Raw genomic sequence first — 72,089 nt, 5'->3', positions numbered from 1 at the left:
CCATTGATTATCATTCTGAGGTGCAATATCTTATCAGTATAAGTATCATATCTCCATTCATTATCCTTCATGTTCACATATTTCTGGAGAGTGTGAGAATTTCACATTAGATCTAATCTGAGAGATGACTAGGATTACATATGAGGCTCCAAGGTGGCTGGAGTTAGCAATTCAATGGCTGGTTATTTTGAAGTCACCATTGGGAAGATCAGACTCAAAGAGTTAAAATTGTTTCCACTAATGGATCTTATGAAATCAGAAATCATTACCAGGTTGGCATATGAGTTCATGAAATAAAGTCTCATTGTATGAAAAAATATAATCTTAAAAAATAATTGGCCAGAGAAATCTCATGGAATATTGACAACATGTGAAAGAAATGAATTAGAAAGCAGTAGCTGTCATTTTCCATCTATGTACACCCTTTTTATGTTGGAATACACTGAAGTCCTATCTTTATTTAAAAACATATAAATTAACCTGACAAGTGTCAATACAAGTACAGCTGATCCCAATTTTTACATTCTTGCACTTAATGCTTACGCACGTTTAAGGGGTTTTCATCATGGGCGTAAAACAAAGCTTCATAAAATGTACTTTATTATCTGATTTATTGTTTCTTAATTTTGTAATTTACTGTATACCCCGGCCCATAAGACGCACCAATGCATATAAAGCATTGATTTTTATGGTTAGAAGTTGCTATTTATATCAATATCAGTGGACCAAATTACCTTCAAGCTGCTTGATGAATCATTATTCACCAACGCAAGTTTAAATGAAATGCACTGTGGCAAACGTCTCACTTAAGGTCCCATGAGGTTAATATCTGAAAAATTTTTATGAGATACTTCTTTTCCGTTATTATATTGGTATAATCAAACTTTGTATTAAAAGCAACAAATTTATATACCTTTACAAAACTCTCGTACTACTTCAGGAGAATGCCTGTTCACACCAAGTTTGTCTGGAGAGATCTAATTTATGTATTAGCAGAGGGGCGACATCCCAATTAGCCCAACACATTTAGTTTTACAGTAGCGGCACGTATGAGATGAAACATGTTATGAAGATAACATTGTATACATTTACGATATATTTGGGAATTTTTTTAGAAAGTACTTTCAATGATGTAATTCACATAAAACCATTCCTTATTACTGACTCAAAATGGTGATATGATTGAAATTTGTGATAAAGGCAGGCATTTTCTGTCTGTTGTTTGGAAAAATACTATTAATCTCTTCAATCATATGCTTAAATGTGAATACAGATTCAATTTTAGTTATGTTAACTCTCTTACTGACTGTTCTGAATTGCTTTTGCTTATGCATTTCTGAGTACCAACATGGCTTACCTGTATGGATTCATTGCTCCATATGCCACACCTGTTCATTGCTAATTAAACTATTCCCTTGTCCTGGACTCTTCACTGGATTCACTTCCTGAGAACTTTCTGTGTTTGCTTTCTTCTAACAAATTTACAACCCAGCTCTCTCTTTAAATTGTTAGTGTTCTGTTCTTATATTTTGTTAACTTTTTCATTGATTTTTGTGTGTTTGTGTCATCTATTGTACATCATATGTTCTATAAATTTGCATTATTGCTGTATGTGGACCAATTTTCTGAAATTAAAAATTTAAGGTACAGAACATTTGGTCCCATAAAAAATTTATCACATGAGGAATCCACAGTTCAGTTTTTAATTCTGAATGATGTGTACGTAAAAGCTTATGGCTTTTGAAGATTCCTTCAACCAGTTAAATATTAGTTTGTAGTGCTTAAAAATAAATCTTTTCTTTTATTGCTTTCTTAGGATTCAATCATTCCATTCTTGGAGACTCATCTTGAACTGATAAAAGGAGAATTAAATTTACCACTTTAATTAAGCACTGAAAGAGCTTTCCTGTTTTCCTGAGTCTCCTATTACATCACTTGTATTCTTTGTATCTTTTCAGAGTGCTTCAGAATGTTTTTGGGTAATTTTCCAAGTAAATTCATACAATTTTACATGTAAATGTGTATAGCCTACTACACAAAGGTCTTCTATTTTCTCAGTGAGACATACTTCATAGTAGAAAAACTTTTTCATCAAAGACTTAACATTACTTTTACTCTCAATACTTTTAAATTAATAATCCTCTGATTTCATAGAGATTTTCTAATTTATTTGCAATCTCATCTAGGGTCTCAGTCTAGTCTCAGAGTAAGGGTTCAATAAAATATTTTGTGGTTATAAATTAGTCAATTTGCTGATGTATTCTATTGACATGTAAGCTCCTAATGTTACAGTATTATAAAACATGATTAAAATGCAGGCAACTCAGAAATTAATTTTATGTAAAAGCTTATGAAGTATTAGGAGAAAAACTCTAGGGTGGACTCCATTCCTTCAGTTTAACATTAGTCAGCATGCCTATCCTGTTTGATTGCTCTAGAGCTCATCAATAATACTCATATATTCTCTGAAGAATTTGTGATAAATAAGTCTGGTATGCTACCTGAAGAGTGGATATACCCACAGCTTTGCTTCAAGTGTTACTTTGTAAAAGTTTAATGCAGCAATGGAAAATTCCAAAACTCAGTGTTTGCTTATTAAACATTTAAAAAAATCCTTGAAAAGGTGTGCTTGCTAAGTTCTTATAATACAAGGGTTCTTTGTGGATCAATGCCGTTTGTCAAATGCATGAGGGCATTTTAGAACTTGTGGGATTGAGTCTAAATATTTGGCTATTCTGGTACTGAGCTAACTACTTCTAATATTTGAAAATTGCAATTTTGTATATAACATTGGAGGCTTGTGGTGTAAGGACTCTTTGTTTTTTTGCCAAAAATGGAGGGATATTCAATTGCCAGTCTTTTTATTATGATATGTGCAGCTCATTGGTGATTTTTTTATTAGTCTCTTTTGGCTTCTATGTTTATGAGAGCTGATGTCATTGATTGCGTCACTTCTCTTAATATGCATTTTATTTTCAATCAATTAAATATTGTCTATGTTAGTCATTGATAATTAAAAACACCTGGAAGATATATTTAACTTCTACCATGTGTTATATTTATTCTAAAGTTGACATTGCTTAAACCGAATGTGTGTTCACCTGGTGTGAGCATGTCTTTTGAGAATAACCCATAGAGGTGTTCAGTTTTTGTGTGGTGTTGTATGCATTTGATTGTGTAACATATTTTCCTCTCTTTTGTTAGAAATGTGGTCTCACCATGGTCATCGGGCACCGGAGGTGCTGGAATTGTTGGTGCACTGTCTTATGCTGGATTGAGAAGCCTTCATCTGTCTTCCAGTGAATCACTGCTGATTATGCTTTTTGTGCCTGCCCTAGAAGCAGTGGTGTAAGGTTTTATTAATATATATGCTGACAAAGCCAGCCCATTGATTAAATCATTTGGCAGCTAATGTTACATATGGCATATTACACAATATTTTTTGTTCTTTGTCTATTTTGCAAATGGTCTAAACAGCCACCATCATTGCATCAGGCCTTTCATAAAAAGGTGAAGGCCTTTTTTCCCATAATTCTTTTTACCTCAAGAAAGTCTGGCGAAACTGTGTGAAATTTTAGATGGTAACAGTATATAAGACAAAATGGTAGACTTTTATATATTACATCATCTCTTATTTTTCTACACTAGGTTTTGGGACATTATAATATTTTAATTTTAATTCTGCCTTTAAAAAAAATACTGGGAGAGAAGGGCTGCATCTACTACATTTTATACATTAATGTAATATTTTCTGTTACCATAAATTTTTCTGACTTTTCAATGTTGCATGTCAAAGTCAAAATCGTAAAATGACCTAACTTTAATTTTTTTAGCCCTTGGTAGTGTTAAAATTTTTTTTAGGATTACATATTACATAATACCTGATGGCAAATTTCATGAAGTAAGGGTGAACTTGGTGCATTATTCAGATGATAATTATTAGAGGCATAAGACAAAAAATCTTTTTTGACTAAGTAGCTTTCACAAGAAGGGAATGAATGACAGGGACGTATATAGTTTGTGTGTAAACCAGAGTGAAGACATTTTTATATATTCAGCAGTCCTTTAGATAGAAACTATAGTTAAGTTGGGTTTATTCACTACTCCCTGTGCTGGCCAATGGTTAAAGACGGGAGGAGTGGATACTTAAGCGTGCCATCAGGATGAAGATTTAAGTTATGGCATTGAAGGCACTTGAAAAATAAACTTTAAATCTTTTGCTTATTCCCTCACTAATATTCACAGGTAGAAACTGTAGTTAACATTTTGAATCAAGCTGGCATAATGGACACAAAAAATATATCCTTATTCTACAGGATAATTTATTCATTTTTCTAAAATGTTGTTCCAGGTTTGTCTTTCTTTTGAAACACCCTGGGAAGATAAGTGTGTGTAATGCTCCAACTGACGATGAGTTGAGATCTATGATGAAAAACTTGTCATCTGAACCAGATGCCCCTGTATCAAATGTAAAGTTGACACTCAAAGAAAAGATAAAATTTGCACCTACCTTATTGAAGTATATGGTTCCTTTGGTGCTAGTATATTTTTTTGAATACTTTATCAACCAAGGAATAGTAAGTACTGTGTTTTTTGTTGCTATTGATATCTTAGAGTATTTTACCATTTTGGATAAAAATATTGTTTTAAAATTTTTTATCTTTCAGTTTGAGTTGATCTACTTCCCAAATATTTGGTTAGATTGCCAATCACAATATAGGTGGCTACAAGTTGATTATCAAGTAGGAGTATTCATTTCACGGTCATCTCTAAATTGCTTTCAATTCAGGTGGCTGTGGCTTCTTGCAGTTTTACAGGTATTTATGGTTATGACTGTGCATTGAGATTAAAATTGCATGTATTATGTACTTTTCATTTGTTAATTCTTGTTATAGGTTCAGACTTGATTATTCAGGTTCCTAGAATTAATTTCTTTCATTTCGTTGTGCCTTGCATATTTTTACTGAGGTATGTTGTATTTATTTATTGAAATGTTAGGTAATGCACATCCTGTTGGACACTTTTGTAGTCAATTAACATCAAACTGTAAAAAGTGCCGACCAGAGGTAAACCAAATATCAATCCAACGTGAAAGCTTTAACACTCCACTTTGTGTATTTATTCCATTTAATATTCCTTTGAAGACATGATGACAGCTGTTTGATTTGGCGTGAGGGGCAAGTCATAGGAAGCCCCCAAGGATCATTTTATCTTCTTTGACACTCAAACCAATGAAGTAGTGAAAAGGCCTTCGGTTTGTGTGATGGGATCCCCATCATAGTCCATTATAGGAGATGAAAGGGTAGTGTTAAGTATGCTGCCTAACATCACCAGCTCATTTTACCATCGTTTACAAAAGTATGCAGCTGCTAATTACAAAACATTCTTCTGTTGACAAATTTTTTGCACCCAAAAAGTAAAGGTGAATGAAATGATGAAGATGCACTTACCTCAGGAATGATAACAGAAAGCATTATGACCTATTGTTTGTCACCATCACACTTTGTTGTTTGTTTTTAACAATCCCCAATAGGATTGTTTTTATTATGTTGTTTTCATTCTCTCATTTAACTTATGAACTTTTCCATTACATTTATTAGCTGCAGATAAGGAAGATTTTTTTTAATAAATGAAAAAGAAAAAATTATGTTCCAATCCACCACTTTATTTCAGGTACGACTAGTTTCGACGCTACGGCGTCATCCTCAGGTACAAAGTTTAAAGACACAATCATTGTATATATACCCTCTTCAAGAAAGGATGAGGGAGTTGTGGGAAGAGGGGGCGGGGAGGGGAGTACGGGAGTAGGTACGAAGGAATGTGAGAGAGGGTAGGAAAAACCAGGAAAAGCTCCCCCCGCTCACTAATGCTTTTCCTGGTTTTTCCTACCCTCTCTCACATTCCTTCGTACCTACTCCCGTACTCCCCTCCCCGCCCCCTCTTCCCACAACTCCCTCATCCTTTCTTGAAGAGGGTATATATACAATGATTGTGTCTTTAAACTTTGTACCTGAGGATGACGCCGTAGCGTCGAAACTAGTCGTACCTGAAATAAAGTGGTGGATTGGAACATAATTTTTTCTTTTTCATTTATTAAAATGAACTTCCACAAAGCTGAGGCTGAAAATATTGAGATAAGATTTTTTTTAGTTTCTTAATATCTTTTTATAATTATACAATAAAGAGTTTAAGCTGTATATTCTCTTGCTCAAAGTTTCCAGTGCAATGTTCTGATGTTTTTGAATTACAATTAGTACAAAATCAATCAATGTCCTGCTGTTCAGTCAGCATTTCAAATGTATTCCCCTTAATTTTTGAACATTTTTCATGGAAACTTCTCCTGTAATTGTGACAAATGATGAACATATTTCTGACATGATTCACTTTGAACAAATGGGGCACCCCAGCAAGTCAGCCATAGTGATCTAACAAAAAAATAAATATTAAATAAAAGTGGTCTCATGTGATTTTGTGTGCTTTATCATTTCATGCAAATGGAATGTATTATATTGGTGGTCTGTTTTCTACGGGGTGCGGCATTTTTCTTTGGACAGATTTCAATTTGAATTTCCTGCCATATGGTAGTTCCACTGGAGATTGCGATTGGCGTTCTTGAATGGAATAGGCATCTTGTAAACAGTCATAACCTCAAAATGGCTGAGATGTTACGTACAAGTTTGGAGTACAATCAAAGAGCCGCTATTATTGAAAGTGTTCGCCCTGGGCATTATATTTTGAAATAGTTCGAATTTTCTGGTAGTCCAGATCAACTGTTTATGATATTAAGGCTAAGTATAATGCTTCAGAGAAGTCTGGTGAAGGTGTTGCTAACCCAGCGAGGAAACCTCTCGGGTGCTGATTTCAGAGGAATTTTGCAATTTTTTTACAAATTTTGAAGAATGTGGTGAAACCGTGGATGGTAACTGTGGCCTCGGGAGACGATATGTCTTTCAACAGGATGAGGCACCTGCTCATATGAGTCATTAACTCCAAAACTGGCTCTCAGATAACATTGGCAGGTTCTGGTCAAAGGAGTTCTGGCCCTTGAATAGCCTGGCCTTTACCCCCTCGACTATTATGTTTGCAGCGTAGTCGAAAGAGTTACGAGGCACCTAATGTTGCATCTCTATGCACCGCTATCATAGCAGCATTCTTGAATATGGGCAGATCTGTTTTGAAGAGTGCGTGCGATAGATTCAGGACAAGATTATAGGCGGTCATTGCAGCTGAAGGGGGTCACATTGAGTAATATCACTACTTGTATACAAAAGGATTTTCATTTGTATTTTTTAGATATATTTGCTCTTTTACCAAAGATTCATTTGTCCGGATTTAACTGCCATACCCTGTTTATTGTCTTCTAGAAGAGTGATTTTCATTGATAATCTACATGGATCTTACACCTATCATGAAAGAATATGATTGAATGAAACTGATATTACCTTTCTCACTCATGTAATTCAAATACATTAGAATGACAAGTTATATTATGCTCAACAGTGTTGGGGGTATGATTTTCTGTGATTTTTGAATCAGACAAGGATCTTTGTTTGCTACAAGAAGGTTAAGAATGATTACAGTGATCCCATGGTAAAATTATCTTGTGTTGTTGGCATCTGCTGTAGTTTTTACCTCCTGTTTACTAAATGTCACATATTTGGGTTCTTGTAAATTGTTTGTGCCACTGATATTTAAATTTGGATTGTCTGAGTAGTAAATAAAATAGAATGCCTGATGTTTAAATTGGTATTGATGTTAAAGTAAATAATGTATTTTTCAAAATTATAGGGCCTCAATGTGATCTTTTTTACATTGGAAGCGGTGTATAACTTCTGTCCATCAATTTGGATAGTCCTTGCTTTTGTGCTGTGGGAAGGTCTATTAGGCGGAGCATCTTATGTTAACACATTTCATAGAGTTTCTCAAGAGGTAAGTAATTCATATTCCTTGCATAAAAGTAACATGCACTTAAAACTGAAACTCACTCATTTTCTTCTATTTCAGGCACCTCTGGATAGGAAAGAATTTTCTGTTGGTGTGGTCTGTATGTCTGATTCATTTGGTATTGCATTTGCGGGAATACTTGCTATTCCGGTGCATAATGCTCTTTGTGCACTCCCATTATATAACTAGCTAATGTCAAGTATACATTGTTAAAGGCCCTGCTCATTTTAATGACGTACTTCATATTTTGTATTGTACTTATTTTTACTACTGTTAAGTACTTACTTTCCACTTAAGAGCAAAAAACTGCCATTCAATGATATAAGAATTGACAACGGTTTCATTATTTAAATATAGTGTAAACCCTGACATCTGTGATCCTATTTCTGGTTTTATATACATGTTATGCATATTGTTAAAAAATGAACAACATAATCAGTTGTGTATACAATGGTTGTGGATGGTGGAAGCAGTCATTCAACTTTTATTCTACCAGAGATTTGTTTACAATTGTTTTAACTTCTCGGTAACATTTTACTGAATCTGTGATTACCTGTGACTTATTTGTAATGGTAAGTGGCATGGAGATGCAAGGCATGTCTTCATGTGATATTGCTCTCCATGTATAATGTAAAATTTGCTTGGAGGTTGTCGCTAAATGGTGTAAAATATGCCTGAAAACCATGTACGTACTTATTGTTTTTATAATTAAATCTTTTTATCCTCAAAATGTTGACTTTTTTGTGAAATGTGATAACTTCCTTCACTTGTAAAGATCTGGAAATATTTGAACCAATTTATGATTTTAGGGATGTTTCCGTGGCCTTTCTAGTACTTGCTATGTGCTGGTGTACTGTTCTGTTTGCTTTGATGAGATTTCCCATAGTAGTCTTTGGCTTCACTGATAGTCAAGGTCTCTCTCTTGGTCTTTGATTTACTACCCAAATAGGTTCAGATATAATGATCATGAAAGTTAGTGCGAGTCCTAGATGTTATAAGACACTTGTACATAATCTATGTAATGGCTTCTTCTTTGTCATACTCATAATCTTAAGTATATCATAAACCTTAAGTTGATCGAGATGCTCAGTCTTAGGCTCCCAATACTCATCTGGCCTTGATCAGTAAGTAAAAAGTTTTTGTCCTTGGATGACCTAGGTCAAAACATCCAAAATTGAGACCTGGGCTCTTTTTATATAGTTTAATGTGTTACCTTGCTTGGTGTTCCACTATACTGATTATTCTTCCAATATTAACCCTTTTGCTGCCAGCGGGCCGATATCGGCCCTCATTGGTTTTGCAAAAACTGCCATGGGCTAATATATCAGACTGATGTTTTTGACTATTTTACTTTGTGATGTGGCCCAGTAACGGGCTCCCATCTCTTTCTATGGTTTGTGTCTTTCTCTGCTGCCTATGAAGATGGTTCCCCCTATTCTCCAGATATATGCTAATTGTGTACATAATATATGCCTTCTAAGCCCTGTGTTTTTTCATTTTCCTCTGGCCAGTAGCATATGATCTTTGCTGCTGGTGAGAGGCCGTGTTAGACTTAATATATGTCTCCATATCTGTTTGGCAGTATCAGTTTATTACAAGATTGGCTAATATTGAGAAAGTAATTGATAAATGAGATATCTTACAATTTTACCTCATAATAAAATACAGTTTCCCATGTTTTTACATCTTTCATGATATTTTTACGAATTCTCCTTGTTTGAATACATCTGGGCAATAATGCACCAACAGGAGCAATTTGGCAGCCACGATGTGGACTATACCCCGCTCACTAGTTGTCTTGAGACCCAATGAGCTGTCTGTGCTTGCTGGATCATTGAGCTGTGCGTATGGTGCCAGTTATGCTAGTTTCTGTTGCCGTAGTTTTTACTGGAAAAATGGAAATTGACAAAATTATGGAGCAACGAATCAACATTAAGTTTTTGATGAAGTGCGGTAAAAGTTATCAAGAAATTACTGAAATGTTGACTGCTGTTAACGGTGATTAAAAAAAACATAAACACACTAATCAACCCTAAGATCGGTTTGGTGGGTGATGGTAGAGTTCACCCAGTACTAAGCCCGACACTGTGACATTCACACATCAGGTTAGGGGGGCCAGTTCCTTACCCTGTGCCGGCTATGGTTTCCCAGGAATATTTGGTACCCGAAATATTGCTTAGCTTGGGTGGAGCTGCAGGTGCCCGGAGACTTGGCTGGGAATCGAACCTGGGACCCTCCAGTCAGTAGTCCAACGTTCTACCCCATTGATTACTGCGACTACGGTGATAATGCTCTGAATAAAACATCCGTTTTCAAGTGGATGAAAGTATTCTAAAGATGGCTCAACAGACACCACGGATGATGCAAGGCTGGGACAACCTTCAACCACCTGTGTTTAATTGCACAACATTGATTGTGTTTGGTCCCTTGTCCTTACCGATCGTCCAAAAACTGCATTAAAGGAGATGACCTGAATTTAGGAAAATCAACAGTGCACATTATCTTTACAGAACGTGATGAAAGGATCCTTCACCATGACAACGCACCTGCACATTCAGCATTGGTTTTTTGCCAGTTTCTGGCAAAAATTCAATCACCATCTTTGATCATCCTTATTTGCCAGATCTCGCCCCGGTGACTTTTTCCTATTCCCAAAATGCAAAAATGTGATGAGGGGACATCACTGAGATGATGTGGACACAATAAAGCAAGAAACTATGAGAAAACTAGAAAGCCTAACTACCAAAGACTTCCAAGAGTGCTTTAAACAGCGGAAAAGAAGATTGAATAAGTCTGTATCAAAGAATGGAGAGTACTTTTAAGGGGAAAAAATCGTTGCAAAATTTTACAAAATAAAGTTTTTATGGCCTCAGTTCATGTATTTTTGGACAGAGTAGTGTATTAGTGAACTATTTATTGTATTTTGCTATATTATGTTGTTTGATCTTTTCTGTCATCTAATTTTTGTAAGAATCGATGCAAATCCTGTGGTTTAATTCTTACAGAACTTCCGTCTTATTGGAGAAAAAGTTATTTTACAAATTCCAGTAAATATGTTTTCCTGAACTATGCTTCTTTCTCCATGTCCTATCATGTTGGACAAGCAGGTACGGCCATTTGAGATTTATAATTTTTCATTTTTGATACAATTTATAAACTATTATTTTAGGGTTGTCTCTGTAACAAATGTCTAAGTATTTGAAGAGTTCAGGATATTAAAGATGAATTCATCGCTAATGATAACAACAGTGATTTGCCAACCAAGACCTCCAATGAAGAGATTTCTTCTTCTAGCAGGGTAGAATCTTTCGTTTACACCTCAAGGGCAGGGGCAAAGAGATGTCAGATCTCTTCTTTCTCCTATAGGCCTTCACAGTGAATGCTTCCACAAGCTTGTGTGTATCAACTGATGAGAATGTTAGTGTAGTCACATAAAATATTTATATCTCTTGCAAAAATTAATATATCAACATCAAAATGCAACACTGGAGAATAAAATAAATTTTATCAATTATGAATACTATTTTATTGTATGGAAATAATATTTTTCTAAATAATATTATAATATAAACATAGAGGTTTGATTTTTATATACTATACATGTGTTGTAATTAATTATTTATTTTTTCCTTTTTAATAATTAAGTCAACCCCTGTAATTCTTCCATGATTCTAAGTCCCAAATATTTCTTCAGTATTGGGTAAAAACTAGATGTATTCAATAAAATTAAGCACTAGAAATAATTCTAGATAACAAAATCTAGAATCTTGCAAACTTCCTGCAAATAGATTTGGCAGTCTTGGCACATCCCACCAAAATGGGCTGGCAGTTAAGTTTCTTGTGGTTAATGTGTTTAATTTCACTTTATAATTGTTTAGTTATTTCCTGTAGTTTACATATTAAGTACATGTGTTGGGAGAAATCCCAGGGAAAACCCAGTGGCATTATCAGCAGTTCCAAAGTGATATCAGAGAATTCCTAGTTAAGGGTGTTCTAATTTTAAGTAGTGGTTCAACCTGTATGAGAAACTGATGGTCACTCTGGTAGTGCGAGGTCTGTTCAAAAAGTATCACGACTTTGGTGTTTTTTCAAAAATGATTCATTTATTCATAAATATCTATTTTGTCCCCTTCAAAATAGATATTATACACTCGTTCCAACGTTTTTTCCAATCCTTGAAGCACTTCAAAATCATTTTTTGTGATCAGGTTCAGCTCCTCCTTCAATGCAGTTTTTATCTTGTCAATTGTAGCGTAGCTTCGTCCTTTCATGGGCCTCTTCAGTTTCGAGAACAAGAAAAAAAAACACTGGGGGCCAGATCTGGGGAATACGGTGGCTGCGGCATCATTAGTGTATTATTTTTGGCCAAAAATTCGCGCACAAATAATGATGTGTGAGCAGGGGCGATGCCCTGGTGCAAAAGCCAATTTTTGTTCTTCCACAAATCCGGGCGTTTGTGGGGGATTGCTTTGCGCAAATTGCACGTAACTTGCAGGTAATATTCCTTATTTACTGTTCCACCCTTTGGTAAGAACTCATGATGCACCACACCTCTGCAATTGAAGAAAACTGCAAGCAAATCTTTCACATTCGACCAAACTTGGCGGGCTTTTTTCGGTCTTGGCTCATGCTGTAGCTTCTATTGGGATGATTGAGCTTTAGTTTCCACATCATGACCGTAAACTCATGATTCGTCACTAGTTATGACCTTCTAGAGCAAATTTGGGTCATCGCAGACAGAGCCAACACCTCATTAGCAATGTTAATGGGTTGCTGTTTTTGGTAGAAATTGAGCAAATTTGGTACGAATTTTGCGGCGACCTGTGTCATGCCCAAATCATTGGTAAAAATCAAATGGCACAAGCCAATTGGTATGTTTAGGTCCTCAGCAACTTCTATAATGGTGATTTGATGATTGGCCAATACTATTTTCTTCACTTTATCAATGTTTTCATCCGTTGTTGACGTGCTTGGGCATCTGGCACGCTCTTCCTCGTTCACATCTTCTTGTCCCTCTGAGAACATTTTGTACCACCGATAAACCTTGCTTCGGCCCAAGGTAGCTTCTCCATACGCCACAGTCAACATTTGGAATGCATCTGTGCACTTAATTTCATTTTTTACACAAAATTTGATACAGATTCTTTGATCCATTTTTTGGAACAGGTAAAAGTCGAAGACAAGCCGAAACATGTCCAAGCAAAACATGTGTCAAAAATTAACGGAACATTCAAAATGGCTGAACAATTTGGCATAAGTGAGAGACATAAGTGCCAACAAAACGCCACCAAGAAATCAAAACCCACAAAAATTCAAAATTCGCGATACTTTTTGATCAGACTTCGTAAGAACTAGGATACCAGGATTTGTCTCCAATCCTGACACTTCCTCCCGTGTCTTCCATCTTTTGGTAACCCCATTAGTGAGCTGCATGCAGTTAGTAGTGGTGTTTAAACCAAGGTTGATAGGGATCAAAATGCCCAGCCACCATTTATCCAATTTCACAGATGCCTATTTAGAAACCAGTAGTGGTGTTTAAACCAAGGTTGATAGGGATCAAAATGCCCAGCCACCATTTATCCAATTTCACAGATGCCTATTTAGAAACCAGTAGTGGTGTTTAAACCAAGGTTGATAGGGATCAAAATGCCCAGCCACCATTTATCTAATTTCACAGATGCCTATTTAGAAACCTGGGTTATCTACTACCTACCTCTGCCAAATCAGCTAAACATGAGCAGTTAATATAAGTTATTGGTAGTTTCAAGCCAATGGGTTTTGGTATACACAGGTTTTCTGAAGAACCTGGGTTTCGTAGATGGAACCCTCGTTGTTGACGCAGGAGAATAAACATAGGTCGGAGGTTTTTGAGGAGTGAGCATTCATAAGAATGAAATGGACAGAAAGGAAAGCAAATGAAGTTCTATGCATGATAGGGGAAGACAGATACATTTGCAGAAAATAAAAATGAGAGTGGATTTCAGCGATGCTGAGAGACAATAGGCTTGGAGGAAAATGATAAGAGGGGAAAATCCTGGGAAAGCAAGGTTGAGCAAGGATAAGAATATATTTTAGATTGAATCAAGTTAGTGTACTTAAATATTGAGTTTTTGTAACATGAAGTACAGGATATAGGGATAGTTGGTTTCATGTAATATAGAACTTACAGGAGTACAGTAATGTGTAGTACATCAAAGCCTTCCCTAACCTGATAGAATACTGGTAATAATAATAACACAAGCCCTTGTTGATCAACAACTAGCTAAGAACAAACAGAAAAGAAGACAATCTGATTATGCTCTATTGATAGCCTAAGTTCATCAGAACCTACCACTTTTTCAGTAATTGACACCAAGGGTGGGTAGCCGTGGTGCTGTCAACATCCCAGCAAGAATAAATTTGGATGCATTTAAGAAATTTGTGATTGAGTAGGGGCAAACGTTAAAAGAAATCAGAACCTGGACATATTAGCTGTGAAGTTAGAAATACCATGTAGACTATAACTGTTTCAATTAGCAGCTCAAATAGCTTGTAAAGCAAAAAAAAAGCACAATTATCAGCAAACTACAATATATTAATTTGTATTTGTTTTGCTTGCTTACATTTATAAGTAAGGAAACATTCTTGCTCTCTTCTAACAAGTTCTTTAATTTCACAAACAACTTCACTCTGAGCTTTTCACTGGGGCAATAACCTAGCCACATTGACAAACCAGTTCCTGTTAGATCACTTAAGTTACGCAATGCTGGGAACAGATGGAGGTTGAATGGCTGACCTCCATACATTAACCATAGTGTTACTTTTCCTTGTCTGTATGCCACAGGCAACTTAAACATGGGTTGGCACAATAGACCAAGATGTGTAAATGCACAGGGCTCCTATCAAAGGCCCCACAGATCAACAATCATCGTATGCTATTCACTACATTGCTCTGCCTCCATCATTGTGACCAGGGTAATGTTTCACTTATGTTATGATTGTTAGAATGTTAATGATATACCTTGGGCATGGATATGATGTAATTAACTTCAGACAAATATAATCAAAAGTAGTGCAATTGATGGCATACATGTGTACTTGAAAGTAGCAAGCTTCATATGCTGTAAATAAAACTTACAATATTTCATAATAATTATAGGCAATCTACTGGTTAAAGTAGCTTATGGATGGACACAGCAACCAAATAATTCTTGAGCCTCTCACAACAAAACACAACCCAACATCCTTAGTCCTATTTCCGTCTAACGTCGCTATCCCATTTCTTTGTTTTCCCAGCATTATCTCCTCTATCACAGACTTAAACATCCCATTGCCTATCTTCATGCTTCAATGACCATATTTCCATGCCCTACATAACTATGCTCCATATCAAAGTTTAAAGAGCCTTTTCTTGAAATCCTTACTCCATGCCTCTGTCATCAATTCCATCCTTCTTGTGCAAGCTTCTTTGCCTAATGTATTTCTTCTCCATATGTCCCCACTATTTTGACCATTTTAGTCCAAAACACTTCTGAGATATGAATTGTTCCACCTGATCTAGGTTTTACCTTCCTATATTACAGTTTAATTTAGCCTATATCTTTCTGCAAAACCGCATTACCTTTGTTAAATTTATATTCATTCTCATCTCAAATTTATTGCACTGAATTTCCATTTTGCTCAGCAATACTTGCAATCCCTTGGCTGACAGACAAACTAAAGCTTGGTCATCAGCAAACGTAACTGATTTTATAAATTGTCCACCAACATTCATTCTTTTCTCCAGTTCTTTCTATGCCTCTTTAATTATTTTCCCTACATGTACTGTGAACAGCAGCGGTGAGAATGGACAACTCTGACTTATCCTCTTCCTAAATATGGTCGTCGGGGTACTTACTCCTGTTTTCACACGTGAGCAGTCGGAGACATGAACATTCAGGTTGTAGCTTTATGCCCTTTCCATTTCAGCATTGAGTCAGTCTGAACCTAAGCTATCACCGTCTACATCATATTCTCTTTCCTTGTCTAACCTTGATTGCCTAAGTCCTTTCTTTAACATACAGTTCCCCTATATATCCCTTCCATCTCTCTAGGATATTTTCTGGTTCAAATAGTGTTTTTCATACTCATATCTGATTCTTAACACAGGTTTTACCTTCCACACACAAAACTGACCAATCAAAAAGATAGATACTTTGTAATGAACTACCCACAAATACATTCAAAAGTAGTGCAATTGATGGTATATATGTGTACTTGGAATTAACTAGCTTCATATTTTATTTATAAAACTTATAATATTTCATAATAATTATAGGTAATCTACTGGTTAAGGTAGCTTATTGATAGCCATAGCAACGAAATAATTCTCGAGCCTCTCACAACAAAACACAACCCAACATCCTTACCTACAGTAAGCCCCTCTCCATCTCCATACTTAAAGCTTTCTCCCTATATTCCGTCCAACATCGCTATCCCATTTCTTTGTTTTCCCAGCATTATCTCCTCTATCACAGACTTAAACATCCCATTGCCAATCAATATACTTTGAATCCATTTTTTCTGTCTCCTTCGGATTCCCTCCACATTTGCCCTTTTCTCCCCCACCATGCCTAGCACTATCTCATTTTTTTCCTCTTTGTCGAACTCACCTCCTGTACACGGACATTTCAAAAGCCTCCAATCTATGCCTATCTTCATGCTTCAATGACCATATTTCCACGCCGTACATAAATACCTATGCTCCATTTCGAAGTTTAACAAGCCTTTTCTTGAAATCCTTACTCCATGTCTCTGTAATCAATTCCCTCCTCGTGAAAGGTTCTTTGCCTAATGCAATTCTTCTCCATATGTCCTACTACTTTGACCATGTCGGTCCAAAACACTTCCGACATATGAAATGTTCCACCTGAGCTAGTTTTTACCCTCCTATATTAATGTCTTACTTTGCCTTTATCTTTCTGGAAAACCGCATTACCTGTATGTAGGACTTCATCCTCTCCTCCATCTATAGATAGAGGCAGCGATGGAGATGGAGGAGATTACCCGGATGAAATCCCGAGAAGAATTCACTGCCACATTACCTTTGTTTAACCCATATTTATTCTCATCCTGAACTAATATACTGGAGCTTGTTCATCAGCAAACTTAACTGATTTTATAAATTGTAAATTGACCACAAACTTCCATTCTTTCCTTCAGTTCTTTCTATGCCCCTTTAATAATTTTCTTCACATATACTATGAACAGCAGAGGTGAGGCTGGACAACCCTGTTTTAATCCTCTACCTAACACTACCGATCTGCACACGTCATCCTCTTCTTGCACCTGAGCAATCTAAAAGGAGCAGTAAAGGTTGCAGATTAGTCTCCAATCCTTCCAATTTATTCGTATTTTCCACAATATATTCATTAGTTTTTCCCAATTCACTATATCAAATGCAATTCCAAAATCTACCTAAGAGGCAAAAACGTCCTGATTGTATTCTATGTTCCTCTATATTATCGATTTCATTACTGCAACGGCATCAAGAGTGCCTCTCCCGTTGCTGAACATAAACTGATCATCCCCTGAGTAATCACTTGCCCTACTCTCAACCCTTTTGTTGATTATCATGAGAAGTACTTAAGCTGCAGGCGAAAAAAAATTTATTGTTCAGTAATGCTCAAATTATACAGCCTTTACCTTTTCTGAAATAGGCAATAACATTGATCTGACAAGTCTTCTGACCAGATTCCTCTTTCATAAATGCTACAAGTTAAGTCTATTATCTCTTTCTCCCAAACCTTCAAGTAGTTCTACAGGAATGTTGTTAACCTCCTCAACCTTACTTCATTTCATGTCATAATCCCCTTTCTATCCATGTTTGAGTATGCCTGGACCTAAGCTATCTTCATCTATGTCATATTCTCTTTCAATGTCTAACCGTGCTGGCTTAAGTTCTTTACCACAGATTTCTCCTACATATTCCTTCCATCTCTCTTGGATCTTTTATGTGTCAACTATTACCTTACCCAACTTATCTCTAACTCTGAGCACAAATCTTCCCTTATTACTTCCCGATACCCTTTTAACCTTCTTTGAGAGGGTACCAATTCCATCCTTCTTCTGCAAACTTACCTCCACACTTCTTTTGCTCTATTTGTTACCCATCAGAAATTATAAGTCAACTCTTTGAACCTCCTTCTACCCGACCCTCTATTTACATTCTTCCATTTCCTTCTCTCATTTATCTTTCTAATCATCTCCTCCGTAACCCATGGTTTTCTTGTCCTTCTCCTATTTATAGGTACTGTACTTTCTTTCGATATCCCCTTTTACTTTCAATACAGAATTTAATGATAGTTGAATTGAGTTGACCATAAAATAGGTCGAACTTACAAATGCACTTACAGGTATGAGGGAAATTCTAATGCTAAAAATTTTAAAGGGCGAAAATAATGGTGACATTAAATTTTTATGATCCTGATTCGATTATAGATACTTCAACAAGGCATTCGAATTTAAAAAGTGGTCTCAAGAATTAATTTGATGATAGAAATCAATCCATCTCTTTTACCAAGGAAAAATTAATGTTAAGGACACAAGTCCTTGGCAAAGTCATCCCATACCTGAAAAACAGAATAAAAATGGATCCAGTTTATGGATAAACTACTGCTAATGGAGATAGCATATGCAATACATCCAAACTAAAATAATAAATTTGATTTAACTGTCATTGCATGCCAACAGTTTTTTGAACTGATAAAGATTTCAAGTGCATGCTTTTATTAAAGGACATCAAGCAGTGACCACTTTCCTGGCCACCACTATAAATAATTCATATGATGTAAGATTCAGTCTTCCCATAAGATTGACCTCTTTAAAACTTTATTATTTTCACGTTTTAACAAATGGACTGCACTCATTTCATTAAACAGTTACGAAGGGCACATTGCCCATACATCTAAGCATATTGTGTGTTTGAGGGATTCAGCTGATGTAGCAATTACTTGTCAGTTCTTAACAATACATGCTTTATTAAATAAAACACTATACTATAACCTTTTGCACTTTGATTAATACTAAATAATAAGATTCAAGATTTTCATTCCAGAAACAAATTTTTGCGACTTAGGGAAAAGGAACATTACTTATTTCAAATGTAGTCAAGATTAAAATTTTTCCTGCTCTAAAACGCACTAAATAAGCTTAAATACGCACTATATTTTTTTCCAAGTTTCTCCTTCATTTATTGTAAGCAGTCATAAATTAAAAGGAAACTTGCAGCAAACAAATTAGAGAAACACGTGAAATTTAACGAAAATTTCTTTGTACTAACTAAATTCTGAAAAGGTTTTGAAACACAACACATTAACTTACAAAGTTATGAGCCCTTAAACAGTCAATTATACTAGTTAGCACCATCTCTTCCATTACTCCTGTCCACATCACAATGGTCTTGGCCATCTTTTCCTAGAAGGCCAGAAGAACTAGGCCCATCCCCACTTACACCCACAGAATTCTGAGCACTCGTGGACTCAGGGCCAAAGCCTGCTGGTGGAGTTGGCAATGAAGATGAGCTGGGAAGTTGTTCCGTTGTTGGTTCCTGGTTGGCCATCTGCACTTCATTGTCACCCATTCCACCAGGTGTCCTGCCATTGGTGCTAGACCCTTCTTGCTGAGTATCAATTTGGCTCTGTAGTTGATCTGCCAAATGCTGGCCCCTGTATAAAAATGAAGAATTTTGCTACAAAACAGTGAGCTGCTGAAAATAATTTGGGCTTTCATTAGTCTGAAATTTAGAAAGAACAGTATTCACTGGCCTTGCATTAGCTATCATTTGTAAAAAACCTAGTGTAGTAGAGGCTCTCTCAAGCATAATTTTAATCACGGAGCAATTCAACTTTTCTTGTACATGACATACTCATTACATTAGATTTGCAAACTATATTGGAACATCATACAATGAACAATTTGTTCCCTTATCTTTCTCACCAAGTCAACTCTTGTTTAGTGAAAAAATATTTCTGAAATAAATTAATGTAAAATATGATAGTGAATTCCATGCTGAATAAAATAAATTAAGTACAAGGTTTATGCAAAGAAAATTATGCGAGGTTTGCTATTTATATTTTGAGCCTTGACAACACTAATTGCTTTAGGCACCATCTGACGTTTCCACTTGAAAGTTTGACCCCATTAATGCTAACCTCCTTCAGAACATTTTGCCCTTTGATCATAACTTGTGTTGTTTACAGTGACTCAAAAATATTGTCCCAGCAAAAAATGGAATTAACTCGTGAACACCTACGGGCAATGATTTTTTACAAATTTCGACATGGATTATTAAGACCTGAGTGCATCGATCAACTTGCTCCCACTTTTGTTGTCAAAGCCCCATCCTTTGCCACTGTGAAACGCTGGTATAATGATATCCATCAAGGCCTACTTAGCTCAGCGATGAAAGTGGTGAAGGTCGTCCAAAATCAGTTGCTGCCCCAGAAAACATTGATGCTGTGCAAGAACTAGTAAAGGAAGATTGCCATGTGACTTATCATGAGGTTGAGGCATCCTTGGGGATCAGTATGATGAGCATCAATGAGATATTGCATGAACATTTAGCTGAGGAAAATATTGTTTGCATTGGATCCCTCTGGATTTGACTAAATCTCAAAAAGATGCTTGGGTCAATTGGTGGAAATAAATGCTTAAGAAATACAATCGCGGTGCATCAAAAGCTGAGTATAACATCTCCACAGGTGATAAATCTTGGATCTATGCGTATGAGCCCGAAACAAAACAGCAATCCACTATATGGGTCTTCCAAGGCAAGCCAAATACAACTGAAGTGATTCATGCACAAAATCGAAGCAAATGATCACCTGTTTCTTCTGAATAACTGGACATGTGGCAACCATTCCATTAGAGAAACGTAGAACTGTGAATTCTGAATGATACACAAGAATTTGTTTGCCACAAGTGCTTGGTGAAAGAGGGAAAAAGAATCAGCAACGAAGGATCATTCTTCATCATGACAATGCAAGCTCTGGCAGATCGGCTGAAACAACTACCTATTTGACTGGCCAAAATGTCGAATTGATGGGTCATCCTCCGTACAGCCCTGATTTAGCACCAAATTACTTCTTTTTATTTTTCAAGAAAAACTTTCTATAATGCTTCGGAGAAGTCTGGGGAAGGTTTCGCCAACCCGGCAAATAAACCCCATTCGAGGAAACGCTCAGGTGCTGATCTCAGAGGAATTTAGCAAAGTTAGTGAGCAAGCAATGCGTTGGATGGTAGAGGAGGACCTATAATACAAGTCTTATGCAATAAAGGTGTGGCACATGCTGTCTAAGGCTGCCAGAACAAAGCGGATTGCTCGCTGCAACCTGCTATTGGGTTCTCTAAAAAATGAAGCAGTGGGGCGAATCAGACTCTTTTCTGATGAAATAATTTACACCATTGATGCAAAGATCAATCTGAGAAATGATCGCTGGCTCACAGGATGTCCTGATCGTCGCTTGAAAGAAATTTCCGGCTAGTGTTCAATTCCTAGGTGTTGTGTCCAGTGAGGTGATATTATGCCACCACATTTCTTTGAAAAGGGAAAAACTATCATCATAGAAGTCTATCTGCAAATTTTGAAGTATGTGGTGAAACCGAGGATGGTAACTGTGGCCTCAGGGAGACAATGTCTCTCAACAGGATGGTGCACCAGCTCGTACAAGTCATTCAGTCGAAAACTGGCACTCAGATTACGATGATATGTTCTGGTCAAAGGAGTTCTGGCCCCTGAATAGCCTGGACTTGAACCCACTCAACTATTATATTTGCAGTGCAGTCGAAAGAGTCACCAATAAGACAAGGCACCCTAATGTCGTATCTATACGAACCGCTATTGTAGCAGCATTCGCAAATATGGACAGCGCTGTTTAAAAGAGTGCATGCATTCGGTTCAGGACAAGATTGGAGGCGGTCATTGCAGCTGAAGGGGGTTACATTGAGTAATGCTACCCTTGACAGATATCAATACTAGTATGTATAAGGATTTTCATTTTTATTCGTATTTTTTAAAATAAATTTGCTTTTAAACAGAAGGTTCATTTGTCCAGATATAAGTGCCATACCCCGTACATGGTTCATGCTTGTATCTTCTTCCAGAATCTTTCTTATCAGGAGTAAAAAACTGTTGCGACAGGTAACCCTCAGAATCTACAAGAATATTGAAGTCACAGATTATGTTCTCAGTTAGCTTTGAGTCAGAGCTTGCTGCATCACCATTCCTAACAATGCTGTGGATTCTGTTTCTTCTTTAGAACTTCTTAAACTATACATGTCTCCATATAAATACTTCTGTGATCATTAATGATCCTGGCATTTCCTAACAATGTCAGCAAAAATCACTTTCGCTTTCCCACAAATGATAATCTTGTTTAGACTTGCATTGCAATTGCATTTTGTTTATCAACATGAAAAGCAATTCTTAACATCACTGAGAATAGTTAACTACTCAGATATTCTTTTCACACCTTTAGAGGATTCTATCTAAATTCTACCCTTGATTTTGTCCTTGTCAACGATGACAGTGCAAATCACTGAAGTAGATCAATTGTATGAGCATGCTAGATCCGTTATGCTCACACCTTATTCTTGATTTTCAATTATTTCGCTTTAGAGTACTTTTCTACAGCTACTTTTATTCTCTTATGGCTTCCTTCTCGCAGCTTTTTTTTCAGAAATATTATTAAAACTATGCACAAAATGTAACTAATAAAATTTGCACACAAAAAATGAATAATATCCATTTATTTTCAAATGATAATTTACATGTTTTCAAGGGAAGATATGCTATTTATGCTTTCACTTCATGAAGGTTAACCACTATAAAGATGATCATGACATTTTATCAAGAAATGCTTGATGCTCTATTTTGCTCTGCCATTTATTGATATTTTTGGTCTTTGAAATATTTATAAATCGGATGAAACATTAGTGACATAATGTGTATACAAAAGGCAACAAAATATCAACCGCTAATAAATATTATCGAAACATTTGATGCCCAATTGGTTTACAAGGCTTGTATATTCAAACATTAGTAAATCATGTCAGAACACTGTCTTAAATTTAAGTGTCATTTGGCAAATTTATCTAGTAGCTGAGAAAATAGCAATGAGTCATAATATTGGCAATTAACAATAATAGTGACCGCTAATGCCAAGGGCAGTCATTCACTACTTATTATGATTATCGGAAAGCAAACCAACACATGTTTAGAAAACATGACTGGCATTAGAATGAATTTATCTTTACAATGTCAAAGAATTCGGGGCAAAGGAAAAGATTTGTTTCTCCATTTCTGCAAGTCCTGAATAATATTTAACAGGAGCCACATAGCAATTGAATTTTCAATTTCAATAACTGAAGAATAAGTCTTTGCGAAGTCTCACTCTTAACTTGTTTCTTAGAAGTCCCATTAATATTCAAATTATGTACATCAAAACAACTTTTCAGGAGATTACATTGATTAATAAATAAAAAGATACTTTCTTCATTACTATAATGCCCAGAATAATAAACAACAATCTCAGCAATGACTGGAATTTCTAACAAGGAATGCAACCTCACAGTTCTACATTACATTGAAAATGATAAATAATATCAAACTGAAACAATCAAAAAATTTATAATGACTGGAAGAACCACTTATACTGCCACTGTCTATTATTTTGTATGAGATTAATCCATTTCTCGCAGGGGAGAAGCACATGCAATCTCAAAGCAGAAAGAAAGAGAAAGCAACATTTAGTTGATTAGTGGATTTTAAGGTATTGGAAGTAGTAGATAAATAGGCAAAATTCTTAAATATATTACAAAGAAGATATGAAAAGACAGGGTTTATGTACAACATACCCACAAACTGTCTTTGACTGCATACATTCATGTGGCAGATGGAGGGTGAGATGAATAGTGTTACAGGGGGGTGGTGAGACAGAGACGTCCTCTACCACCAATGCTTTTCAATATATATTCAAGGATGTGGTGACGGAGACATGGAAAGAGCTGGAGGTAGGAATGACAGTCACTGGGAAAGTCATAAAATCATTTATATCTATGGACAACCAAGCTTTAATGAACAAGTCAACCAATGGTTAAGATCATTACTATGTACACTAGAAAATCAGGGAGATGGGCACAAGAAGACAACCAATGAACAGAAAACAATGGTTAAGGAACAGGGAGGCTATATCAAAAAATAAAATTACAGGGCATATACAAGATCAGGGTGAACAGTTTAGCTTTCTTGAAGGTGTTCTGGAAAAATTGGCTCAAGTATCGGGGACATATTGAGAATAACTGTGTTAAGCATAGATGCTTTCATAAAGAGGACGGAGCTGATGAAAGTGCCATTCAATAAAAATGTTAGGAAAAGAATAGTACAAATTTTGAATTCATTGTTTTGCATAGCATGGTAACTTAGTTGTTGCAGCCTAATGATAGGTGCAGGTTGAAAGGATTTTGAGCTATTTGTGGAGCAAGACGGAAAAATTAAAATGGACAGAAAAAAAAATAATAACTACTGGGAATGGTGGGGGAGGATGGTGCTCAGGGAAATTGAAAGGAAGCAAGATACCTCGATGTGATGTGTTCTGAGTGCTGATGGGATGTTGAAGGGGATAGTGTTAGGTATGAAAAGAATGGGGATGATAAAAATAAGCCATGCTGTACATATTGGAGGCATGCAGGCAGAAAATATGTGAAATAGATGTCCGACTCATGATAGCACAGGGTGTTTGGTTTTCTTATTAGATAAGGCTTAGACATGTATTTCTAGTTGGCAGGTGTGATTCCCAAATCTATATTAAATTAAAAACCAGCTATGATTTTCATTTATGCTGCCAGCATTCACAAATTTTAATATCCACATATTTACTTACGCATTGATAAGGTCCTCAACCTGAACAACAGGTAAGGGTGACTGACCGGATAATATTCTGGTAACTCTGTGAGGAAGACAGAAAGATTCAATTATACATTACTTTAAATGCACCTGATACGTTTGTGGCCATCAAATAACTATTTTTTGGACACTGCAATGTACTTAAATAATAATACAATGGTAAGACATGTTAAATTACAGTTCAGGCAAGTTTCCTCTCTGCAAACATCTTTGTCATGTCTACTTACACCATTTGCTATCATTTCTCTAGATGGTATTACTAGTAATTAATGGATCACCATATTTTTCAGATGAAATACAGGATAAATGGCCACCTGATAACAAAATTTTTCTTCCAGGGTCTTATAAAAGTATTGGAAATACCTACGACTAATCTCATTAGATGATTTCAGATGGCATTATGAAGACTTTGCACAAATCGAAAAAAATAGCAGCACAAGTGCACATCAAATTTGCATTCAGTTAGTATATATGTATATAATAATTATACTACTAATACTAATATAGTCCTATGAACACACACCAAGGTTCAGCCAAATCAGTCTATTATTCTAACCTTAGTTTGTTTGTATCAAACAACTTAAGTGATAGATGAAAGAGAATGCCATTCGTCAAAAATTTCATGAAAAAGCTCTCTGGAGACTAAATAGAAACTTCATAATTATTATGCTACTTAAGTACCTTTGATTATAACAGCAAACAGGTGTTTTCAAATTTATAAAGTGGCTATATGAGCACATGTGAAAATGAACTTCTAAATGCTTTGTGTAGGTCACTAATCTATAAATAATTGCTAAATCTCATTAAACAGTAATGGGTAATGTCAGAATGAAGGTATGGGAGATGACCAATGTATTAGCATTAGGTATATAGGAAAACATTATAATTAATGCCAACATTTGAAAATTAAATAGATCTGCAAGATGGGTGCCACAACTACTCACAGCTGACCAAAAACCAAAACATGTGACATGTTCCCAGTCTAATTTTCAGCTGTTTTATAAAAACCCTCTCAGTTTAAAGGGTCCCCCAATCACTGTGGACGAAACATGGCTACAACACTACACGTGTGAAACCAAGTAATAGTTCAAGCAATGGAATGCCACTGGACAATCTGCAGCAAAAGAGGATAAACCTTCCCAACATTTGGGAATATTTTGGCTCTGTTTTTGAGATTTGCAGGGGTTAAATTCATTGACTATTTGAACACACTTTGTCGCACAATTATAGGTACATCATCATTAGACCATGTTAAAATCAAGCAGCTAAGAAATATCTCATGATTGGTCCACCAAAGTTTTTTCAATCATGACAAAACAAATAATTCCTCTGCAGTGGTAGGAGTAAATTTGATATGGTTAACATTCCAAAATGTTCCTCATCCAACCAATAATCTAAATTAGTCCCCTAGGACTAAAACCAGTAGTCTGATTGAAGAAATTGCTGACAGTAAGGAGATTCATTCAGACAACAATATGACTGTGAAAACAAAAACCCATTTTGCAGGGCGAGAACAATTATATTAATTGGATAGGATCAACAAACTGGAGAATCTATGGACAATATTTACATGCCTAAAAAAGACTATTTTCAAAAATAAAATCAATTTGTCCAAAACTAAATAAACACTTTAATTTACACATGGACAATTCGAACCACCCTCAGTAAAAGCAAGATTTACTAAATGGGTGTAGACATACTGTGGCTATCCAGTAAAAATAATGTAAGAGAAAATATGATTGGTCAAATATTTCATTGCCTTTTCTACTAAAATAATAATTGAGAGTTGAATTTATTTACATAATAATCCAAGCATGAATTGCCATCTGATATCCCAGGAAAATGTACGCACCGCAGAAAATGTAACGGGATGAACAAGTTACATTAAAATTGCCTAGATGCAGTGGAAGTAATTGCAATCATTATGTTTTCCATTTCTTTAATACCATACTATGCATTGCTATAAATTAACAAGGAAAATGAATATCATCCAATAATAAATGGGTGCTGCAATACTGTGGCTCCATAGTAAAAATAATGGAAGACAAAAAATGAATGGTAAAATATTTCAAAACACCAAATAGTTATGCCACTTTTTTAATCAAGCCATACCTTAGTGCAAAGGATATCTCATTTTAACTCAAAAGGTAACCATCATATGATGAGTAACAATCAACTGGCAACAACTGCACATATTTAATCCCATTGAAAAAATAGTGTACATCTAAGAACGTTGCTGTAAATTTGTACCAACGAGGCAAATATGCAACATGTACACTTGTATCTAAATACTACTTAATAAGTTTGCAATAAATTATCTCTGATCAGCCAAGGAATATTATGGTAAAGGTAAACCCGTATCATTATAAGGTACACCTTACCCATAAAAATGTAAACCCATAAAACAGACTCCTTTAGACAAGCTTTCATGAAATATGGCAAAGTAGCACTGACACTTGACTCCCTTCACAATTGGGGAGCATTACAAGCGTTTCTAGCTTCCAGAAAGCCTGAGTGATCAGTCGCTGAATTGCCACAGGAAGGACTGGTCTAAAGGGAGGGGGAGATGAGGTGGAGTAGAAGAGTTGGCAGGAGGGGGTCAAGGGGTTGAGAGATTAAGTGATTTCAACAAGGGTAAAAAGCCTGTCATATACAGGTATAGGCTTAGGGAAGTAAGCCACTACATGCATGAAGAGCAAGATATATTCCCAACTGTTGGACTTGTTGGCTTTAATGGCTTCAGTAGGTGAAATCCATTCTCACTAAAATGGCGCCACGAGTATTATTTGAAATCACAAGCAATGATTTCAGTCAATTTAATGCCAACCCCATCAAATTCAATGGGTAGTCTTACATAAGAATGAGTGTGAATGTCAAAGAAATCACACCAGGGTGAGTAACTAGGCATGCTGTTATAACAAGATGAATTGCAACATTTACCCATTTTAAAAACATTTAAAATAAAACAGCAATATAGGTACATACACCTTGATTTTGGAATTCATTTTGAAAATGCTCATAATAGGTATTTTATTGATCACCTATAATTAAACCTACTCTGTAAATAGATTTTTAGATGGTTCACTGAATATTCATCAACAGAAGCAAGAGTAGCAGATGAAAAAGACTGAAGTGCTAATTTTTAAGTACATACAAACATTCAAGTATCACTACGCACTTAAAAATTGCATTTGATACTGACCTGTTTTAAGCGGGTGAAGGGCCATTGGAACCATGAGGGGATAGATAATCTTCCCTACATTTCATAACATAAAATTATAATAGAATTCATCCCAAGGAGAAGAAATTGACTGCCACATTTGGGTAGTGCATGAAATATTTAAACACTTTAGCATCAGGCTTAAATTAATACGTACGCATTTTGCATTCCCTGGTCTTCTAACATTTGTGAAGCCATCTGAATGAATAAAGGGTTCTTCATTATCGCTGACACGTCAAAGCCAGGGAAAAGCTCTGAAAAAGGTCCTGTGTCACTTGTCCCCTGGTCCTGGAGTTTTTGGTAACAGCTTCTATAGCTCTCATTCTCAGGTTCCAGGTCAAGAGCCTTGGAGTAACATTCCCTTGCTTTTATTCTATTCCCAACTGCCTGATATGCATAGCTAAAAATATAAGAGAAACATAGGTGAAAGACCTTGGGGTGATTAATACATAAAAACATATGGAAGGTAAAATTTATAAAGATAGGAAAAAGAGTAAGAAATATTATTTTATATTCCTAATTCATTTAGGGTACCTCACTCAATTTTCCCTGTAAATACACAGCATAAATTAAAATATAATTACAGAGAAGATCTTTAGTTCATTTATTCATAACTTTTACTAGTTGAGAACTTTTAAAGTGCATGAGAAACAAAAAAATACCCTTTCAGTAATAGCCCCTAATTGAGAATTTCATGATGATAAGTGCCAAAACTCTAAGCTTTGCTAGAAATCACATATATATATATATATATATATATATATATATATATATATATATATATATATATATATATATATATATATATATATAATATAAATATATATATATATATATATATATATATATATATATATATATATAATATAAATATATATATATATATATATATATATATATAATATAAATATATATATATATATATATATATTTATATATAAACAATATGTTTCACCAACACCAAGAAATAACCAACTGATACATTCCATAATGCCATGCACTATTTAAGTGTAGAAAATATAACTACCCCAAACGGCTATGAGCTTTACTGTAGCTTGGGTCCAGTCTGATTGCTTCATGGCAATCATTTATGGCCCCCAAAAAGTTCTGAGTCTGGATATGAGCCGCCGCACGATTGCAGAAATATACTGTATTTTTTGGGTCCAACCCTATAGCCCTGAAAGAGGAAATAAAACATTGTATAAAAATAGTAATACCATAACATCATCTTAAACAGTATTTTATAGACAAGAAATGCTCTTTTACTCACAGTCGACATGCTAGAATGACAAATAATAATATAAAATACTATTTTTATACACTGAAAGGCTGAGGAATAAGTTATAGGGAATTAAAATAAAGAGAAGAAATATTATATAGGTGAACCCCCAAAGGATATATACACAGAAGTCTCTGATGAATGTGATTGATTTCACATTCTGCACAATTAAAAAACCAATATCTCATTTTCAATTTTCATGTTGATATGTTTAATCACCAGTAAAAAGTCTAATTTGAGAATTAATTTTAGCCAGGAGTAGATCATTTGTGTAGATCAAAAACAAAAGCAGTCCCACGAAACTACCCTCCTTACATTTGAATGTATATCTTCTAATTAGACCTTTTGAGTTCAAACCTTCATAAAGTTTTTGACCCAATTGATTACTCTTACATCTTTCAGTTACTGTATTTGCCCCAACTTGATAGAAAGGTGATAATGGTCAATTTTGTCGAAAGCTTACGACATGTTGACTATTCTTGGATCCATTTCTGTTCCCGCATCTATGGAATAGGACATATCTTGGCAGAAACTTAAAGAGTTGACTTTCACATGAGTGCCCTTAGCTGTTGGTGACTAAATAGCTAATTCTTGCGCTACCACAAATCCTAGAGGTAATGAGGTATTATCTTTTCAATAGGCTTGCAGGTAACTGAAGTCTAGCTTACCAGTATATAATTTTCAACTAGTGGCTTATCCCCTCCCTTGAAAATTGGGGTTACATATGCCTGCATTGAAACATTTGGCAGCTTGTTGCTTTTGCTAACATTGAATAAAAGATTTATGTAAATTGAAACTGCACTACCACCCTATTTGAGCTCCTCAATTCAAATGCTGTCTTCCCTTACTGATTTGATAATCCTCATCTTCCTACTTTTCCTATAAACATTCGAGTTCGCTGTTTCAATATTTTTGCCTCACCTTGACAAATGCAAGAATGCAGTGCTCAATCTAAAGAATCCATTTGGTTTTTTGCCTTTTTAAATACACTTGTATACCAATGTTTAAATGCATCAAGGCTATTCTTTCTCTTCTACGGTTAAATCTCCATCCTCTTTTTTTAAACAGCTATTTTCCCTATCCTCTTTCTTTCTCCACTAGATTTTAGAAAATTTATGTCTTTTATCTTTCAAGATTATGATGTTAGGAAGTTTCTTTAGCTTATTTTTCATTATTTAATTTATGAACTATTATTTTGTATTTTTCAAGAAAATCAAAGCTCTCATTCCACGTTTTGTTAACTACTCTTACCGTTATCCAATAGATCTGATGTGCCCATTGTAGAATGCTGGGCCGGTAATTCCCCTAAGAATTCACACATCAGGAGCCAGGTCTTGTGCTTTAGTGTGGAGGTTTGAACTACTTTTCATTATGCATTGGTTCCATCACCTTCAGAATATTTCTGCCCAACACAGAATTGACCTTCGAAGTTTATTTCTATCTTAAATATACAATTATTTCTTGGCCATTAATGCAAAAAAGCTATTAATTGCCCCTTAATAAACTTAAATACCTCGTGTAATGTTCAATAGCCTCCAGATATCTAGACTCCTGCATCAGTTTATTGCCTGCCAGCTTCAGGCGTTCAGCCTCTTCCTTTTGTTCGGGTGTAACTTGTCTGCCATCCTGTTAGTATTAAAGCATTAATTAATATCAACTTTGGAGCTAGGTATTATAATCAGAGAAAACTTACTTCAATGGGTGGTATTGTGACTCATGGATACATGTTAGAGTTAGATAGTTATCAGATAACTAACTGGCTCTAAACTACAAAAACCATTTTATGATTAATTGCTAATTGTCGAATACAAAACCGTGGGATATCACAATTGTAGCTAAAGGTTGTCAGCAGTCTAAAATTTGTATTTCATTACATCTTACACCACTGAATTTCGTGTTCACTTTTGGTGATTTTTTAAAAATATTTGAAGACTATAAAGGATCAATAAATGGCAAAGCGAGCAAAAGCATCAATCTTTTCTCCACAAGATGCGATGATTACCTTTAAAGTTGTTAAAAATCATGAAGTCATAACACAAATAACATACCATTTCTCTTCAGAGATTTGCTACGAGACATGTAAAATATGACTTGCGAAGTACTATCGAGGTAGGCACTTCACTAATTTAAATACATAACATCTTAACCCTAGGATAATGTAAATCTGCTGTACATTTCATCTGTAAAATGTAGGTATTTCATTCTGATAACTATAATCATGTATTCTACTTTGATGCTGAATACATACATACTTACACACCTTAACATAAAACCAATAAATTTGAAAAGCCCCATGTCAAAATAATTATTGCAAAGTAAATTCAAAATGAACGTACCTACGGTCGTACAAAAACGGAAAAGGAAATAGCCGAGACTGTAAACTTGATTGGCACAAGGTTTATTTAAATGAGTGGAGGTAAAAACAAAGTAACAAGTAAGACCAATATAGAGAACAAACACTAGGTCACTAGGGTGTGTTTGGGAAACAGTGACTTACGTGTATCTCAATCACACACAAACAATGCAAAATTAATGAATTAGGAGACAAACTTACAGCTACTCCATCACTAGGGTAGTCGTAGTTTTTTTGGGAGGTGACTGACAGCTTAAGTCATTTGTGCCATTAGGAATAGACAGTAAAGGATGAAGGGTGCAGAGAAACCGGGCGTCAGCATTAGCCTACTCCTCAGCTAGTTTGAAATCTGAGATTTCAACGGCAACATAATACATTAGCCATAACATTCTTTCATTCTGCTTTGTTAGAGACATTCATTTAGCTCATCACTGTTATTCAATAACTTAAATTAATAGTAGTAGTAGTTTTGAGGGGAGGCGACCGACAGCTGAGGCCATTTGCACCATAGGGGATGGACAGGAAAGGATGAAGGGTGGAGAGAAACCTGGCGCCGGCATTAGCCTACTCTTTACAAAAGGCACCAGTTTAACATCCCATCTGACTGACGGCGTACTCACTTACAGTGCCCTCCACCAAGTACCTCAAGTAGGGATCAATATACCACTGAAAAATATTCAACACCACTGGGATTTGAACCTGGGCCCTCTGGGTGGGAAGCCAGTACGATAGCCACCTCACCATCTCAATCCCCGCTTAATAAATAAAGAATATTTTGACTAGGCTGTAATATTTACCCTCACAAAATTATAAAATAACAGTAAGAATTTCATTATACCATACTTTACTTCCTTATACAGATCACTCCTGTGGCTTGAATCTATTTCACATCAGTCATTAGAGGCTTCTCTCTAAAACTATATAAGAGAGCATTTAACAGGAGCTTACGTCCTAACAGAGAGTCATAGAATACTGGTCTTTAAATCAATTGTTTTCAAGACTCTCCATTCTTGGGATGTCACAGTGTAGGTTGTTTTTCTGACAATAGTTTTGACCGTGTTTCAACGAGCGTCTTACGGTGGCAACCTACGCGGTGACATCCAGAGAATGGAGTCTTTCATCTGAACGCTGCAAAAATCTACGATCTAATATCAATTGTTTTCAGTTACATACTTAAATTTTGAGAATTAGATACTGTGATGGGTTTTATTTTAACATTACATTAGCGGCTATATACCTCCACATCTCCGTTTCATAGTGGAAAATATAAGAAAAACTGCCTTCACTTCCAATATATTCCGTTATTTACATAATCTACCACTAAAAAAATTCAAAATGTTATAAAATGAAACTTCATTTAATTAATCTTATGTTTATTAAAAATATGAGAATGAAAATTAAAATATAATTTACATCGACATCCAAAACAGGAAATGGAAAAAGTTACCCATTATTTTACATATTTCTCCTTCTGAATAAGCTATTAACAATCAATTTCAAACATTTAGAAAGTTTCGCTTTTGGTACTTCTCTGATAGAAATCCATTGGCCAGACACCAGAAGGGAAGTTCAACTAAACATTTTATTAAGAGCTTAACCAAAGACAATATTTGCTCCTCGTCTGTTTAACTCATCTTGTGATAGGAGCAACCAGATAATCCTCATTTCACCTATCTAAAAAAGTGTCACCTTGCAAAACAATTCAAATTATTCATGTTTAGCATAACATATTAAATATGTAACGAGTGACTGCGAGCATATCCTTAAGGCTTTCAATATAATTTTGGGCCATGATGGGCTAGGAAAGACCTTGAGGCATACATAAATAAAGGTGGTTTTATATTTAACTATCTTAGTTTGAACAAGCACATTTTGGTCCAAACACTAAACAGAACCAAGACCTCCTAATACTCTAAAATATAGTCTAACCTGCAGAGGTGGGTTTTTCTCCACCTAGGGCTAGGGAGTTTGTAAACGTCTTTGTTATTTTCAAGTTTAAAAACACGATGTCATGGTCAAAAATGTGTTTCAGATAAATGCATAATGATAAAGGGTCAACTTTCAAAGAAACCACGTTGTTTAATCGTCAGTCAAACAATTACCTTGTTCACCTCAATTCCATAAATCATTACATCTACCAGCTCAGATTCTTTTTCGCAATTCATTATTAGACAAGTGAATAACTTTCAAGCCATTCGTGATTTTTTCAAGAAATCATGCATTCTACAAAACACATTTGGCTACCAGAAAAAACGGACTCTTATATTTAAAAGTTACATATATCCGCTAACCTCGGCAGAATATGATGCAGCATGGTATAGATCTTCCAGGGCCATGGTACAGGCTCCTAAATTATCTGGGGAAATGGAGTAGGCATTTTCTAGGCACTGAACAGCTACCTCGACGGCTTCCGCGGCATCCGGACTCAGACGATTTTCTTCTAACTCCTTTCGTAGGTACTTAACTATTATTATCACGAGGTCTTTCATTGTTCTGAAAGTAAATGGCAGTGTAATTGATTATGTGACCACACAAAACGCGAAAATTTGGATTTTTCAGTTAAATTACTTAAATTGTTAACAAAGCTTGACGGCAAACATTGAAACGAACTAAAGGAACGCCTCGATTGCAGGCACGAAACGATGAGAATAAAACCAATTTTAGCAACCATATTATATTAATGCCGAGAAGGATTAATTTTCCACAGTAAACGACATTTATGTAACTCCATTAAATAATACACTACCAACAAACTCGACTACACAACTGATAATTCAGCCATTTGTGAAGGACGTTAACTTTCTTATAATTTAACTAGCATCATCAAAAACTTTCAGCTACAATACAACACACCTCTGGCCAATGACCCATTAGAAAAATATATTTTCACGGATGGTTCCCGTAATACACATAAATATTAACTATATAATATTATACCTATTCCCACAAACAATTCGTTTTTATGTTATCTAAATTAACCACCCGTCTTTTTTTCCACATCGACAATTCTCTTTTAATAATGCGCCATCTCTCAGGATTAGGATGAAAATGAGTACCGAAATGCCAATTGGATTTCAACTAGCCCGCCACGTTTAAATAAATTGCTCAAACCTGTGTGGAGTTTTAACTACATAGATAAACGTATTTGTATTATATTCCTCACTTAATGTGCGGTTACTACATTTTTACAAACACAGTGAAATCTGTTTTCTCAAACCAACGCTTAAGAGGTGATCCCGTCTAACAGTACAGAGCTCATTTCTCTCTCTGTCACCAAAACTCCAATGAAACAGCACTCCAGGATTTGATTAATATGCACCGCTAACGTTTTTTTCTGTTTTTAAAATCACATTAACCCATTTTAGAAGATCATCTTTGTTATCTGGCGTAGAAATGTGATCAAAAACTAACTTGGCTTTGATTCTTTTAGCACAAGCGGGATTATGGACAGCTTATTTATTTTGTAAAATTTTACTAAAAAAACTAGAATAGGAAAAGTGTAGGTCTGAGTAATAACCGATTGGATCTTAATATAATGAGCTAAAAAATAACTCGTAATTTGTTTATGTACTTTTTGGCTAACATTTTGATATTAACTAGACCCATGAATTTGCCACATTAAAAACTATTTAGGTAAAAGTCGATCCTCGTAACTTTATATTGATAATTATCGAATATAGAGCTGCGAGGCAAAATCAGAGAAAATGGAAATTCAATATATTTTAAATTCAACAGAAAATGTCTAATTTATTGTGAGAAGTATAGGAAGTTCCTAAACATAGGATACATGGATTTATAGACTTCGAAAAATCGATAATATTTTATACTTTTCAAAATAAACAGGAGGATTAAAATGAAAGTAAATTCGGAATATCATGAAATTAGAGTTATTTTTTTTTAGTTTTTAACTTAAATTATATCAAACTGATTAAAAAATATCTTTATTACCTGTGCAATGTCAACTTCCACAAATCTGGAAAATAAACACAAGATCTTATGACTATGTGTTTAATATGTATTCTATTTATTTTTCTAGACAAAATAAAATCGATCAATTCAAATAAGTATGGAGTTATCAATAGAGCTCAATAGAGTAACCGACTCTTACGGAAATAAATCTTTGGGATGAGGTTAGGCCTAATGAAGACTATTGGTCACTGCCGCTCTCTACATCCTACCTTTCCTTCCCCACTTTTGTCAAGTATGGTGAGGCATCTTAAATACTGAAATAGAGCAGCTATAATGTCACTGAAATCGATTAAGAGCACTTGAAACCTCACCCTAAGTTTGAAAGAGAAAAGAGAATGCATACAGGAAAGCAGCAACTTGACTGTCCCCATACAGAGTAAAGCAGCTTGGTGAAGGGGAAAAATCTAAAAAATAATGGAACTCTTAGTCCTAAGGTTAACTACTAGTCAAATAAAGTGATTTTACTTATATGAAAAACAATAAAAATAAAACCAATTTTCTTGAAAATTTGTAATTTACAAGTAAAAATTAAATATCTGACTTTAACTGATTTATCTCTAAATAACCATTTTCCCTGTACTTCATCCTGCAGTTGATGATTCATAGAAGTACTTTAGCTGCGTGTGAAAACAAATTTATTGTTCTGCTATCCTCACATTAGCTTTGCGTAGCCTTTACCTTTTCTGGAAAAGGCACTAACATTGGTCTCACAGTCTTCCTCTCTCATAAATCCTCAAATTGGCTTACTATGACTCCTCGCAAATTTTCTTAAACTGTCAAGTAGTTCTACAGGAATTGTGTCCACCTCCATAGCTTTCCTTCATTTCATCTCTCTTAATCCCCTTTCTATCTCATCATCGAGTATGCCTGGACTTAAGCCATCTTCATCATATTCTCTTTCTTTGTCTAACCATGCTAGCCCAAGTTCTTTTATATATTCCTTCCATCTCTCTTGGATCTTTTCTGTGTCAACTATTATCTTACCCAACTTATCTCCAACTATTAGCACAAATCTTCCCTTATTACTTCCCGATAGCCTTTTAACCTTCTTTGAGAGCGTACCAATTCAATCCTTCTTCTGCAAACTTACCTCCACACTTATTGTGCTCTATTTGTTACCCATCAGAAATTATAAGTAAACTCTTTGAACCTCCTACCCGACCCTCTATTTACATTCTTCCATTTCCTTCTCTCATTTATCTTTCGAATCATCTCCTCCATAACCCATGGTTTTCTTGTCCTTCTCCTATTTATAGGTACTGTACTTTCTTTCGATATCCCCTTTTACTTTCAATAAAGAATTTGACTATAATTGAATTGAAAATAGCATAAAAAACTTAAGGGTGGATTCAGCATAAATGCCATAAAAACCACCAAAAATGACAAGAAATAGGTCAAACTTGCCAATGTTGTCACTTTCAGGTACGAGGGAAATTCTGGTGCTTAAACTTTTAATGGGCGAAAATAATGTTGACATCAACTTTTTATGATCCTGAATCTATTCTAGACACTTAAACAAGGTATTTAAATTAAATAAGTGATCTCATGAATTAATTTGATGATAGAAATCAATCCATCTCTTCTAGCAAGGAAAAATTAATGTTAAGGACACAAGTCCTTGGCAAAGTCATCCCATACCTGAAAAACAGAATCAAAAATGGTTCCAGTTTATGGATAAACTACTGTAAATGGAGATAGCATATGCAATACATGAGCCGCAATAAAATACCAAATTTGATTTAACTGTCTTTGCATTTCAACAGTTTCTTGAACGATAAAAATGTCAAGTATACCTGTATGCTTTTATTAAGGGACAGGAAGCAGTGACCACGTAACTGGCCACCAATAGAAATGATTCATATGATGTGATATACAGTCCATACATAAGACTGGCCTATCTAAAACTTTATTATTTTCATGTTTCAAATACTGTAGGTACCCAATGGACTACGCTCATTTTACTAAGCAGTTAAGAGGGGTACATTGCCCATATATCTAAGCATATTGTGTGTTTGAGGGGTTCAGCTGATGTAGAAATAACTTGACAATTCTCAACAATACATACTTTAATAAATAAAATACAATACTGCGACAATTTGAACATAAAACAATTTTAAATAATGAGATACAAGATTTTAATTTCAGAAACAAATTTTCATTAATTAGGGAAAAGGAAAATGTTTACTTATTTCAAATGTAGTCAAGATTAAAATGTTTCCTGCTACAAAACACACTAAATAAGCTTAAAATCTGGCAACACTTTTTGCCAAGTTTCTCCTTCACTTATAGTAAGCAGTCATAAATTAAAAATAAACTTGCGGCAAACAAATTAGAGAAACACTTGACATTTAACGTAAATTTCTTTGTACTAACTAAATTCTTCTGAAAAGGTTTTGAAATACAACACATTAACTTACAAAGTTATGAGCCCTTAAACAGTCAATTATACTAGTTAGCACCATCTCTTCCATTACTCCTGTCCACATCACAACGGTCTTGGCCAGCTTTTCCTTGAAGGCCAGAAGAACTGGGCCCATCCCCACTTACACCCACAGAATTCTGAGCACTGGTGGACTCAGGGCCAAAGCCTGCTGGTGGAGTTGGCAATGAAGATGAGCTGGGAAGTTGTTCCATTGCTGGTTCCTCGTCGGCCATCTGCACTTCATTGTCACTCATTTCACCAGGTGTCCTGCCATTGGTGCTAGACCCTTCCCGCTGAGTATCAAATTGACTCTTTAGGTGATCAACTAACATCTGGCCCCTGCATAAAAATAAAGAATTTTGCAACAAAACAGTGAGCTATTGAAAATTATTTGTGCTTTTAGTAGTCTGAAATTTAGAAAGAACAGTATTCACTGGCCTTGCATTAGCTATCATTTGTAAAAAACCTACTGTAGTAGAGGCTCTCTCAAGCATAATTTTAATCACGGGGCAATTCAACTTTTCTTGTACATGACATACTTATTATATCAGATTTGCACACTAGAATGGAACATCGTAAAATGAGAATAGTTTGTTCTGTGATTTTTCTCAGCAAGTCAAATCTTGTTTAGAGAAACAATATTTTCCAAATAAATTAGCGTAGAACATGATAGTGAATTCCATGCTGAAATAAATTGTGTACATGGTTTATACAAAGAAAGTTATAAGTGCATTGTTCAGGATCATGGAATATCTTCATCTTTTCAATGGCACAATGCACCAACCTGAAATGCAAAAACGATTTTCAATAAAGGATAAAAAAATCAAAATTTTTTAGTTTACTATCTATGAAACATTCCTCATTCTGTTTTACTAAAAAGCCTAGAGACTTTTTTTTTAGATGCTTCAAAATTTTATGAAAATGCAACCAAGCATCACTATTTAACACATTTTTTGTATTCACAGCCATTGCCTTATTTGCATGATTCTTTGTATGCACATAATGAAGTTAAGGTTTTCCAAGCTTTCTCATCACCTTTAGCCTGATTTTCTGAACTTCGCACCTCTTGAAGGCTCATGGAGTTTCTAAATGGCAAACAAGCATGAATAAGGCAATATCCCATGCTACATGCACATATGTAGGTTCATGCTCATATCTTCTTCCAGAAGATACATGCTCCTCAGGATTAAAAATCTGGGGTGGCGGGTAACCCTCAGAATCTATGAGCATATTGATGTCACAGATGAAGTTCTCTGCTACCTTTGAGTCGGAGCTAGCTGCATCGCCATACCTTACAATGTAGTGGATTCTAGTTCTACTCTAGAACTTCTTGCACCATGCATGGCTCCCCTTAAATACTTCTGTGATTATTAATGATCCTGGCATTTCCTAACACCGCCATCAAAAATCAATTTTGCTCTCTCACAAATGATAATCTTGTTTAGACTTGCATTGAAATTGCATTTTGTTCATCACTATGAAAAGTACTTCTTAACATCATTGAGAATAGTTAACTACTGCATACATATTCTTGTCACTCCCTTTGAGGCATCTATCTCCTTACTTTTGTCCTTGTACTTGATGCCTATGCACAGAATGTTGTTTAAATTTGCAAAAAAATCAAATAATATCTTTGAACACAAATTTGGAAAAATGTGTGATATCACTACACAACGGCGGTCATCAACTTAAAAAACATATTAAAATGTCTGAATTTGTTTGTTCCGTGAATCTTGAGGTTTTGGAAGCAGCAGATAAGGTAAAATTTATCAATATACTACATGGAAGCTATGAATAGACAGGGTATATGTACAACATACCCAATACTGTCTTTGACTGCACACGTTCATGTGGCAGAAGGAGGGTGGGATGGATAGTGTTGAGGGGGGTGGTGATGAGACAGAGATATTTACTACCATCAATGCTTTTCAATGTACATGCAAGGATGTGGTAAAGGAGACATGGAAAGAGCTGGAAGTAGGAATGACAGTCACTGGGAAAGTCATAAAATCATTTATATCTATGGACAATCAAGCTTTAATGAACAAGTCAACCAATGGTTAAGATCATTACTATGTACACTAGAAAATCAGGGAGATGGGCACAAGAAGACAACCAATGAACAGAAAACAATGGTTAAGGAACAGGGCGGCTATATCAAAAAATAAAATTACAGGGCATACTACCTTGATCAAAAATTTCCCGGAATTTATTCAGAAAATTAAAAATACAAGTTTATTCATCTAAATCTATATTGTCCCCTTCAAAGTAATCCCCATCGACTGCAACACACTTATGCCAGCGCTTGATCCAATCCTCGAAACATTTTTTATATTCGGTTTTCGGTATGTCCATCAGTGCTTCCTGCGATTTTTCCATTACTTCCTCTCGGCTGCTAAAACGCGTTCCCCGTAATGGTTTTTTAACTCGATTGAACAGAAAGAAGTCACAGGGAGCCAAATCAGGTGAATTCGGTGGCTGTTGGATGGTATTTGTTGCATTTTTCGTCAAAAAATTACGAATAATGATAGCACTGTGCGACGGTGCGTTATCATGGTGCAAAATCCACGAGTTTTCTGCCCACATTTCTGGTCTCTTTCGGCGAATTGCTTCACGCAAACGTCTCATAACGCCCAAATAATACTCTTTGTTTACTGTCTGGCCTTCTGGCAAAAATTCATGATGCACTACACCGTTGTAATCCATGAAAACCGTCAGCATTGCCTTCTTTTTTGACTGAAAACGACGTGGTTTTTTTGGTCTCGGCTCATTTGGTGAACGCCATTCACTTGCCTGATGTCTGGATTGCGTGTCGTACTCATAAACCCACGTCTCGTCTCCAGTAATGATCCTTTTGATGAATGTGGGATCGGATTCAGCCTCGCAAATCATGTCTTTTGCGACGTCAACACGGTCTCTTTTTTGCATGAAATTGAGGTATTTTTGCAGCTACACGACGGAAACCCAAATCATTAACCACAATGTCTTGGGCGGATCCATAGGCAATGTTCAAGTCCTCCGCTATTTCTCTGATGGTTAATTTGCGGTTATTGACCAACATTTCTTTTACTTTATCAATTTTTTCACCGACTTTCGATGTCGATGGTCTGCCACTGCGTTCATCATCTTCGATTGACTCACGACCACTTCTGAACCGCTCGTGCCACTGGTAAACGACCGTTTTTTTTAGAGAATCGTTGCCGAAACACTTTTTCAACATATCCAACGTCCGTGCGCCACTAAATCCGTTTTTTACGCAAAATTTAATACAAGTTCGTTGTTGCAAATTTAAATCCATTTCTGCAATTGTAAAAAATCGCCAACTCACACAGAGATAGATGTACTCTTGGCTACGTAACTTTTGCAAATGTCAAGTTATGACACTAAGATTTAAAGGAAATATCAACAACAGATGTACCAATTTAACAAAAAAAACAGAACTCAAATCGGAACGATGGGAGCGCCACACGGTGGTTATTCCGGGAACCTTTTGATCAAGGTAGTATACAAGATCAGGGTGAACAGTTTAGCTTTCTTGAAGGTGTTCTGGAAAAATTGGCTCAAGTATGGGGGACATATTGAGAATAACTGTGTTAAGCATAGATGCTTTCATAAAGAGGACGGAGCTGATGAAAGTGCCATTCAATAAAAATGTTAGGAAAAGAATAGTACAAATTTTGAATTCATTGTTTTGCATAGCATGGTAACTTAGTTGTTGCAGCCTAATGATAGGTGTAGGTTGAAAGGATTTTGAGCTATTTGTGGAGCAAGACGGAAAAATTAAAATGGACAGAAAAAAAAAATAATAACTACTGGGAATGGTGGGGGAGGATGGTGCTCAGGGAAATTGAAAGGAAGCAATATACCTTGATGTGATGTGTTCTGAGTGCTGATGGGATGTTGAAGGGGATAGTGTTAGGTATGAAAAGAATGGGGATGATAAAAATAAGCCATGCTGTACATATTGGAGGCATGCAGGAAGAAAATTTTGAAACAGATGTCTGACTCATGATAGCACAGGGTCTTTGGTTTTCTTATCAGACAAGGGTCAGACATGTATTTCTAGTTGGCAGGTGTGATTTGCAAATCTACATTGAATAAAAAGCTAGTTATGATTTTCATTTATGCTGCCAGCATTCATAAATTTTAGCATTGCGTATTTTCTTAAGCATTAGCGAGGTCCTCCTTTGCCTGAGGAACAGGTGATAGTGGATAACCAGATAATATTCTGGCCACTCAGTGCGGAAGACAGAAAGATTCAGTTATACAATATTTCAAATGCACCTGATACGTTTGTGACCATCAAATAACCATCTTTTTGGGCACTTCAATGCTCTTAAATAATAATACAATGGTAGGACATGTTAAATTACAGTTCAGGCAAGTTTCCTCTCTGCAGACATCTTTGTCATGTCTACTTACACCATTTGCTATCATTTCTCTAGATGGTATTAATAGTAATTAATGGCTCACTATATTTATCAGATGAAATACAGGATAAATGGCCACCTGATAGCAAAATGTTTCTTCCAGGGTCTTATAAAAATATTGGAAATACCTACGACTTATCTCATTAGATGATTTCAGATGGCGTTCTGAAGACTTAGCACAAATTGAAAAAGATGGCAGCACAAGTGTACATCAAATTTGCTTTCAGTTAGTACTATAGTCCTACAAACAAAAACCAAGGTTCAGCCAAATCAGTCTATTATTCTAACCTTAGTGCGTTTATATCGAACAACTAAAGTGATTGGAGAATGCCATTCGTCAAAAATTTCATGAAAAAGCCCTTCGGTGACAAAATAGAAACTCATTATTATGCTACTTAGGTACGTTTGATTACAACAGCAAACAAGTGTTTTCAAATTTATAAAGTGGCCATATGAGCACAAGTGAAAATGAACTTCTAGATGCCTTGTAGAGGTCACAAATCCAAAAACCATTGATGAAACCCCATAAAATAGTAATTGACACTGTCAGAATGAAGGTGGGTGAGGTTACTAACTTACGTGCCTACGTAAGGAGCACATAAGAATTAATGTCAACATTTTAAAATTAAAAAGATCTGCAAGATGGCTACCACTACTGCTCACAGCTGACCAAAAAAAAATGACGTTTGAAGCCTAATTTTCACATGTTTTACAAAAATCCTCTGGGTTTAAAGAGTGCCTTCATGTTATGTTAGTTTTGATTCCAAAATTTTCCTCATCCACCAACTTTCCCAAATTTGGCTTCTTTGACTACCACATGTTCTCCAAATTGAGAGATGGTTGACAGTAACAAGATTTTATTCAGACGAGGCGGTCACTGGGCAAGCAAATGGTTAATTTTCAGGGAGGGAAAAATTACATTAATTGAAAAAGATCAATGAACTGGAGAATCTATGGACAATATTTACATGCCTAAAAAAGACTATTTTCAAAAATAAAATCAATTTGTCCAAAACTAAATAAACACTTTAATTTACACATGGACAATTCGAACCACCCTCAGTAAAAGCAAGATTTACTAAATGGGTGTAGACATACTGTGGCTATCCAGTAAAAATAATGTAAGAGAAAATATGATTGGTCAAATATTTCATTGCCTTTTCTACTAAAATAATAATTGAGAGTTGAATTTATTTACATAATAATCCAAGCATGAATTGCCATCTGATATCCCAGGAAAATGTACGCACCGCAGAAAATGTAACGGGATGAACAAGTTACATTAAAATTGCCTAGATGCAGTGGAAGTAATTGCAATCATTATGTTTTCCATTTCTTTAATACCATACTATGCATTGCTATAAATTAACAAGGAAAATGAATATCATCCAATAATAAATGGGTGCTGCAATACTGTGGCTCCATAGTAAAAATAATGGAAGACAAAAAATGAATGGTAAAATATTTCAAAACACCAAATAGTTATGCCACTTTTTTAATCAAGCCATACCTTAGTGCAAAGGATATCTCATTTTAACTCAAAAGGTAACCATCATATGATGAGTAACAATCAACTGGCAACAACTGCACATATTTAATCCCATTGAAAAAATAGTGTACATCTAAGAACGTTGCTGTAAATTTGTACCAACGAGGCAAATATGCAACATGTACACTTGTATCTAAATACTACTTAATAAGTTTGCAATAAATTATCTCTGATCAGCCAAGGAATATTATGGTAAAGGTAAACCCGTATCATTATAAGGTACACCTTACCCATAAAAATGTAAACCCATAAAACAGACTCCTTTAGACAAGCTTTCATGAAATATGGCAAAGTAGCACTGACACTTGACTCCCTTCACAATTGGGGAGCATTACAAGCGTTTCTAGCTTCCAGAAAGCCTGAGTGATCAGTCGCTGAATTGCCACAGGAAGGACTGGTCTAAAGGGAGGGGGAGATGAGGTGGAGTAGAAGAGTTGGCAGGAGGGGGTCAAGGGGTTGAGAGATTAAGTGATTTCAACAAGGGTAAAAAGCCTGTCATATACAGGTATAGGCTTAGGGAAGTAAGCCACTACATGCATGAAGAGCAAGATATATTCCCAACTGTTGGACTTGTTGGCTTTAATGGCTTCAGTAGGTGAAATCCATTCTCACTAAAATGGCGCCACGAGTATTATTTGAAATCACAAGCAATGATTTCAGTCAATTTAATGCCAACCCCATCAAATTCAATGGGTAGTCTTACATAAGAATGAGTGTGAATGTCAAAGAAATCACACCAGGGTGAGTAACTAGGCATGCTGTTATAACAAGATGAATTGCAACATTTACCCATTTTAAAAACATTTAAAATAAAACAGCAATATAGGTACATACACCTTGATTTTGGAATTCATTTTGAAAATGCTCATAATAGGTATTTTATTGATCACCTATAATTAAACCTACTCTGTAAATAGATTTTTAGATGGTTCACTGAATATTCATCAACAGAAGCAAGAGTAGCAGATGAAAAAGACTGAAGTGCTAATTTTTAAGTACATACAAACATTCAAGTATCACTACGCACTTAAAAATTGCATTTGATACTGACCTGTTTTAAGCGGGTGAAGGGCCATTGGAACCATGAGGGGACAGATAATCTTCCCTCCATTTCATAACGTAAAATTATTATAAATTCATCCAAAGGAAAAGTAATTGACTGCCACATTTGAGTAGTGCATTAACTGTTTAAACACTTTACCATCAGGCCTAAATTAATACGTACGCATTTTGCATTCCCTGGTCTTCTAACATTTGTGAAGCCATCTGAATGAATAAAGGGTTCTTCATTATCGCTGACATGTCAAAGCCAGGGAAAAGCTCTGACAAAGGTCCTGCGTCACTTGTCCCCTGGTCCTGGAGTTTTTGGAAACAGCTTCTATAGCTCTCATTCTCAGGTTCCAGGTCAAGGGCCTTGGAGTAACATTCCCTTGCTTTTATTCTATTCCCAACTGCCTGATATGCGTAGCTAAAAATATAAGGGAAACATAGGTGAAAGACCTTGGGGTGATTAATACATAAAAACATATGGAAGGTAAAATTTATAAAGATAGGAAAAAGAGTAAGAAATATTATTTTATATTCCTAATTCATTTAGGGTACCTCACTCAATTTTTCCTGTAAATACACAGCATAAATTAAAATATAATTACAGAGAAGATCTTTAGTTCATTTATTCATAACTTTTACTAGTTGAGAACTTTTAAAGTGCATGAGAAACAAAAAAATACCCCTTCAGTAATAGCCCCTAATTGAGAATTTCATGATAATAAGTGCCAAAACTCTAATCTTTGGTAGAAATCACACACACACACACATATATATATATATATATATATATATATATATATATATATATATATATATATATATATGTATATGTATATATATAATATATAAACAATATCTTTATATATATATGATATATATAGGTGATATATATAATATATGTGTATATATATATAATATATAAACAATATCTTTATATATATATTATATATATATATATATATATATATATATGTATATATATATATATATATATATATATATAAATAAACCATATGTTTCGCCAACACAAAGAAATAACCAACTGATACATTCCATAATGCAATGCACTATTTAAGTGTAGAAAATATAACTACCCCAAACGGCTATGAGCTTTACTGTAGCTTGGGTCCAGTTTGATTGCTTCATGGCAATCATTTATGGCCCCCAAAAAGTTCTGAGTCTGGATATGAGCTGCCGCACGATTGCAGAAATATACTGTATTTTTTGGGTCCAACCCTATAGCCCTAAAAGAGAAAAAAACACATTGTATAAAAATAGTTTTACCATAACAACATCTTAAACAGTATTTTATAGACAAGAAATGCTCTTTTACTCAAAGTTGACATGCTAGAATGACAAATAATAATATAAAATACTATTTTTATACACTGAAAGGCTGAGGAATAAGTTATAGGGAATTAAAATAAAGAGAAGAAATATTATATAGGTGAACCCCCAAAGGAAATATGCACAGAAGTCTCTGATGAATGTGATTGATTTCACATTCTGCACAATTAAAAAACCAATATCTCATTTTCAATTTTCATGTTGATATGTTTAATCACCAGTAAAAAGTCTAATTTGAGAATTAATTTTAGCCAGGAGTAGATCATTTGTGTAGATTAAAAACAAAAGCAGTCCCACGAAACTACCCTCCTTACATTCGAATGTATATCTTCTAATTAGACCTTTTGAGTTCAAACCTTCATAAAGTTTTTGACCCAATTGATTACTCTTACATCTTTCAGTTACTGTATTTGCCCCAACTTGATAGAAAGGTGATAACGGTCAATTTTGTCAAAAGCTTACGACAGGTTGACTATTCTTGGATCCATTTCTGTTCCCGCATCTATGGAATAGGACATATCTTGGCAGAAACTTAAAGAGTTGACTTTCACATGAGTGCCCTTAGCTGTTGGTGACTAAATAGCTAATTCTTGCGCTACCACAAATCCTAGAGGTAATGAGGTATTATCTTTTCAATAGGCTTGCAGGTAACTGAAGTCTAGCTTACCAGTATATAATTTTCAACTAGTGGCTTATCCCCTCCCTTGAAAATTGGGGTTACATATGCCTGCATTGAAACATTTGGCAGCTTGTTGCTTTTGCTAACATTGAATAAAAGATTTATGTAAATTGAAACTGCACTACCACCCTATTTGAGCTCCTCAATTCAAATGCTGTCTTCCCTTACTGATTTGATAATCCTCATCTTCCTACTTTTCCTATAAACATTCGAGTTCGCTGTTTCAATATTTTTGCCTCACCTTGACAAATGCAAGAATGCAGTGCTCAATCTAAAGAATCCATTTGGTTTTTTGCCTTTTTAAATACACTTGTATACCAATGTTTAAATGCATCAAGGCTATTCTTTCTCTTCTACGGTTAAATCTCCATCCTCTTTTTTTAAACAGCTATTTTCCCTATCCTCTTTCTTTCTCCACTAGATTTTAGAAAATTTATGTCTTTTATCTTTCAAGATTATGATGTTAGGAAGTTTCTTTAGCTTATTTTTCATTATTTAATTTATGAACTATTATTTTGTATTTTTCAAGAAAATCAAAGCTCTCATTCCACGTTTTGTTAACTACTCTTACCGTTATCCAATAGATCTGATGTGCCCGTTGTAGAATGCTGGGCCGGTATTTCCCCTAAGAATTTTTTGGAACAAATTTATTAAAGCCCACCTACATTATCTCCTTAAATGCCTCCCTAATTTCTACTAAATTTTGACCAACGCCCATTCCAAATAATTTTCCTTTAAAAAGGGCGGGAGTACTTCACTGTCACCACGTATATAATGCCTTATGTATTTTATATACTAGTTTCTTGCACAGAGACCTCACCCAAGTTAGATAAACACACAAAGCTGAATAGTCACTCATTCCTGGAAGGATTACAACTTCTCCTACTCACATTTACAGCCTCAAGAGTATGGTATCGATGATGTTTTCGTATGAGTGGCTTTTCCCACTGTCTACCGTTACCTCTTCAGCCATTTTGACCTCGTGACATTTTTAAAAAGATTCACGATAACTACACATCCTTTCTTGTTTAAACAGACACCACCAACACCTAGATGGCTGTCTCAGGCCAAACAATTCAGATCCACTCAGGTCTAACCTAACTGCATGCAAACCCACTTTATTCCTTTGCATACTCTTTTAATTCTCTTACAACTATATACCTCATATGAAGAATTCCACTTCTGCCAATGTTGGAACATTAGAACTTTTTTTTGACCCAGGTCACTGATGTTACAATGGTATGAAGCAGATGAATGAAGAACATCATGGGACACATAAATAGAGGGCTCAAAGATATGTACTAACTTATAAACCTGAAGGTCGGTTTGGCTGGTATTGGTAGAGTTCGTCCAATACTAAGTGCAACTGCAGGTGAAATTCACACATTAGGAGCCAGGTCTTGTGCTTTAGTTTGGAGGTTTGAACTACTTTTCATTATGCATTGGTTCCATCACCTTCAGAATATTTCTGCCCAACACAGAATTGACCTTCGAAGTTTATTTCTATCTTAAATATACAATTATTTCTTGGCCATTAATGCAAAAAAGCTATTAATTGCCCCTTAATAAACTTAAATACCTCGTGTAATGTTCAATAGCCTCCAGATATCTAGACTCCTGCATCAGTTTATTGCCTGCCAGCTTCAGGCGTTCAGCCTCTTCCTTTTGTTCGGGTGTAACTTGTCTGCCATCCTGTTAGTATTAAAGCATTAATTAATATCAACTTTGGAGCTAGGTATTATAATCAGAGAAAACTTACTTCAATGGGTGGTATTGTGACTCATGGATACATGTTAGAGTTAGATAGTTATCAGATAACTAACTGGCTCTAAACTACAAAAACCATTTTATGATTAATTGCTAATTGTCGAATACAAAACCGTGGGATATCACAATTGTAGCTAAAGGTTGTCAGCAGTCTAAAATTTGTATTTCATTACATCTTACACCACTGAATTTCGTGTTCACTTTTGGTGATTTTTTAAAAATATTTGAAGACTATAAAGGATCAATAAATGGCAAAGCGAGCAAAAGCATCAATCTTTTCTCCACAAGATGCGATGATTACCTTTAAAGTTGTTAAAAATCATGAAGTCATAACACAAATAACATACCATTTCTCTTCAGAGATTTGCTACGAGACATGTAAAATATGACTTGCGAAGTACTATCGAGGTAGGCACTTCACTAATTTAAATACATAACATCTTAACCCTAGGATAATGTAAATCTGCTGTACATTTCATCTGTAAAATGTAGGTATTTCATTCTGATAACTATAATCATGTATTCTACTTTGATGCTGAATACATACATACTTACACACCTTAACATAAAACCAATAAATTTGAAAAGCCCCATGTCAAAATAATTATTGCAAAGTAAATTCAAAATGAACGTACCTACGGTCGTACAAAAACGGAAAAGGAAATAGCCGAGACTGTAAACTTGATTGGCACAAGGTTTATTTAAATGAGTGGAGGTAAAAACAAAGTAACAAGTAAGACCAATATAGAGAACAAACACTAGGTCACTAGGGTGTGTTTGGGAAACAGTGACTTACGTGTATCTCAATCACACACAAACAATGCAAAATTAATGAATTAGGAGACAAACTTACAGCTACTCCATCACTAGGGTAGTCGTAGTTTTTTTGGGAGGTGACTGACAGCTTAAGTCATTTGTGCCATTAGGAATAGACAGTAAAGGATGAAGGGTGCAGAGAAACCGGGCGTCAGCATTAGCCTACTCCTCAGCTAGTTTGAAATCTGAGATTTCAACGGCAACATAATACATTAGCCATAACATTCTTTCATTCTGCTTTGTTAGAGACATTCATTTAGCTCATCACTGTTATTCAATAACTTAAATTAATAGTAGTAGTAGTTTTGAGGGGAGGCGACCGACAGCTGAGGCCATTTGCACCATAGGGGATGGACAGGAAAGGATGAAGGGTGGAGAGAAACCTGGCGCCGGCATTAGCCTACTCTTTACAAAAGGCACCAGTTTAACATCCCATCTGACCGACGGCGTACTCACTTACAGTGCCCTCCACCAAGTACCTCAAGTAGGGACCAATATAGAGAACAAAATTTGTTGTCTCAGGCGTAACTTTGTGGAATTTGCATGACATATTGAAATGTAATGAAATAATTGACTTTGTAATTCCACACACTTTTCCACATGAAATAATTGACTTTGTAATTCCACAAAGTGTGTGGAATTACGAAGTCAATTATTTCATTACATTTCAATAGAGAACAAACACTAGGTCACTAGGGTGTGTTTGGGAAACAGTGACTTGAGTGTATCTCAATCACACAAAAACAATGCAACATTAATAAATAAGGAGACACAATTATAACTACTCGATCACTAAGGTTGCTATTTATATTTTGAGCCTTGAAAACACTAAGTGCTCTAGGCACCATCTGATGAAAATTTTGTCCCTGTGATAAAATGGAGTTAACTTGTGAACACTTTCGTGGCAATGATTTTTTACGACTTTCGACGTGGATTATCAAGACAGGAGTGTATCGATCGATTTACTTCCACGTTGGGCAATGAAGCCCCATCCTTTGCCACTATGAAATGCTGGTATAAAGGATTCCATCATGACCACCGTTCGTTCAGTAATGAAAGTCACAAAGGTCGCTCAAAATCAGTTGTTGAACCAGAAAACAATGATGCTGTGCAAGAACTAGTAAAGGAAGATTATCATGTGACTTATCGTGAGATTGAGGCATCCTTGGGGATTAGCATGACAAGCATCAATAAGATATTGCATGAAAATTTAGCTGTGAATTTCGTGTTGGATCCTGAATAATTTGACAAGAGCTCAAACAGATGCTTGTTTCAATTGGTGTCAAGAAATGCTCAACAAATACAAATATGGTCCCTCATAAGCCGTGTATAACATTTTCACTGGTGACGAATCTGGGATCAGTGCGTATGAGCCCGAAACAAAACAGCAATCCACTGTATGGGTCTCCAAAGACGAGCCAGATTGGGCCTAAGTGATTCGTGCACAAAGCATATCGAAGCAAATGATCACATGTTTCTTCAGAATAACGGAACATGTGGCAACCATTCATTTAAAGCAACGTAGAACCGTGAATTCAAAATTGTACACGAGAATTTGTTTGCCAGAAGTGCTTGGTGAGATATGGAAAAAGAAGCGGCGACAAAGGATCATACTTCATCATGATTCAAGCTCTCACAGATAGGCTGAAACTTTTCGATTTTGAATTTCAATTAATTTTTCATTCCCAAATGAGTACAATGGGTCCCTGGCATAGGAAATATCATTGCAAACCCTGAGTGTGTGCGAATGCAATTCATTGATATAGCTTTTACTCCGTAACACAACCTAGTGATCAAGTGGTTGTCAGTTTGTTTCCTTATTTACTTATTTTGCATTGTTTGTTTCTAATTGAGGTACATGTGGGTCACTAATTCCCAAACACACCCAAGTGATGTGTTCTATATCTTGGCCTTACTTGAAACTTTGCTTTTACCTCCCCCCTTTAAACAAACCTAGAGCCAATCTTATGGTCTTGGCTATTTTAATTTTTGCAAACTTATGTTATAAGTAATTTGGTTTTCTAAAACTTTAAATACATACTTCAATCAGGTTTGCAAATTAATAAATTGACTTAATGCTTTTGAATATGTTCCATGATTTACAGAGATAAACTTGATGAAACATGTCTGGAGACATTAGTCAGTTGGGTTTGAAATCTGAGATATCAGCAGCAGGGTCGCTCCGGGTTGCCTGGGAAACCTCAATGATAAGCGATTCGTACTGAAAAAATTAATAAAACCAATAATATAATTATGGTTGATTCCGGTGATGGCGGGGTATCGTCTCCGACTGCCAAAACAGAGGTCGAATGTGAAACACACGCCTAGAAGGGTTTCTCTGTCCACCTATGGCTTGGGAGTTTGTAAACGTCTTTGTTATTTTCAAGTTTAAAATCCGATTCAATGGCCAACAATATATGTTCCCGGATTAAATACTGGTTAATATGCAAAGAACAAACGTGATTTGCGCGTTGGACAAACAATTACCATGTTCACCTCTATTCGATAAATTATTACACCTACCAGCTCGGGTTTTATTAACTTTTAATGTAATTCATAATTAAAAAGTGAATAACTTTCAAGCTATTCATGATTTTTCAATAAATCATGCATTGTACAAAACAACAAAACACATTTTACAAACAGAAAAAACGGATGCTTATATTTAAAAGTTACATATAACCGCTAACCTCGGCAGAATATAATGCAGTGTGGTATAGATCTTCCAGGGCCATGGTACAGGCTCCTATATCATCTGGGGAAATTGAGTAGGCATTTTCTAGGCACTGGGCAGCTACCTCAACTCCTTCCGCGGCATCCGGACTTAGACGATTTTCTTCTAACTCCTTCCGCAGGAACTTAACAATAATTATCACAATTTCCTTCATTGTTCAGAAAGTAAATTTCAGTTTAATTGATTGTATAACCACACTAAACGAGACAATTCAGATCACCCATTAAATTGCTTTAAATGTTATCAAAGCAGCTCGCCAACAATTGAAATGAACTGATGGAACGCCTCTAGATTCATGGGAAATGAGTTGCGAAAAGCCAACGCTTTCAACTAGCCCGCCACGTTTAAATAAATTGCTCAAATCTTTGAGGAGTTTTAACTACATAGATATACCTAATTATATCGCATTCCTCAATTAACGAACAGTATTTGTTGAAGTTGCTACAGTTGTACAAACACAGTGAAACCTGTTTTCTCAAACTATACGAAGCTTATTTCTCTCGGTTGCCAAAACTCTCATGAAACAGCACTCCATGACTATACTAATATTCACCGCTAACGTTCTTATTGTATTTTGAAAATCGTTAAAACCCATTTTAAAAGATCTTCCATGTCAGTTGGCTTAGACAGGTGAATGAAAACTAACTCGTCATTATTTCTTTCAGCAACAGCGGGATTATTTACAGCTTATTTATTTTGTAAAATTTTACTGAAAAAACAGGAGTAGGAAAAGTGTAGGCCTGGGTAGTGAGTAATCCGCTAAATCTCAATATGATGATCTAAAAAGTTACTTTCGGGCAATGATTCTTTATGACTTTAAAAGTGGTTCAAACGAATCTGAAAGCCTTGATTGTATCAAGGATCATATACTCATTAATAAATGTGTTTCAAAAGTGTTCTATTTATTTGTAGTTATAATTTTCCAAGACAGAAGTGTAATCGATCAATTCAAATAGGTAAGAAATTGCCAATAGACTTAATAGAGTCAACCACTCTTGAGGGATGAGGTGAGTTAGGCCTAATGAAGAAACATTCTGCCTTTCCTTCCCCACCCTGTCAGGTATAGAGAGCCATCTTAAATATCAAACTAATACTCTTGAATTTCACTACATTCGAGTAAGAGCGTTTGAAATCCTACCTTAAGTTTGAAATAAGAAGAGAAAGTGAATACATGAAAGCAGCATCTTGCCTGTCCCAATTCAGAGTATAACGGCTGGTTCAAGGGGACAAATCTAAAAAAATGAAGAAAATCTTTGCCTTGAGGTTACCTACTTCTAAAACATGCCTGTATCCAAACGTTTGGCAGCTTTTTGCTTATGGCAACATTAAATAAAAGATTTATGTAAGTTGAAACTGTACTCCACCCAATTTTAGCCCATTAATTGAAATGCCATACTATGAGAGAAGTTTCAAATTAGTGCCCTTTGCCTAAGCCATGCTGAGGACTAAACTACCAATTCTTACACTAACAACAATCCAAGAGGTATTCAGGGATTATCTTTTTTGAAAGTACATGGGCAACCAAAGTCACCATTTCTTACGATTTCAATGTACTCAAAACAGTTTTATCTAAACAGACACAGATTCCTCCTCCAAAGCCATCCCTCTCTCTCCTATCATAAAAACAGTCAACCTTTCAGGAAAAAATCTTGTTTGACATGATATGATTATTTAGCCATGGAACTGTGCCTATCAAATAATCAGCATTGCATACTAAAACTAACACCTAAATTTTTAAACTTTGTTAAGAATCCTTCTGCAATTAGCCTACAAAACTTTGAAGCCCTAACCTTTATTTTGTTTGAGCTTTAGATCCACCTCTTGCATCCATTACAAATTTCATGACGAAGGTCAGTTTGGCAGGTGATGGTAGAGGTCCCCAAATTCTAAGGGCAATGGCAGATGAAATTCATACATCAGGGTAGGGGGGCATAAATGTGCAGGCTATGGTTTCCCAGGAAGTTCTTGTACCCAAAAAACTACACAGCTGGGTTGAAGCTGAGAGTGCCCAGGGATGTATTATGATTTCAATATTCAAACGCGAAAACGTGAGATGTTCTTAAAAAGTTCAAATAAAGCGAACCAATGAGCCAACTTTTCATAAAAACAATGAGGCTTATACTGCTATTCATTATGCACTGGTTCCATAACCTCCAGAACTTTTCTCCCCTGCATAAAATTCACCTTTGAAGTTTGTTTTAAATGAAAAACACAACAATTTCTTGGCCATCAATGCAACTCAAATACTTCGTGTATTGTCCAATAACTTCAGGGTATTTAGAATCCTGCATCAGCTTATTGCCTGTCAGATTCAGGCGTTCAGCCTCTTCTCTCTGTTTAGGTGTAACTGCTTGGCCAGCCTGTATATGTCACTTATGGAGAGAAAAATAGAAAAAAATCAGTATAAACTCATTTTCAGAAAGGTGTTTTAATAAGTGAATTGGTAAAAAGCAATAAATATATTTCGTGGAAAATAGGAAAAGATGAGAGGGAAAGGAGACTCATCCACAACGTGTACATGGCTCAGACAGCTCAGATGTGTGTGACTGATTGGGAGTCAGGTTGAGCAGTGTTAGAAAGAGGTATCCATTTTCACCTTTGATTTTCAATGAACAGGTATATGTGGAGACAATGGTGAAAGAAGCATGGAAATAACTGCAGGTAGGAGTAAAAACAGATGTGGAATTTATAAAATCAGTTAAATTTGCTGATGATCAAGGCTTGTGCCAGCCTGCCAAAGGTTTGAACTTCCCCACCTTTAGCCCAAGGCACAATTGCCAAAAAGGTAACCGACCTGCACAGGCCGGAACATCAGCTTCCGAACCTCCTGCCACCATTAGCGTGCCACCGGCGTCTCCATCTCCACCCTGTCCAGCCAATTCGCCTCGTACGTCCAGCATGAGCATGAGTGAGGAGCCCACTTGGGCCATGGAAATATGCACCGCAGTTTTACAGCTTAGCCAACAAGTGTAACAGAACAGCAAGAAGATGCAGTTGATGTAAGCATCACAAGGCCTACCTCCATCACAGCCAGCACCAACCAACCCAACAACGCCAGTCGACCTGATCAGCAACCCGCAGCCCGCGCCAAAAACCTTCGAGGACCTGCGCACCCCGGCCCACTACATAATGGTACCAGGATCGAAGAAGTGCATTTAACTATTCCACAATATTAAAGATAACCAGGGGACAGCCGACTGACCAGACGTGACCTCTACGAGTAGGATGCTTTACTGAACATCACCGCTGAGTGGCCACTACTCCCTGAAGGCTTTAAAGGTACGATTTATTACTGGCTTAGAACTCTTGCTATCATACAGTCCCATGGCTGGCAGACAGTCATATGGTTGAGTGAACAAATGGGAAAGGAGCTGCTCTGGCTCCCGCCAAATATGATCCCGGCACCGTTGCCAGCAATTATCGTGCAGCAACCACCTGCATACTCTGGGGCCGGAGGAGCTCAAGGCACCATGACCATCACCGCTACAACTGGGAGGAATCCAGGCCCACACTTACAGCCCTTTCATGGCCGAGGCTGATGCAGCAGGAGGCCAGCCGAATTGAAGCGCAGTTAAGCAGTCTCTTGATCCCCCAGCCAAACCTCCTGTCAGCACCATTACTGAGATACGTGACGATCAACGCCCAACTCCGAAAGCTGATACAACACCGGCGGAGCCGTAGGAGGAGGACAGACTGACTACCTTCCTGTTTGAGGAATAGTTATGGTTGGAAGGTCAGCAGACCCAGAAGACCCCATCCTCCTGGAGGAATGGACACGGATTGGATCACGATGATGACAGTGCTAAAACGGAGACGGACAATGAGGACAGTGACATCGATTCCACGCCTTCTTCCAAAGTAGAATCCCTAGAGACCAGCTCTTCAGGCCAGAAGATGTCAGACTCGCTCAGGCAATTCCTGCCCGGCAGACAACCAGCTGAAAAATTGGTGCCCAGGAAGCCGTTCCCCTGCGCACTCAGTGGTCCCACAAGCCCGGAGGTAACCGCTCAGGTAGAAGTGCCTGTTTTCCCTCAAGCACTCTCCAATCCCTACCAAAATCATCCATCAGGGCGACCTGTAGGGTCACTAGGTCTTTAGGCTCTAGGTCTTAGAGCCTAAAGAGCCAATATGAATGGCAGCTAAGAAGATCACCCAGAAAGAGCATGTGCTACCAGCGCCTCATGGCGCACGGGGGATACGAGCACTTACCTGTCCTCTCTGGAGATAAAGGAGGCCTCAGAAGACTAGAAGGCACTGGTGCTATCGATGTGGCCCACAAACATTGCGGCAGAGGGCATGAACTCCGGGAGGGCACATGAGAGGAGCCAACAGAACCTGCGCCACCCCCATGGTGGTTGGCCACACCAGTTCCGACATACACTACTCTGGGTCAGTGGTTGTGTATGGACTACCACAACCACAGGGGAGGGTTACTATATGACACCGTCGGGACCCTTTACAATTCATCCCAACACTGTGTGTGCTATAACAGCACCATGGACCAGTACCTCAACGGAGGCGGAAGTGTTGCTTCGACGGCCGGCAACTATGTAGAGCAAACAGCAGTGGGGCCGTGAGCCCAGAGACCTCTGACGACGTCACGGTCGGCCATCCGTCACTCAAAGAAGAGATAAAATTACACCTACCTTATTGAACTATGTGGTTCCTTTGGTACTAGCTCACTTTTTTTAATACTTTACAAACCAAAGAATAGAACTCATAATTACTGTGTTTTCCGATGCTATTGATATCCTATAGCATTTTACCTTTTTAGACAAAACTAGTGTTTTAAAATATTATTTTCCAATTTGAGTTGATCTACTTCCCCAATATTTGTTTAGACCCCCAAGCCCAATATAGGTGGTTACAAGTTGGTTATCACGTAAGAGTATTCATTTTACAATCACCTCTAAATTGCTTTCAATTCAGGTGGCTGTGGCTTCGTGCAGTTTTACAGTAATTATGAGTTATGAAACTGTGTATTGAGATAAAAATTGCATATATTATGTACTTTTCATTTGTTAATTCTTGTTTTAGGTTCATACTGGATTATTTAAGTTCCCAGGGTTAATTTCTTTTATTTCATTGTGCCTTGAATATTTTTACTGAGTTACATTGTATTCATTCATTGAAATTTCAGGCAATGCTCATCCAGTTAGACACTTCAGTGCTAAACTAAAATCAATCTTTGAAAAGTGCTGGCAAGAGGTAAACCAAATATCAATCTATCAAAAAAGGTTTAACACTCTACTTCAGTGTTTCCCAAATTTTTTGGATCCATTAACCTATACTCAATGCCCCGAAGTGATAGTGGATTGTGATAACCCTCCGCAGATACTGTGTAGTTTCTGGAGACACCAGGACCAAAGCATGCTCCTCCCATCAAGATCTTTGATTTCACAAAAAACTTTGCTCTAAGCTTTTAGCTGGGTAAAGGACCTAGCCACTTTGACACGCCAGCTCTTGTAAAAACCCTAATGCTGGAAACAGATGGAGGTTGAATGGTTGACCTTTATACATTTACCATGGCTTTATATTCCCTTGTCTGCATGCCGCAGGCAACTTAAACATGGGTTGGCACAATAGACCAAGAGAACAAAGTGCTCAGGCATCCTATCAAAGGCTCCACATATCAACATTCATCATAAGGTATTCACTGCAATGCTTTGCCTCTATGATTATTACCAGAGTAATGATTGACTCATGCTGCTATTTTTGGAAAGTATTAATTATATACCTTAGCTAGATAGATACTTTGTAATGAACTACCCACAAATACATTCAAAAGTAGTGCAATTGATGGTATATATGTGTACTTGAAATTAACTAGCTTCATATTTTATTCATAAAACTTATAATATTTCATAATAACTATAGGTAATCTACTGGTTAAGGTAGCTTATTGATAGTCATAGCAACGAAATAATTCTCGAGCCTCTCACAACAAAACACAACCCAACATCCTTACCTACAGTAAGCCCCTCTCCATCTCCATACTTAAAGCTTTCTCCCTATATTCCGTCCAACATCGCTATCCTATTTCTTTGTTTTCCCAGCATTATCTCCTCTATCACAGACTTAAACATCCCATTGCCAATCAATATACTTTGAATCCATTTTTTCTGTCTCCTTCGGATTCCCTCCACATTTGCCCTTTTCTCCCCCACCATGCCTAGCACTATCTCATTTTTTTCCTCTTTGTCCAACTCACCTCCTGTACATGGGCATTTCAAAAGCCTCCAATCTATGCCTATCTTCATGCTTCAATGACCATATTTCCACACCGTACATAAATATGCTTCATATCAAAGTTTAACGAGCCTTTTCTTGAAATCCTTACTCCTTGCCTCTGTCATCAATTCCATCCTTCTTGTGAAAGCTTCTTTGCCTAATGCATTTCTTCTCCATATGTCCCCACTATTTTGACCATTTTAGTCCAAAACACTTCTGTGATATGAATTGTTCCACCTGATCTAGGTTTTACCTTCCTATATTACAGTTTAATTTAGCCTATATCTTTTTGCAAAACCGCATTACCTTTGTTAAATTTATATTCATTCTCATCTCAAATTTATTGCACTGAATTTCCATTTTGCTCAGCAATACTTGCAATCCCTTGGCTGACAGACAAACTAAAGCTTGGTCATCAGCAAACGTAACTGATTTTATAAATTGTCCACCAACATTCATTCTTTTCTCCAGTTCTTTCTATGCCTCTTTAATTATTTTCCCCACATGTACTGTGAACAGCAGAGGTGAGAATGGACAACTCTGACTTAATCCTCTTCCTAAATATGGTCGTCGGGGTACTTACTCCTGTTTTCACACGTGAGCAGTCGGAGACATGAACATTCAGGTTGTAGCTTTATGCCCTTTCCATTTCAGCATTGAGTCAGTCTGAACCTAAGCTATCATCGTCTGCATCATATTCTCTTTCCTTGTCTAACCTTGATTGCCTAAGTCCTTTCTTTAACATACAGTTCCCCTATATATCCCTTCCATCTCTCTAGGATATTTTCTGGTTCAAATAGTGTTTTTCATACTCATGTCTGATTCTTAACACAGGTTTTACCTTCCACACGTAAAACTGACCAATCAAAAACTTTATTTTTTTTCATATTTTAAGTACTCTGGATATGCAATGGACTACACCCAATTTACGAAGCAGTTAAGAGGGGAACATTGCCCATATATTTAAGCATATTGTGTTTTTGAGGGGTTCAGCTGATGTAGAAATTACTTGTCAGTTCTTAACAATACATGCTATATTTAATAAAATACAATACTGTTACAATTTGAACATCAATCAATTTTAAATGATAAGATACAAGATTTTAATTTCAGAAACAAATTTTATTGACTTAGGGAAAAGGAAAATGTTTACTTATTTCAAATGTAGTCAAGATTAAAATGTTTCCTGATACAAAACACACTAAATAAGCTTAAAATCTGGCAACACTTTTTGCCAAGTTTCTCCTTCACTTATAGTAAGCAGTCATAAATTAAAAATAAACTTGCGGCAAACAAATTAGAGAAACACTTGACATTTAACGTAAATTTCTTTGTACTAACTAAATTCTTCTGAAAAGGTTTTGAAATACAACACATTAGCTTACAAAGTTATGAGCCCTTTAACAGTCAATTATACTAGTTAGCACCATCTCTTCCATTACTCCTGTCCACATCACAACGGTCTTGGCCAGCTTTTCCTTGAAGGCCAGAAGAACTGGGCCCATCCCAACTTACACCCACAGAATTCTGAGCACTGGTAGACTCAGGGCCAAAGCCTGCTGGTGGAGTTGGCAATGAAGATGAGCTGGGAAGTTGTTCCATTGTTGGCTCCTGGTCGGCCTTCAGATCTTTCCTGTACCCTCGTTTTTCAAGTGCCTTCTCTCCTTGTTTGATCTTTTCTCTCAGCTCGGCCAAGTCACTTTTCATTTTTTCGATCTGGTTTTGTGTTCTGCATGAAAAAAAGAATTTTGCCACAAAACAATGAGCTACTAAAGATATTCGGAAAAGGGGGAAGAGCATACCTACCCTTTATTAGCTATCATTTGTAAAAGGAAATGCAACTGTAGCAGAGGCTCTCTCAAATGTAATATGAACCATGGGGAAATACAACTACTGCTGCACATAACATACTCACTATATCAGATTTCCAGCCTACAATGGAACATTGTACAATGAAAATAATTTTTTCTGTGATCTTCTCACCAAGTGAAACTCTTATTTAGTGAAACAATTTTTCCCATATAAATTAATGTAAAATATATCATTGCATTCCATGCGTAAACAAATTAATTATGTACGTGGTTTATTCAAATAAAATTTTATACAGGGTGCAGTGCTTATTTATGGACAAATTTCAATATGAATTTCCCGCCATATAGTAGCTCCAATGGAGGTCACACATGGCGTCCTTGAAAGCTATGGGCATCTAGTAAATATTAATAACCTAAAAATGGCCGAGATGTTATGAACAAGTGCGGAGTACATTTGAAGAGTCAGTGTTATTGAAAAAAAGTTTGCACTGGGTGTTCGTCCAGTGAAGTAGTTCGATTCTTTTGATGTGCCAGGTCAACTGTTTACGATATTGTGGCTTAGTATAATGCTTTGTAGAAGACTGGGGAAGGTTTTGCCAACCCAGCATATAGGCATCATTCGAGGAATCATGGCTCAGTTGCTGATTCCAGAGTAATTTAGCAGGTTTTTGCAAATTTGCAAATTTTGAAGGATGTTATGAAACAGTGACCTCTTTCCACAGGACGGAGCACCAGCTCATACGAGACACTTAATCCAAAACTGGTTCTCAGGTAACATTGTCATGTTCTGGATAATGAAGTTCTCCTACCCAAATAGCCCACACTTGGACCCCCTCAACTATTATGTTTGGAGCATAGTCAAAAGAGTTACCAATAAGATGATGAACCCTAATGCCAAATTTCTACGCGCCGCTATCATAGCAGCATTTGCGAGTATGGACAGCACTGTAAAGAGTGCGTGCAATCGATTCAGGACAAGATTGTAGGCGGTTATTGCAGCTGAAGGGGTTTCATTGAGTAATATAGCTTGACAAATAGCACTACTTGTGTGTAAAAGGATTTTCATCTTCATTTGTATTTTTTTAATACTTTTGTTTTTAAATCATGTTAAGGATCATGGAACATCTGCTTATTTTCTATTATCATACAAAGAACAAACCTAGAATTCGAACACAATTTTTAAGCAACAAAATAATCAAAGTAATTCGTCTATTATTTATGGAACATTCCTAATTCTGTTTTACTAAAAAACTGTCTAGTAACTCTTTCCCTGGTGCTTCAAAATTTTATGAAAATCCTACTAAGCATCACCATTTAATACAATTTTTGCACACACAGTCACTGCCTAATTAGAATGATTCTTTGTATGCATGGTAAGAAGAAATCATTTCCCATGAACTCCACATCACATTTAGCTTTCTCTTCTGGCCTTTGCACTTGTAGGCTCATGGAGTATCTCAATGGTAAAGAAACAGGAGTTTAATATTCAAATGATACTTGCATTGGTAGAATGTAGCAGCTTCTGATGGCATTTCATTGGCTAAAGAAGGGACAATACAATCTTCCCAGCTTTTACACACACATATGTAAGATCATGCTAGAATCTTTTTCCAGAAGAAACGTGCCTCGTCAGAATTAAAAACATTTATTTAATTCAGGAGCATCTTGAAGTCTCATATGAAGTTCTCTGCCACCATTGAGTCGGAGCTTGCTACATCATCCTGCTTTACTATTATGTGGATTCTAGTTCTTCTCTTTAACTTCCTGAACCATAAATGGCTCTCCTTTAATACTTCTGTGATCATTAATGATCCTGGCATTTCCTAACAATGTCAGCAAAAATAGCTTTTGCTTTCTCACAAATGATAATCTTATTAAGAGTTGCATTGCATTGACAATTTGTTTATCAATGTGAAAAGCAACCCTTTAACATTATTGAGAATATGTAACCACAGCATAGATAATCTTGCTACCCCCTTTGAGGAGTTATCTCCTCAATTTTGTCCTTGTACTTGAGGACAGTGCGAATCACTGTAGTAGACCAATTGAACAGGCATCCTAGATCAGCCATGCACTCCAATTGTTCTAGATTTAAAATGATATTACTTTTAATTTCTATTATATTATTAAAATATTTATAATAAAAACACAATATATATTCTTGAACGAAAATCTGGAAAAATGTGTGATTACTTGTGTCACTGAGATGCTTGCAGAATAGAGAGTTGGGGTGATTAGAATTACGAGAGGCTGTGAGAAAGGGATGCTCCTACTTAGTTGTAAGGTAGCTAAGTTGTTGTACTCTAATGATAGTGGCAAATTGAAAAATTTTGAGGTCTAGTTGGAGAAATGCTGAAAATTTACAATGGACAGAAAAAAAACAAAAATAAATGCCAAGAATGAAGGGAGAGGAGGGTGCTTGGCAGAAATTGAATGGAAGCAATATACCTCAATGTCAAGTGTTCTGAGTGATGATGGGTTGTTAATTGATAATAAGGAGAATATCAGGTAGGAAAAGTTATGGGAATTATAAATACATGCAATTTTGTACATATTGGAGGCATGCAGGGAGAAAATATGTGAAATAGATGCCAGGCTGATGATGGCTCAGGGTATTTGATTTCCTTATTAGACAACACTTAGACATGTAGTAGTAGTTGGAAGGTGTGATTCCAAAATCTACATCAAATGAAAAACTAGCTATGATTTTCATTTATGCTGCCCGCATCAACAAATTTTAATATTAACATATTTACTTACTCGTTGATTTTATCCTCTTCATCCTGAAAATCAGGCATGGGCTCCCCGGATAGAATTCCATGCAATCTGTTAGATTGACAGAATGATTCAGTTATAAATTACTTTAAATGCACATGACATGTTTGTGGCCATCAAGTAACCATCTTTTTGGCCACACTTATGTACTTAAATAATACTACAATGATAAGATTTGTTAAATTACAGTTCAGGCAAGTTTCCTTTCAGCAGACATCTTAGGCATGTCTACTCACTCCATTTGCTATCATTTCTTCAGATGGTACTAATAGTAAAATTGAGCTGCTAAGATATAGATCACCATAGGTCCACCAAATTTTTTTCAATCATGACAACACAAATAAATCCTCTGCAGTTGTGGGAGCAAAATTGATTTTTACTTATGATTCCAAAATGTTTCTCATCCCCCCAATCCTCTAAATTTGGCTCCTTGGACTACCATCTACTCTCTGAATGAAGAAATGGCTGACATTAAGGAGATTTTATTCAGATGAGGAGGTGGCTGTGGAAACAAAAGACTGTTTTTCAGGGTGGGAACAATTACATTAATGGGAAGAGATCAATGAACTGGAGTAGCATTGCACAATACATTGTACACCTAAAAGAAGACTATTTTTAAAAATAAAAATGATTTATCCCAAAAACATTAAGTATATATTTATTTATACATGGATATCTCGATCCACCCTCAGGGACACCAGTATTCACAATTATTATAGTTAAAAATGGTTTCCTATATTGAGAATGCAGGTATCATACTAGAATTTGATTAAACCGATTGTCTTAACTTTTATATCAATCTGAATTTTTTAAATCATATTTTCTACTACAATAAGCATTGAATTTAGGTACATGATTCACCCATAACATAAATTGCCATCTGATATCCCAGAATAATGTTTGCACCAAAGAAGACGTTAACTCTTAAAGTGGATGATCAAGTTGTGTTAATAAAGCCTACATTCAGTAGAATTTATTACCGTCAAAATGCTTTTCCATTTCTTCAAATCCACACTATGCTTTGTTATAGTGTGCTTGCGGTAGTCCAGGGGGTTGAGTGGTGGACTGCTGACTGGAGGGGCTCGGGTTCGATTCCCGGCCAAGGCACCCTGGGGCACCTTCCTATATATATATATATATATATATATATATATATATATATATATATATATATATATATATATATATATATATATATATATATATATATATATATATATATATATATATATATATATATATATATATATATATATACCTACACTATGATAGTTGCCACCCATATCACACCAAACGCTCCATTCCTTACTCCCTGTCCATAAGAGGACACAGCAATGACCCTGACTCCCTTGATAATTTCCTTTCAAATCTACACTGTTCCCTCCTCAAACGAGGTCATCCTGAATCCCTCCTGAACAAAAGGATCCGAAAACATGCCTACACTCCCAAACCTTCCTTCGCCGCGGAACCCCAACCGCTTTCAATTTGCATCACATACTTCCCAGGCTTAGAATCTCTACGATTAATCCTAAAAGACTTCTACCCTATCCTCAAAAATCATAATGCCACTGCCAACCTTTTTCCCAAATGTCCCTCTGTTACTTTCAAACGCCTCGCCAACCTATCCAATCTCCTCAAATCAACCAATCCACTCCTTAAATCCCCACCCCGTCCCAAAACCACTCCCACGCCATGCAAAGCGCAAACCTAAGTGCAAAACATGTAAATGGTGCACTAAACAACTAAAGGTGCACCTACATGCTGATTGTTTCAAACCTGAATTGAGTTAAGCTTTTAGAATTTTCTGAAGTTAATTACCCATAGAGAAGAAAATCTTATACAGCCATGTTTAAGCTAGAAGTCATTTCGCAAAGGAAAAAGGAAATTGTGAGGCTGCCAGGATTTATCCGTGGATCCTGGAAAGTTGGGAAGTTGTCAGAGGGACTTGTGTAAAAAATGGATTTGAAAAAGCTTTAGGCAGTGTTTCAATGCCAGTGCTGGAGGATGAGGAAGAGTTAACTTCGGAGAGTGATGTGCCTGAAGTTATAAAAAATGCACTTGATTCATTTAATTTTGACTGAGCTGATGAATTTCTTGGATTCGAGTGATCTACCTACCCTATCATATACGTACGTGTATATAATATGACATACTCTACGTACACGTGAAGTACTATGTTTTAGACTAAAGAAGTACTACATATTAGAATAAATGAAATATAGAAATTAAATTTTAATTTTTAAATTAAAATTTTGTTTCTTCTTTTTCTCATGGATTAATGAGATAAAATAAGTGTAACAGTAGTAGATCTTTATAAAATAGAATGCAATTAGAAAGGCATGCTTCGAAACTAATTTATTTTTGCAAAACTCTTCTATAAATTATTGTGTGCATAGGTATGCAAATGTGTGAATTTTTTCAATTTTCATTACATAACACACATCGTCATTTTTCCGATAATCTCACCATTTTTGGATAGATGACGCGATATCGATGGGAAAATGTGGTACATGAAAAAGATAAAAATGCTGCAGCAAGACTTTCAATCATGAAAAAGAGAGCTGAGAAAAGCTCTGAGTCAAAATCTGCTCCAAAACTGTTTTCCCTCTTTCATGGACTATTGGGTCGTACTCAAATTTAATTAATGGAAATAGTATGGAATTTATATTTTTTGAAAATAAGACTTGAAAAAACAAGCTCTTCCTGTGAAGACAAATTAAATTGGATATAAGGATACAAGAATTTTAAGACCAAAATCTCAAGAATTATTAAAAAAATCTGTTTGCTTCAAACCAAAATATTTTAGAACACAATCAGTTTGTTCCTTTAAATTTGAAAATATTTTAAAGATGCATATGAACACAAGCTCTAAGAAACCAGAACCACATCTGTCAATACTATTAATTTTTAAGTGCATACAAACATTCAAGTAATGACAATGCACTTAAAAATTTTGTCCACAACTGAACTGTTTCAAGTGGGCGAAGGGCCTTTGGAATAATAAGGGGATAGAAATTCTTCCCTGCTTTTCAAATGTAAATTATATAAAATTCATCCCATGGAGAAGGAATCAGCTACCTTATTTTGGTAGTGCATGAAATATTTTAACAGTACAGCATTTTGTCTAAATTAATACGTACGCCTCTTGCATTTCTGGATCCTCTAACAGTTCTCCCACCAAGTGAGCTGATTCCGGGTGCCTCAATAGTGGAGTTAAATCTATGCCAAGATAAGCCTCTGAAGAACATCCTGGGTCACTTCTCCATTGGTCTTTGAGTTTTTTTTGGCGGTGTCTATACTTCTTGCTTTCTGGTTGTAGGGAAACAGCCTTGGAGTAACATATCCTGGCTTTCTCTTTATTACCAACCCCCTCATATGCATTACTAAAAAATATATGAGGTACATAGTAAAAAGAATTTGGTTTGATTGGTACATATAAACATATGGAAGATTTAATTTCTATAGACATACAATTAACATAATTAATTTATTATTAGTGATATTTTCACATTTTTTTCGGAAGAACTTTTTATGTCTCGAGCTAAACACTCCAATTATTTGTAAAAATGTGGCATCATTATCATCAAATAAATATCAAGTGAACACAGTGACTAGCTTATAATGGTGATGTTTCTCAATATACAATGCTAGAGTAACCTATTTTCTCCAACTTCCTCCACATTGCATTTAGCAAGGTTACACTTCTGTACTTAACACTTCATTTAAGGTTTATGGATTTTCTGAATGGTAAGCAAGCAAGGGCTTGATTTTCAAATTACCACTTGCATTGCAACAAAATAGCAAAATAAGATGGCCTCTAATTGGCCTCTGGCTGGGTAATGCATTCTCTTCTGTTGCTATATGTAAAAATACAGATTCACTTGGGTATCCACTTCCAGAAGAGACATGTCTCATAACATTTAAATATCTGTTGGAGCAGATTACCATTAGTCTGTGAGCTTCATGACACCAACAATTAAGTTCTCGGCTGCTTCTGAGTTGAAACTTGCTGCTGAATGATGGTTCACAGCACAGTGGAAGCTGGCTCTTACCTTGAACTTCTTAAACCATGCATGGCCTTCTCAAAAATGATGATCTCATTTAGAGTTGCTTTGCAATTTCATTCGGTTTGACCATATGAATAGCAGCCCTTTAGCATTGTTGAAATGGCATAGATTACAGTGATATTCTGGTCACTGTCTTTGAAGCATGTATGCCCTTGTTCTAGAGGATATTGCAAATTGTTGATGTTGACCGATTATCGGCACAATGGATCAGCCATGCTCAGAGCTGGTTCTTTAGGTCCGATAATCTTACTATGTTTTTGTAGTTATTTTTATTTTTCTCATTTCTCTCTTTCTGTGGCTTTTTCAAGGGGGAGTGTTTTAAAACTATGCATGAAACTTTATTGTACTTTACAATTAAAATCAAACATAAAATATCTGGACTCAAGTTTGAAAAAATGTGTTGCCACTAGTAACACTATGATGTTAGTGAAACAAGTATTAAACACAAACCAAAGCAGCAGGCATGCCAGGGATCTTTATAGGGATCCTCCTCATCTTGTCACTTCTTATGCAAAAAGTGTCTTGTCATCCCAGGTTCCAATGAAAGATAAATTGTTGTAACCACTTTGCTTAGGGACATCAACAATTAATTTGAAAAAAATCGGAATAGAACAATTATTTGTTTTTTCACCATTGACCTTAATTCAATCAGGATAAATTATGAAATCTATAGAAAAAGAGTACAGGTCAATCCAACAATATAAAGAAGGGAGTTAAGAAGTCATATAATCCATGCAAAAATGTTAAACTCTGACAATGAAATCCTTGTCCATCTCATTCATGTTCTGTACCCACATTAACAGAGTACAGAAAGTGGTACTAATTCATAAACAAAATGTTCTACCAACACAAAGAAATAACCAACTGCTTCATTCCATGATGCAATGTGTAGTATTCATAATTAAGTGTAGAATTCATAGTTACCCCAAACGGCTATAAGCTTTGCTGTAGCTTGGGTCCAGTTTGATTGCTTCTTTGCAATCATTTATGGCCTCTAAAAATTTATGGAGCTTGATCAAGGCAGCAGCTCGATTGCTAAAGTATACTGCATTTTTTGGGTCCAAGCTTATAGCCCTGAAAGAGAAAATAACACATTGTACAAAGTAGTTTTGCCATAATTATATCTTAAACATGGAATTTTTAGACTAGAAAAGCATTTTTAATCAAAGTGGGCCTGCAACTATGAAAAATAATAATATGAAATTGTGTTTTCTTAATGAAATATTATGAAATTCTTAGCTGTTTTAAAGCACAGAAAGGCTGTGGAATTAATATTCATAGAAGATATATTAAATAGGTGGAAATCCATAGAGAATGCAGATATAAGTATCTGATGAATGCCATGACTGATATGTCCCTAAACATTCTGCAAAAGCAGAAAACTAACTATATCATTCTTAACTTTCCTTTGGATATTTCTATCACTTATAAAAAGTGTAATTTGAGAATGAATTTTAGCCGCAAGATCATTTTCGTTGATTAAAAGAAACTCATTCCCTGGACTTAACCTTGTGAAACTACGGAAGTTATCCTAATTAAAATGGAAAGTACATCTCCTAATTTAACCTTTGTCTTCCAACCTTTTTAAAGTTTTTGACCCACTAGACTACTCTTACATCTTTTGGTTACTGGTTAGGCCAACTAACTGGACATTAAGGTGATTATGGCTGATTTAGTCAATAGCCTTTGACAGGTTGACCATTTGTGGATCCACTTCTGTTCCCGCAGCTATAGAATAGCACATTTATGTAAGTTGAAACTGCACTGCCACCCAATATGAGCTCATTAATTGAAATTCTATCTGGCCTTACTAAGAGATAAGTTTCACACAAGTGTCCTCAGCGTTAGACATACTGAGGAATAAACTGCCAATTCTTCACTATCAACAATCTAAGAGATTATCTACAGGGATTCTATTCAGGGATTATCTTTTCTTAAAGTATGCCGACCATCAATTCATCATTTATTATGATTTCCATGTACTTAAAACAGTTTTATCTAAACAGAAACAGATACCTCCTCCAAAGCCATCCCTGTCGTCTCTAACATAAAAACAGTCAATCTTTTAGGAAAAAAATCTTGTTTGACATGATATGATCATTTAGCCATAAATCTGTGCTAACCAAAATATCAGCATTGCATATATAAAAGAACGCCTAAGTTTCTGACCTTTGTTGAGAATCCTGCAATTAGCCCACAAAACCATAAAGCCATAACCTTCATTTCCTTTGACCTTAAGATCCCCCTTACCGCCACCTTACATTCTTGTACCAAGAAAACTATACAGCCTGGGTGAATCTGATGGTGCTCAGGGATATATTATAATTTCAATATTCAAACGCGAAAAAGTGACATTTTCTTAAAAAGTTCAAATAAAGCGTGCCAACTTTTTCAGGTCACTTATATCTAAAAACAGTGAGGTTTATACTATTATTTATTATGAACTGGTTCCATAACCTTCAGAACTTTTCTTCCTAGTATAATATTGACCTTGGAAATTTATTTTCAATTAAAAACACAATTATTTCTTGGCCATCTTTGCAACTCAAATACCTTGTGTAGAGATTAACAGCTTCAGGGTATTTTTTATTCCACATTAGTTTATCGCATGCCAGCTTCAGGCGTGCAGCCTCTTCTCTCTGTTCAGCTGTAACTATTCTGCCAACCTGTTATTATTAAAGCATTAATTAATATCTATTTAGGAACTAGTTATTGTCATCGGACAAAAATTGCTCCTAGAGGTGATGTTTTGATTCACATAAACATGTTTCAGTAAGGTAGTTACCAGAAAAGGCAACTGGGTCTAAAATATAAATAACACAAAAATGATCAATTGCTAAATATTGAATACAAAACTGTGGGATATCATAATTGTAGCTAAAGGTTGTCAGTAGTGTAAATTTGTATTTTATTACATCTAGTGCAAATGAATTTCTTATTTACTTTTGATAATTTATAAATATTAAAGGACTATAAAATATTAATAATTGGAGAGTTAAGTCAGAGCATCAAACTTTTCTCAAAAATATATAAGTCACCTCTCAAGTTGTAAAAAATTATGAAGTGGGAATAAAATTAACATACCTTTTTCTGGAGAGCATTGCTTTCAAACATGTAAAAAATGACTTGCAAAGTTTTTTTGAGGTAGGCATTTCACCATTTAAATACATAACATCTTAAACCTGAAATAATTTAAATCTGCTATTCTCTTGATCTGCACAAGGTACTCGTAGGTACTTCATTGTGATTACTATTTTGATTCATTCTATTTTGATGCTGACGGCATACAATACTCCAAATACATACTTCAACCAATTATGCAAATGAATATATAGAATAATTGCTTTGGAATATGTTCCATGATTTAAATAGTTTAGCATGATGAAACATGTCTGAATACATCAGTCAGTTGGGGTTTGAAATCTTAGATTACAGCAGTAATACAATAAGTAAGCCATAATATAACATTCTTCTTTTCTGTTTGCCAGGGTCAATCATTTAACTCTTCACTGTTATTCATTCACTTAAATTAATGCCTAATTAATAAGGAATATTTTGACTTGGTTGCTAAATATTTACAAATCTTAAGATATATACCTACTAATTTTTGGTTCATAATGTCATAAGCTACACAGAACAAAGACATGGAAATATAATCTAATTAATCTTGATTGTTAGGCCTCGGCAACAGTTTGACATTTCTCTTTCAAATTCTATGCTCTGCTTTGCTTGGGAAACCTGAATTATATGTGATTCATATTTTTTTTGTTCATTCATATCATACATCATATATAATTTTGGCTGAACCTGGTGGCGGTGGGCTACCGCCTCCTGCCGCCAAACCGGAGTTTGCCTGTTAAATACCCGCCTAGGTGGGCTTTTCTTTCCACCTACGGCTAGGGTGCTGGTATTCATATTTGTTATTCTCAAGTTTTAAAATCCGATACAATGGCCAAAAATGAATGTTCCCGGATTAAATACTGGTTAATTCAAATCGTACGAACGGGATTTGATCATAAGTCAAAAAATGGCCATGTTTACTTCCATTCCTTAAATCATTACATCTACCACCTTGGGTTCTATTCATTTTGATTGCAATTCACAATTAGAAAAGTGAATAACTCTCTAAGTATTATTGATTTTTCAAGAAATCATGTATTGCTCACAACATCAAAACTCGCATTGCAGGCAAAGAATACAGATGCTTGTATTTAAAATGTACATATAACCACTAACCTTGGCAGAATATAACCCAGCATGATATAGATCTTCCAGAGCCACTGTACAGGCACCTAAATCACTAGGGGAAATGCGGTAGGCGTTTTCAAGGTGCTGAGCAGCTTCCTCTACTTCTTCCATGCCATCTGAGCCGAAAAGATTTCCTTCTAACTCCTTCCGCAAGTATTTTACCGCGAGTATCACAAGATCCTTCATTTCTCTGAAAGTAAATGACAGTTAAATCGATTATATAACCACACCAAAAGAGACAATTCAAATCCTCTATTTATATTGCTTCCATTGTTATCAAAGCTTGACGTCAAAGTTCGAAACAAACTATAGGAACTCCTCTGGATTCCAGACATATTATGATGAGAATGAAACAAACATTTGTAGCCATATACAATCAGATGGTAAGGATTTAACCCAAAACAAATGAAATTTATTATGCAACACAATTAACTTATGCCTTACTAACCCAACTGATAATTCAGCCATTTGTGAGGG

General features: G+C 35.8%; 3 protein-coding genes across 11 annotated transcripts in view; 1 reads left to right on the top strand and 2 right to left on the bottom strand.

Annotated features, from left to right (window-relative positions):
• Cln3 (CLN3 lysosomal/endosomal transmembrane protein, battenin) overlaps positions 1–8,674 on the top strand; it is a 30,981-nt gene extending 22,307 nt beyond the window's left edge. For all 8 annotated transcript variants that reach the window (XM_071582799.1, XM_071582803.1, XM_071582798.1 and 5 more), the window contains 5 exons: positions 3,205–3,348; positions 4,352–4,577; positions 4,668–4,817; positions 7,789–7,929; positions 8,005–8,674. In XM_071582799.1, the coding sequence (XP_071438900.1) occupies positions 3,205–3,348; positions 4,352–4,577; positions 4,668–4,817; positions 7,789–7,929; positions 8,005–8,133 (790 nt within the window). In that variant the 3' untranslated portion in view covers positions 8,134–8,674. The remainder of the gene's footprint in view (positions 1–3,204; positions 3,349–4,351; positions 4,578–4,667; positions 4,818–7,788; positions 7,930–8,004) is intronic.
• Positions 8,675–18,752: 10,078 nt separating this feature from the next.
• Positions 18,753–34,737, bottom strand: LOC139685739 (small glutamine-rich tetratricopeptide repeat-containing protein alpha-like). Of its 2 annotated transcripts, none has more exons than XM_071582796.1 (7): positions 34,571–34,737; positions 34,009–34,210; positions 30,878–30,990; positions 29,113–29,262; positions 28,243–28,485; positions 24,843–24,908; positions 18,753–19,628 (listed from the first exon to the last, which is right to left on the bottom strand). In XM_071582796.1, exons 2-7 carry the CDS (start codon positions 34,204–34,206, stop codon positions 19,316–19,318), a joined length of 1,083 nt encoding a protein of 360 aa, XP_071438897.1. In that variant the 5' UTR covers positions 34,207–34,210; positions 34,571–34,737; the 3' UTR covers positions 18,753–19,315. The 2 variants fall into 2 exon arrangements, with proteins under 2 accessions (XP_071438897.1, XP_071438898.1); XM_071582797.1 differs by having other exon boundaries at positions 34,700–34,735.
• A 3,012-nt stretch (positions 34,738–37,749) lies between these two features.
• LOC139685895 (small glutamine-rich tetratricopeptide repeat-containing protein beta-like) lies at positions 37,750–52,748 on the bottom strand. Its single transcript, XM_071583025.1, has 5 exons — positions 52,437–52,748; positions 48,743–48,855; positions 46,232–46,381; positions 45,313–45,555; positions 37,750–38,447 (listed from the first exon to the last, which is right to left on the bottom strand). Exons 1-5 carry the CDS (start codon positions 52,632–52,634, stop codon positions 38,135–38,137), a joined length of 1,017 nt encoding a protein of 338 aa, XP_071439126.1. The 5' UTR covers positions 52,635–52,748; the 3' UTR covers positions 37,750–38,134.
• Positions 52,749–72,089: the final 19,341 nt, after the last annotated feature.

Source organism: Hetaerina americana, unplaced genomic scaffold (assembly GCF_022747635.1).
Source record: "Hetaerina americana unplaced genomic scaffold, ioHetAmer1.1.p SCAF_12, whole genome shotgun sequence".
Classification (NCBI taxonomy): domain Eukaryota; kingdom Metazoa; phylum Arthropoda; class Insecta; order Odonata; family Calopterygidae; genus Hetaerina; species Hetaerina americana.
Note: the sequence above shows the minus strand (reverse complement) of the source record. Positions and strands in the feature narration are given on the sequence as shown.

Bases quoted from the DNA above. Each gene is read 5' to 3' on its own strand.
- LOC139685739 (XM_071582796.1), bottom strand. From the start codon at position 34,206: ATGAAAGACCTCGTGATAATAATAGTTAAGTACCTACGAAAGGAGTTA. The intron at 28,486-29,112 runs GTAGTTATATTT...TTATATTTTTAG, and splicing joins AAAGCTCATAGCCGTTTGGG to CTATGCATATCAGGCAGTTG. The intron at 19,629-24,842 runs GTAAGTAAATAT...ATTTTTATACAG, and splicing joins GTTGAGGACCTTATCAATGC to GGGCCAGCATTTGGCAGATC.
- LOC139685895 (XM_071583025.1), bottom strand. From the start codon at position 52,634: ATGAAGGAAATTGTGATAATTATTGTTAAGTTCCTGCGGAAGGAGTTA. The intron at 48,856-52,436 runs GTTAGCGGTTAT...TAATACTAACAG, and splicing joins CTGCATTATATTCTGCCGAG to GATGGCAGACAAGTTACACC. The intron at 45,556-46,231 runs GTAGTTATATTT...TTATATTTTTAG, and splicing joins AAAGCTCATAGCCGTTTGGG to CTACGCATATCAGGCAGTTG.